The 72,089-nt window shown below is 37.0% G+C and overlaps 2 protein-coding genes and 1 pseudogene across 2 annotated transcripts; all 3 read right to left on the bottom strand.

Annotated features, from left to right (window-relative positions):
• Positions 1 to 365: 365 nt before the first annotated feature.
• Positions 366 to 6,153, bottom strand: LOC116125297 (annotated as a pseudogene).
• A 36,352-nt stretch (positions 6,154 to 42,505) lies between these two features.
• Positions 42,506 to 44,317, bottom strand: LOC116125296 (TMV resistance protein N-like). The gene is made up of 2 exons (XM_031411042.1): positions 43,826 to 44,317; positions 42,506 to 43,142 (listed from the first exon to the last, which is right to left on the bottom strand). The coding sequence occupies exons 1-2, from the start codon at positions 44,296 to 44,298 to the stop codon at positions 42,506 to 42,508; spliced, it is 1,110 nt and encodes a 369-aa protein (XP_031266902.1). The 5' UTR covers positions 44,299 to 44,317.
• An 11,646-nt stretch (positions 44,318 to 55,963) lies between these two features.
• On the bottom strand, positions 55,964 to 57,181 carry LOC116125295. Its single transcript, XM_031411041.1, has one exon. The coding sequence runs from the start codon at positions 57,179 to 57,181 to the stop codon at positions 55,964 to 55,966; it is 1,218 nt and encodes a 405-aa protein (XP_031266901.1).
• Between the last annotated feature and the right edge of the window lie 14,908 nt (positions 57,182 to 72,089).

Genomic DNA, 72,089 nt, shown 5'->3' with positions numbered 1-72,089 from the left:
CAAGGCTTCATATGCCTTCTGTTCACAGTCAACAACCAAATCAAATAGTAATTATATTTTAAACTGGACACTACACAAATTCATGTAGAATCTGAACTGCCACTTCTAATATAAGTTTAGGACAGATTTTGAGATCTATACAAGATTGTTAATCACACATAACCTAATTCTTTCTATTTCCTTGCCTCCTTACTCCCATAGGAAGATAAAATCTTCTTGCCGTAAGATGACTCCAATCCAATCTCACTGCAAAGGTAATAAACTTTGGCATCAAGACTCTATGGATGTTAGCGGCCTTCAAAATGTTTATCCAGCCTCAATATCTCAAAAAATAAATGTGTAATCCAAAGAACAAACGCTAATAATTATAGCTTTAGATCAACAACAGAATTGCCAGACTCAAGCTTTACACGCTTTGAGTGAGTTTCCTTCATCCAGTCAAGGCAGTCCTCAGCAGTCCCAGAGGGATGGGCAAGCTGCCATGCACAGTTTTTGTTGCTGCAAAGTAAAGAATTAATTAGCATTTGAACTTCAAAACTTTTTTTCTTTTTTTGGTTCTTAGATGCATAAAGATTGCCTTACCCACTCCCTAACAAGCGGCCCTCCAGATTTAAGCTGCAAAACACTCATAATCTCCTTCCCATTAACCAAAGGTTTCACGTCCCCACTTTCTCAAGACCTGCATTTCGACATAATTTGAACTCAGATAAGACATGTTGAAATTTTGTTCATATACAATATCAAGCATCGCGCTTGTTTGCTATAATTCGTCACCATGTTGTACATTTCATTTCTAGCAAATAAAGGTCATCCATTGATTTCAATCTTCTAATGGATATTTTCATCTTCAATGTAATCGTATTCTAAAACCAATTTAAACATTTTTTGTTTTTTTTAATATTAAGCTATCATAGCAACTATCTAAATTGCTAGCTGGCTACTCACACAGTGCTATGCTTAAGCATCAATGAATTTTGCTTAAACTTTGGGTTACAAGTAACAATAAAAAATATTTTAGTAATCATATTCTGGAGGGTCAAACAAGTACTACCAAGTATGAATTAACAGCGAACTGTAAGGACTATAGAAGGCATTGGCCATACCTAGTTTAGAAATCGCATTCTCAACTGCCTCAAATAAATCTCGCTTTTGTCCGTTGAAAGTGCTCGTTTAGAATATCATCAGTATGGTCAACATCAGTGGGATATAACAAGGTAACATTAACAAGGCAACTCGCCAAAATCTTTGATTTCTCTGAGAAAAATCCTGCATAAATAAGAAATAAGAAGTCAGCCCAAGGAATATATGTAACTCAAGGTATACCATGCCAGAAAATGTGCTTGTAACAACAGAAATACAATAATATGCAAATATCACGTCAAGAGATCCTGTACAGAAAAAAATGTTTTGTTTTTGCTATCATAAAAACCTAGTCCCTTCTGTCATTCTGCTTCATCATTAATACACATCTTTTTACTTTGTATCAGAATATATATAATAGTAAAATGTGGAATTCATCAAGGCAACTAATATGATTATATATGCCTCTAAATCTTATGAACCTCTATATCTTTGAATACATTGGAAAGGGAATCTTAAAAAGATAACTCCGAACAATATAATTGATCAAATGTCAACTTCAAGAGGACATGTTTGAAAGTACTTCCACGTCAGCTATTCAATGTTTTACTAGTGAAACTTTTCAATCTCCATGAAAGGTCTGAATATGGTATAATTATCTTTTTGATTGGTCAAATGAAAGTCAGGTTTACGCACATCTTTAAGGAGGAAAATCCTTATGGATAATTTTTAGTTGATCTAGCACTTTTAATAGTGGGGTCTTCCCCCATGGAATTGCTTCTACATCATGCAAGATTTTTAGGGTTTCCCAGATGTAAATTATTAAATTGTTGCATCACAGGCATCTTTATAATTCTCCCTTTAGCTTTTATATAGGCTTCTTCTGATAGGTTAGGCTTATTACTACCCTACCCCTTTCTAGGCGTTATTTTTCTTGCTTAATAATTTTCTTGGACCACCAAGATCCAGGAGACAACTAAAAGCAAGACCCTTTCAAAATTACTAACATCAGCAACTTCATACCTTCAAAACTCGCAGTTTCAAAGGAACAGAATCATCAACCAATTCTCTACCCCAATCAACTCAACAAGTTTGACGTCCTCAGTGGATCAAGATATGGAATCAAGGATAAGAATTTCTCCAATGACTTGTGAATGTTTATTACCTAGAAAAAGAAAACCTAATTTATAATACGCTAGAGATCATGAAGTCTTGATACAGGTTGACAAAGTACACTTTAGGACAAAGATGCAAAATTAAGAAATAAAAGAAAGTATATTTAGGCATACTGTTTCAGCATCACTGGCTTTTCGCTTGAGAGACTCCCTGAAAATGTAGTTGACAATAGGCATCTGCATGAAGGATAGAGGTTTAGCCTTTAAGCCGCAGATAAATGAGTTTTGAGAATTGATGCTTAGATGTAAAAGCACAGATATCAGTACTCTTTTAAGCAGCAACGAAAGAGATTTTGTGAATTCATGTGGAGATATAAAAGCATAGATATCAATATTAAAACTTTATACCCACCATTCATTACATGCACCCTTATCTCCCTCTCTTATTTACTATGGCGACTTTTGGTTAAGGCAGTTCAATCCAGAGCTTATTCAGGCATTCAGATTCTTCTTTGTTTTCTATACAATCAACTGGAAGAGTCTTGGCCTCTTGGGCTGATGTTGCAAGAGTTGCCAGAGCAATATACCTCAATTTTTTTGTCATATTGCTTAATATTTGTGAACTGATTTTTTTTTTTTCTTTTGCGAAACTTTGCATTAGCTTTTTGCCCCCTCAGAGAAGTCTCTTGTTAATATAGCAAGTAGTTTCTCTAATATTACACAATTTTTTCGGTTTTCCAATAATTAAAAAAAAAAAAAAAAAAAAAAAAAAGTTCTCAATAGAACTCGATGCTTGCAAGAGAAGGCATCCCTTATGAATTCCAGCATCAATACGGACTTAGGACCACAAAAATAGGTAACACCCAATTAATAAAGTTCTAATCTCTTGCTTAAAATCTTCCATATTACCTTGTATCAAATGTTGACCTTACACTTTTCTGGAAAGGCTCACCAAAGCTTAGTCAAGGGACCTATAATTCCAGATATTCTCTTTAGCCGAGCTTATTAGATTAATCCACAAAGTCCAAAACTCATCATAAATTCCCAAAAATTTGAACCCTAGTGACAGTTGCTGCAGTGAAAAAACAATAGTGGCCAGTTACAGATATAAAATATTAATGAACATCAAAATATTCCGCTACATATACAAGTAAACGTATAAGCCCAATGCAAACATTGTCAAACCTCACCAAATATAACATGGAAGTATATAAATGAAAATCAATGCTACAGCACAAGAAAACAAACACACCTTTTTCCTTTGTTATCCTTATATGTGATCTCTTTGAATGGGAGAAATAGAGCAGCATACAGGGAAAGCCTTCTTTGCTCATCCTACATTCACATATGACAGAATATGTAATTCAAAGCCTAATACAATAAAATATAAAATATAAACATTAGAAAGCAAGAATAAAATAAGCAAATAAACTGAGACCGTGATCAGCACTAGTTGCCACACAAAATGGAACAAAATATAAAAATGGAAGATAGCACTGACACTTAAGTTCGAACACCCATTAATTGAGTAAGGTTCCAAGCAGCATCCAGTAAGCAATGCAAGCCTATATAAGCAAACAAAGATTAAAGTGGATACAGACCCATCTAGTTAATACTAAACTACATATGCTATAATTCTCATGGCCCAATAACACTGATACTTAGAAGGATACTATCTAGCAAAGTCAAGTAAGAAAAAAAGTTAAGATGCAAAATTAAAGAACATAAAAATGATTAGAAGAAAATATCAGTAAAATCTAGTGGTTTTCCATCAGATAAATTATCAATATTTTGAATTCTTGTACCAAACATGCCACAGAAATGGAAAACAAATTGCTAATAGAGTTAAAGAGATCAATAAGAGCAATATCTTTACGACACAAGTACTAATAACTTGGAATCCTGTACTTATGTTTCTAATGCACATATTCTCAAGATCCCGCTTCAACAATAAAAACCAAGTACAAAGTGATTTCGACAACGGACATAGGAAAGATAGATAAGCAATCAAATGAAGAGAGAGAGAAATAGTAGAAGAGACAAAAATAAGAGAGAAACAGATTGCAAAGAATTGAGAAGATAAGAGTATATTAAAAATTTAAATATTAAAGATAAGGGCTCTTGCACCACTACTGACATACACGAAACAATTTTAAACCTCTCAGACAACATAAATTCAATGAAAAAGATTAAAGATTTAAGAAAGAAAGTTGATATAATGTCTAATTTACTGCCATTGTCACAGTACACCACATCATTTGAAAATTACAAACTCTGATCTGGTCTTCGTTTTTTCAGTTGATCTCAACCTCTTGAAAAATTTATGTCCCAGTGAATTCACAATTCAAAAAGATTACCAAGGACAGATCTTATGATATTGTATTTTGAACAATTCATACCTATCACATCCATCTGATACTGCAGGCTCAGATTTAGGAGAAGATTAAAACAATCCAAAAAAGTGTCAAATCACAAATGAGGTCAGTGCTTTAACTGGTTGATTGCCAAGGACCATGAGATCAATCTGCACAAACAAATAGAAACAAGCAAATAATTAAATAATAATTTCACACTACATATTGTAACCAATTAAAATTCCTCATATCTACATGAACTTCTGTTCCCGAAAATCATATATTCCTAGAAACTACCATCTGAAATTGACAATGAACATACTTCTGTTCCAATGCGCTCTTTGCTAATTTTGGCTGCAAGAGCAGCTTTCACCTCATCACAGCAGCAGCTTTTTTTAGCTCTTCATCTATTATGAATCCAAATCTTGCACCTAATACGAACAACAAGCAAGTTTGAGTATAAAAACATAAACAAGCAGGAAAATGGTGAAATCATTCACCAAATTCAATCATAAGGTGTACCAGGAACCTTATGCAGTACAACAAGATTGGTATGAAATGCTAAGGTTAAATTATGATAGGCATTCACTCAATGTTCACCACGTGCAACAGTGTCGCCTTGCCTACACAGCATTAGCCATCAGAAAAGCAATATCTAAAACAAGAACTTGATATTTAATATCAAGGCTAAGAAAATTTTGTCATTCAGGTGACTGATGCCAGGTCACGGTCTTGTAAGAAACAACTACTGGATCGCAGTAATACCTTCCTTAAGATCCAACACCAGTTCTCAACATTCACATTACAAATAGTCCATTTGGGCTCAATGCAACCAGATATTTGAATGAATCTTGCAGTATGTAATATTTTTTTGCTAATTCCTGATGTGCACATCTGTGTGTGTACCTATATAATCACCAACTGATTAGTTAAAAAATGCAGTGGAAGGGAAAAAGGCCAATGGTGAACGCTGTGTTAGACATAAGGCACATAACTAAAATTATTTGGAAAAATTGAGAAAGTACCAAAACGAATAGCTCTAAGAACTCGAAGGGGTCATCCAAAAATGTAGCTTTTGGAGGCAATGGAGTCACAATTTTTCCAGATTTTAGATCTTCAATTCCTGAAAAAGTTTATAGGTAAGGCAAAATAATAATAACGAAAGTTTAACTCTGTGGACAAGTAGTTCTTGAAAAGATAAAAGCAAATAAAGTACATATCACCTCTTCCTATCTTCAACAGAGCTCGTGTTGTATTGTAGAACAAGCTGCCGAAGGAAAAGTAAACCCCATTATTACAATAATATGGAATTACCTTTAAAGTATGTATAACAAGAAGTCCAAGGAAGTTGTATACAACCAAAGGAATGATTTCCACAATTCTAAGCATTTAATGAGTTCTACAAGTAAGCAAAATATTAACAAGACATGAATTATTCAGAGTGATGATCACTTTTAAAAACCAATATAAATGGTATGCTTTTAATTTCCAGTATAGAGATTTAGCCACCTATCCTACACAGGAAAGAAAAGATACCTATTAATGGTCAGATCCCTTCGATAAGCATCTTCTTCTCGCTGTGCCAAATTTCTGCGATGAGGCATGAGTAAACTTATTCATTCATCATCAAGATCAGATTTCATTTCTTCATCTTTACCAAATATAATTGGATTGCAATGTTATAGAGATTGCAAATGCATAATTGTGAAAAGAATATCCTTGAAAAGTTCATTGACGACAATGGAACATCCACAAAATAATGAAGCTTGAAAGACCTTTGAAAAAATAAAGAAACCATAAGTATAATAAAATAAATAAACTAATTTACCAATTACTAAATCCTCATCTATCCTTATAAAAGCATTCCAATTGAGAAAGCAGAAATGATGGCAGTAAGGTATTATAAAAGTTTTAAGAGAGTATAATAAAGCAAAAAGCTTCAAGCACTGAATAGATATTTTAGGCAAAAATGAGTAACAAAGTACAGAAGTTGAAAATGTGATTAACAGTTTACCATTGTTGGAATGGGCTATCTCGCTGTAGTCTTCACATCTTAAGTTTACAAAATCAATCCATAAATTAAAAAGGTACATCCTTGCCGTTCTAAGTGTTTGGACTGATCTGGGTTACTGAAAGTTTGAAATTAAACAGTAAATTGTCCAGAAGTAACGAAACAGCACACAAGATTCAAAAGCTTAACATCCATAATTCCATTGTTAAAATCATTACCTGAAAAATTGTATCCAAAAACATATTCAATGATATGAACATGGATATGCATAAGCCAAAAAAAAAAAATATATATATATATATATCTCAGACCGGAATAGGATATTTTTAATGGAAAAGGGAGAAACAAATAGGGAAGGAAAAGCCCTCACTGATAATTATACGTGCAAAGGACAAAAACATACCACGTAATCAGAAAAAGATGAAAAATAATTCATATTCAACTGACAACAAGAAGCAAATTAGGCCAACGAGGACAATAAACTTTATATGCCAAAAATTCTTATAAATACTATATTACAAGAGGTTTATAGTGATGATTTATCAATGTCTCACAACAAAACTCCAGAATTTAAACAACAACAAAACATCCATATGTATGTCTGTATCACATCAAAATTTAAAAAACGCTTCTTTGTTAATAGTGATGCTTTATCAATGTCCCTCTTTACCTGTCTAATTCTTATACTTAACAAATTCACCATTTCTCCAACAATCCAAGAACTAGCATCCTTGAAGCCGAAAAACAACCTCACGACACCAACAGAGAGATATGAGGCTAGATCAGGCCTCGTTGCCTATCGATAAAGTGGCACAAGCTCATATCATGCCTCATTGCCACCAAAAAAGTGGTGCAAGGCTAGATCAAGCCTTGCCCACTTCACTAGTGGCTTAGGAGGCAAGATCAACCCTCTCATGCCTCACCAATAAAATGAGAGGCCACATCTAACCTCGTGTCGCACCATTGGCGACTTGCAAAGCTATATCAAACTCGCATCACCAATGGCTTACAAGGCCTGATCAAGCCTCACATGGCTTTGGCGACAACTTGCAAGGCTAGATCTAGCCTAACACACTAGTAACACTTGCTGAGTAGTGGTGTAGGGGGAAAAAAAGAAGAATAAAAAGGATAAAATTGAAGAAAAACAAATAAGGGTTTCATAGGAAATGAAAAGTCTAAAATGCCCAAAAGTTGATGTTAGATTTCTAGGGTTACTTTATCCACTATCTAAGCGGCAAATCGTTTATCAACTCAGCAATAAGAGATTAAACAGAAGATAAGAAATCAATCAAGCATACCCAAGACACAAAAATTATAGTGGTTCGGCTTTAGAGCCTACATCCACTTTCCAAGGCTCACAATAAGGCATTCCATTATCAATCAACACAATACAGAGTAAAGATCAAATCAGAACATAAAAGATTATAATAAGGAAATAACACACCCAAATCCGAAAACCCTAGGTTTTCTTCAATATGAAATATGCTTCTTCCTTCAGCATCAGCATGTGTTAAATACACATGATCCCTTCCTAGATCGTCATCCACCAGCCTACGTGGCGACCAATTTGCCTGAACCAATATGCTGCTCGGCCACATTTAATTTGCTAGAGCCCCCTTGAGGCCTGGTTATTTTCTTCTCTCCCGAGCCATTGTGCTACTCGGATACTTTCTATTTCTTTGAGCTCCTAATCAACTCGACATTTTCTTCACTGGCCCTTTTTGGGGCTCGAGAACGTTCTTCCCATCAACTACCTTAAAGGCAGTTGCAGGCCTCTTCGCGCTTGGGCCTTCCCCAAGCTCGCCACCGGCGCGCTTCATGCCGGCAATGTCCACAAGCATCTTCATCACCGAAGTAGTCGATGCCTTCTTAGTAGCCACTGGGGCTGCCATTTTCTTCTTGAGGCCCTTGGCTTTCTTAGCCCACATCTCTGCAGGAAAAGAAACAAATGAACAAGCAACCTATTTGCCTGGGAAAGTAAACACGAGCAAGAGACAACTTAAACCTTTCTCCAAAATTGTAAGGAATCTGGCCTCATCTCGAAAAAAGCCGTAGGCTAGCTTTCAAGTGAGGAAGCGTGAGAAGCTCGTTGACGTTATGCTGGTCATCGGGAAGGTCGCTAAAACTCTGCAGCCTTTGCAAGCTCGCGGCTAAAAGATAGTTCTGCTCGACAATAACTGCAGAACAAAACAACTTAGTTAGCTCGGATACAATGCTCGAAAGCAACCCTTGTGCACATGAGGAATCAATGTCTTACTCACATCCGAAGTGAAAACGCCAGTCTCCTAGGTTTCATAGAATAAAAACTGAGAATCCTTGCGCGGGACCTTCTTCAGAACGTTGACCAGCTCGTTGAAACATACCTTACTCGCCTCGGAAAGGTAGTATGTCTAGTCTTGCCCTTTCTTAAGCCTATACAGAGGGACAAGCTCTTCAACAAATGGCTTGCCCAACTCTACGATCATGTACGCGATGTATAGACCGATGAGAATGACTAATGAATTTGTGGACAATTGGACAGGAATGATGTCGAACTGCTTTAGCACATTATTAATAAAACGATGAGGAGGAGTGGATACTCCGTACCTCAAGAGGGTTTCAGAGATCACCACCCATTCGGGTGAGGGGTTCTTCCGAGAATATTCCCTCGAAACCATATAGACTACTCTTATGCGTTCGAGATCCCCGACGGTAATCGAGGATTGTGGTTCTTTACATAGCCTATGGATTGGGGATGGTTGGGAGTGAGCCAGCTAAATCGAAGCACGGTCGGACAAGCTCGCAGTGTCGGGGTTCAAACTTCGTGCGACGAATTCTTCAAAAACCTCAGGTGTCGCGTCCCCAAGAACTATCGAGCCCACAGGCGAGTCGAACATACGATTTATGGTATGACTGCTAGAGGAAGACATGACTATAGCTCGCTTCTAGGTACTTAAAAAAGAAGCGAACAAGTGTTAGAGCTCAAGTAACTCGGCGATCATGCCACACTCACTTCCAGTTTAGGCACCCAAGATAGCTCACATAATATGGCGAATGTATGTAACCTACCTAAGATACCAACAGCCACTGCGTTAAACCCCTGTAAAACCCAAGACCGTTTGAGATGCACACAAAAACCCTACTAAAACCCTAAAACATACAATATAGCCATTATAGTAGCCACCCTTTGACGCAAAAGTAAGGAAAATGGAAAGAGAAGAGAAAAGAACCTTACTAGAATAAGAAGTGCAGAAAAATCATCGGAAAGAGTGCTACGATAACGATAAAGTAGCAGCAAAATGCACAAGAACGTCAGAGAACTTTCATGGACTGAATGAGGATTTTGACGACTTTGCCACCTTTTATAGTAGCTTGCATCGGAGACGAATGTGTGAGGTTTAATCATAGCCGTCGAGTTGCAATGAATCTTGACCTTTCATTCGTCGAGCAATCTCAGCCTTTAGATATGGCCACGTGTCGACCATTCGCTGGGGGCAACAAACCATCAGACTATTACACTAATAACTTTCATCGCATGTCGCCTCGGCCTCGCGTGTGGACAACTATAGTCCCTTACGCGTGACGAAACATTATTAACAAAGGCTACATTTAATGCAATATGACCACACGAAAATTACATGTTTGCCCTAACTTTTAATATTTTGAGTTTTGTCAGGCATTGCAGGAAATAAAGACCAAGTGTGGAGTACGTTGGCCAGACATAAGGTTGACCCTTGAAGCTCGATCGAACCTGCACCTGAAGGCCTGCTGATAAGACTGAACTTGACATCAAATCAAGCAATAGTCTTCAAAGTTCGAAATGAGCATCGAACACTAGGGGGCAGATGTTGTGTGTGATTTTTTCGCCAAGCTCGGATTATCGTGAGGATATAGCTCGACCCAAAACTAGCTCGGCAATGATGTTTGATTGACACAGCATAAGCTCGTCAAGTTGTAGCTCGACCCAGTAAAAGCTAGTCGCGAATAATCCGAGCAATCATTCAATCAATTCCCAAATTATCTCAGATCCTAGATATTGTGGAAAAGATTAGATCAACAGCAATCTCTGCGCAATCCCAGCACCCAATCGCGAGAATATCGGAATTACATTTCAGATAAATTGTAATCCCATTGTTTTCGCTCTTTCTTTCCTACAAGTATATAAACCCTCTCAAATTATGAAAAAGGGGGTTACAAAATTTTGATAGAATTTACATTGTAAGCTCTCATTGCAATTACAAAATAGTGGATGTAAGCTTCTGAGTTTACCTTGCCGAACCACTTCAAAAACTCTTATTGCCTTTTACTTTATTACATCTTTATACTTTCATTGCTAATTATCTTTAATCATGCCCACATTAGTTCCGATCCCGGCTAGGTCGATCGAATCTCGCTGGTTGGTGCAGATTTCTGTATCAACAAGTTTCAACCAATTTTAGAGGATTTGAATGGAAAATTGGTTGGAAGTTGAAGACGAGTTTTGGCCAAAACCCAAATGTCGGTTGGATTTAGTCAATCTATGTTTTGATACTAAAGTGTCCGAATATGGTCGAAACCATGCCATTTGGTCGATTTAGCAATTTGGACAAAACCTGTCTTGGTCAAATCTAGGAATTCGGCTAAAAATTGACTTTATCTTCTCCAACAAAATCCACGTTTTTTGGTCAAATCCAACCAAAACCCCTTGATTCAGCCAAAAAATGTAGATTTCAGCCGCCATACACCAATTATCTGACCATTTTCGTACCCTTTTGAACAACTAAATTACACCTCAACATATCTCCCATTCTTAACCCTAAAATCCCAACAAAAACCCTAAATCAAAAACTAGGGCTTCGCTTGGTTGGATTTTGGGAATACTATTTTTAGTATTCCCAAAAAAGTTAAACAGTAAAATACCCAAAAACTCACAATATTATTCAACTTTATTCAACATTTTTTAAACCCCCTAAATTTGTTAATTCAATTAAATACCCCTAAATATTTTTAATGTTTTTGTTACGGCGACTCCGGCCACCCTCCGGTAGTGGTGGTCGGCTGTCCATATTTGAGGGTGGATTGGGGGTATTTTTGTTAACTTTTAATATTTTATTATAAGGGGTGTTTTGTAAAAAAACAAACATAGGGGGTATTTTACAATTTGTAAATCCTACATCGTAATACCCACTCAATTCAACTTTTTTTTTAACTTTTTTCAAAAAACTTTTCCCAAAAACACAAAATTGTGAACCAAACGGAGCCTAGTATTTCCACTCAAATTCTACTCGATTTTGGCACAAATAAGAGGTGGGTATTGGTTTAGGGTTGAAAATTTGAATTTGGCAATGGAGGGAGAGGTAGGTTAGGATTGAAGAAGATGAGTGAATACTGTAAGTTATATTTATATATGGGGCAATTTTATTCGAAAATATTGTGTGAATTAGGATTATGCTCTTTCTTGGGACACTTCCCGAAAGTGCTACTTCTCAATTCAAGGCTCTAAATAGTGTCATTTAATATAATTGCTCAATTAATAAACATCACCTAAGTTAATTTTGATCAAATGAGGGCATATATAATGTCTTTTTGAAGTCATTTTGTTGATAATGTATTAAATAAAAACAATATAGATTGCTCACGAATAGCTAAAATATTCTATTATAATTTGTTTGCATTCAATAATTTATTTGTTTAGTTCATCTTCCATGAAAGAAAGCAATTTCTCTTTCATCTTTTAACAATTAATAATCCATATAATAGGAGAACCTAACCCCATCAATTTTTCTTTTTATTTTTTAATTATTGATTAGTTTACAAATAGATTCTTCTTCTAGAGTAGTAAGGTGTGTTCCATAGACTATTCTTATCATATCTTACTCAAAATACATATTTGTTTTAGTATTCTAAAAATTCAATAATATTCTATTCAATATTCTCAAAAAAATTATTTTTTACTCCCTAGGTTTGTTAATTTAACTAATACCCCAAACAATAAAAGTTTATAAATTGATAAAAATACCCCCACCCACCCACATATTCCCAATAGCCGATCACCACCGTTAGAAGGTGATTGAAATCTGTCAGAATGGCGCACGACCGATTGGATGCAGCGGTCATGCGTTGATTTGACATTTTTCGATCAAATCTATGACTAAATCTTTGGCCACATCTGGTCGTCAACGATAACTATATCTTTACTAAAATAAAATATAATTATATTATTTACTTTGAAATAATATTGGTTATAAATTTTACTATCTTTATAGTTACACTAGAAATTGAAGAAACAAAAACCGAAAATAATACTATAATAGATAAAAGGTATTGTAGTTTTGGTATGGTAGAGTAATATATTTCACTAGGGCTTATCAATTGTTTTAGTGTATTTGTTACTTTTTAAAATATTTGGTTGTGTTTACCCAAACCTTGAGGGGAGAAATGTTATAAACCTACATAATTTATAATTTACTGGTAAGTGGCGTTGGGCTCTAGATGCATTTGATATGATTTATAATTTAGTGATAAGCAGCGTTGGGCTAGAGGCGCATTTGAGAACTATGAGTACGTTTCTTGAGGGGTCTTGTGTCAATGCATCTTTATCTTCTTATTTGTTTAAATAAATATTGTACACAGTAAAGTAATGGGAGATATTTTAAAATACCCTTGAGGTTTGTCTATTCATTTTTTTTGTTGGCACTTCTCGGCAAAATTTTTAAAATATACCCCTAAATTAAGGGTGTTCAAAAGAACCAGTTGAAACCGGAACCGATAGGTATCCAAAACTTGGTTCTGGTTTCTACCCAGAATCAACCATCAACGGGTAGGTTTCGGTTCCAAATTTTTGAAACAGTTACTGTGTGGTTCCTAAAGTTACAGTTTTTAAAGTTTCGGTTCCTATAGTTAGGAATCGGAACTGAAACCAAGAACAAGGAACTGAAACTAATATAAAATAAAATTAAAAATTAGGGGGGTTGATAAAAACTTTTGTAGAAAAAGTAATGTGAATACATTTATATTTATATTTCATAACATTTAAAGTAAGTTAGTTTGACTTTTGAGAATTTACCTTTACAAAGTAATGGAATTTTGAATTTTGAATTTATAATTTGTTATTTTATTTTTATTAACAAGTGTTAGGGGGGGTATTTGTAAGTTTTTAAGGGTTTTTTTGCCATTTTAAAAACTTTTGGGGGATCATTGTAATTTTATAGGGTACCCAGAACCGGAACCGTTGTTACAGGTTCTGGTTCTGGGTACCTAGGAACTGGAACCGTTGGTTCTAGTTCTGGTTCCAAATTTCCCGGAACCGTCGGTTCTGGTTCTGATTCCGGTTCCGGTTCCGATTTTGGTTTTGGTTTTGGTTTTGGTTCCTTCAAAAAATACAGGGTAGCCAGAACTGAACACCCCTACCCTAAACCCTAACGTTGTACAGATGTAGTACAACTCTGTTAACATAAGAGTGGTGATTTAATCAATTAACATAAGATATTTTGTATAAATAACCAAAGTTAATACTTTGTAATCCATGTCAATTAACTAAACCATCCCCACGACATTAGGGTTTGGGGTATATCTTGATAGGATAAAGATTGGCTCACAACCCAATCTTACAAACTTTCTCTTACAATCTCAAAGTAATAGTTCGTAATTAGGCAGATGAGACTTATAGCGAGCACACGGGACCCATTTATGAATTGATCAATTGCGAGTGTCACGTTGAAGTTGTGAAAGAAAATTTGTGAGTGTAGTATTGCCCATCTTGATAATTTTACTCAAAAGTGACAGAAGTTTAATGAATAGGCAAACCTCATAGGGAGATTTTATGAAAATCTCCCGTAAAGTAATTCACACAATGTGACATAGGTGATACAAAGAGATGAAAATGACTTCTAACATTTATGAGAAAACGTGAATAATTTGTAAAACAACAAACTTATTATTACCCAAAACAAGATAATTAATTGAAATAGGAAACAATATATAAGATTTAATACTTAAAACAAGATAATTTAATCAGTTCAAACTTGCCCTAATTACACATTAGCTTTTTATCAATAATATTGCATTTATCAACATCATCTAATTGTAAATATATACTATTTTCATTAGTTTTGTTAATAACCACATTTATAGGTTGTTTAGTTACAATGTAATTAATTACATATTTTAGATGTTTTTGTAAATCATCGGTAAACTTAAATTCTTGATGTATTTAACAATAGAGGAGTGCTAATGACAATCGTGTTAACTCTCCTCGTAATAGCTCAATGTTTACCAATATTAATGTGGATTTTAAACAAATTATCTATAATCCATAAAAGAGATAATGAAATTAAGGTTCCATCCATCATGTTAAAATGTGACCATTCCGATAGTTTCACCATAAAGTCATTACATTTCTGTGATGACCATCCAACTTCCTAACCTGCATTCAAAAAATAACAGTTATATTTAACATCATTTTATTAAGAGTCGAGGGGTAATTGATAATGATCATGATCATGAAAGTCGCTTAAAACTTTTGAAACCTAAGCATCCCAGACTTAATTTTGGAGTCCATATATCCAACAGCAAGATTTTATCGCCAAAAATTTCAAAAACATTTGTACCTCTCCATTCTTTGATTCCCAAAGCAATTGCAAAAATGTAATCAAACCATTAAGTAACAAACATAAATACTTGTCATTAAGCATCGCACCAAATGCAAAGTTCACATACTCCTTCTGAAAGAATTTGTTTAGTATTAAGATTAGTGCCTTGGGCATGCGTCAATGTCGATATATGGCATTACTAACAATTTATTGCGTCTTTCCTTCTCATATCAGTTTTACCACGATTCTGCTTTCCACTTGGTTTTTGGGTGTTCTCCTGAAAGCCAACATCCTAACATGGTCTTTCTTCTTATTCCATACTCAAACTGATGAATGTGTGACAGTTTAATATGGATCATAATTTTTTATATTTAAACATAATATAGTTATCAAAGCTCAAAATCCAAACCTTACATAAATATAAGCTAACAAATAAAAACTTAAGGTTGTAGTTTTTGTTGTTACCAAAACGTTGCATGAATCCAAGCAGCATATCCTTACATTGATCATACAATATTATTCTTCTCACCAGAACGTATCATTCAGCTTCTACACTAATCCAATATTAAAAAACATGACATGGAAATTGGGAGCAAAATCAGACAGAGTATACTTTCCCCGAGCAATAATAATGTATAATATAATTCTCCAGAAGCCAAAAGACATGCTTCACAAATATTTCATTAACTATTAACCTTTCCAAAATGAAAACTTATAAAAGCTTTGAGTATTTAACTAATATGGTAGCTTGCAAAAAGGCTTAAAAACATTTAAAATAAAAATATTGGTTAAACTTATAATAAAAACTTTTGACTAAATTTTCATATACAACCACTTATTAAAGCAAAACGTCACCCCAAGTAAGCAACTTCTTGGCTTCATCAATTCTTAATAGAATATTTCAAACAGTGTCTTAACTTTAATAGAACTTTCTAAAACTAAAGTCATCTATTCAAAGTCGTTCTAATCAACTCGATTACCAAGATATCAATTGATTCAATTGCAATATTTTAAGGATTTTCACCCAAAAATAATAAAGTAATTTGGCACAATATGTATATAATTTTTTTTTTTTTTTTTTGGGATAAATCCGATAATTGTATAGAAAGAAAAAAAAAAAAAAAAAAAAAAACAGGAGAAAAGGGAAGATCCCTGGCAACCCGCCTACCATGAACAGGCCCAAGGGGCGAAAACAAAAACTAACCAAAAACGAGCAAAGCCCAAGACCTACAGCCAGCAGGCCCAAGAACAAAAAAAGGGCCTAAACTAAAGCTATAAGCTATGAAAAAATATATCAAAATTTTCCCGCCCAATAAATTTCAAAAGCATTTCAAAGACTTATAAAAAATGAATATATATAATATATATATATATTACATTCAAGATATGAACTAAAATAAAAAAAACCATTCTTTGTCTCTCACACACTGCACATGGAAAGCTTCATTTCATGTACATTATGTTAGCAAATACTACAAAGTGACCTAATCTTCTAAAGATTATACCAAACTTCACCTCCATTCTATTATTAGATTTATATAATCCAATTAATACGGTGTGTCAAATGCACCCAATTTGGGGTTCAAGGTGGATTTAGATAACTCATTTTCAATAATTTATACCTTTTAAAAAAAATTATTTTATCAGTTCACATTTTTCTTCCGTGTGAGCTTCTAATAGGCAAAAGGTGACATAGTTTTACTTCACACTTTGACTTGGAGCATGGTAAAGCAAATTTAATTTTGATAAATATGTTAATTGTTTAGCATTTAGAGTTAGATTTGATGAGTTTTTATGAGATTATGAATAATTTTATTAGGTAATATAAATTGTTTAAAAAACTTAAGTTATAGATTTGAGATTCGATTCATAGTTGATATTTTGACTCCACTGACTAAAAATCTTGGCTACGACCCTAATTGTAACCATTTTAATTACAAAATTTCACCCTTCACAATACATAATACAAAAGAAAACCTAAACCCATCAACTTTCGCTTTTCACCAATTTCCTTTATCTTTGACTAAGAAAATCAGCGGGTTGGATCACCACCTATCCAAATTTAATGGTTTTTTTTTTTTTTTTTTGGTTCAAAAAATAAATAAAAGAATCAGACAATTATATAAATAATTCAATAATCTAATAAAAAATAATATTAGATTGATAAGGGAAACCTTATCAGTCTGCGTACTTCTTCAAGATGGTGACATTATTTCGCACTCTTGCCAGCGAGAATGCAAGTAAATCAATTAAATCACGTCAAATTATAAACAAAACCATCTAATATTGCTGAATATATCGAATATCTTCCGTGCCTCCTTCATAGGCAAGTACATTTGATAGATAAGAGGACAGGGCCTTGACTACATCTGTACATCACAATGTGAAATGAATTGGTTGAACTCGTTTTGAAAGGCTCCCATACGCATTCAAGTTTATCATTACCACTCAGAACGTTATCATTTTGGAAGTCCATGCAAGTGCACAGAAGGTTCACAAGGTAATGCTGATGAGAATTATAAAACATAAGGAATCAAAAGTTAAAAGCTCTGGACCCCAAGCATAACAAGAATGGTAAATTTCCCTCAATCAATGATTTTCATATTAAATTCATCCCTTATATTTGCTGCATCCAGTATGTTGATTCATTGGTACTTGAATTGAACTCTTCCACTTCTTTCTCATGTCGTACTAGATGCAAACCAGAACTTTTCTCATCCAAATTGATAATATAAAGAAACAACAAAGGCATATCAGAAATCAAGATCAAATAATTAATATACAAAATAAATCAATGCGCTTGAGCTAGATTCGCCTTTAATTTTCTTTTGAAGATTTTAATCCCTTGGAGTATTCTTCCTCTTGCTCTTGCTCTTCATCAAACATGGACCATCCTGATCTTTTCATAGGTTCCTCAAACTCTTGAGTGAACAAGAGACGGACCCCACACTTCTTTATATTCTTTTCAGGTTTGAACATGATAATGGTCCGGAGAACTCAAAAACTTCACATGTATTGCAATTATGCCCGAGTAATACGTGATCTGACTTAATATTCGCGCCTCCAACTGAAAGTAGTTTTTCATCAAATGCCATGTAATCATCTAAGGCATTTCACATGCAACTCATACAGAACACTCTAAGGAATTGTCCAAACAATCATAATCTTCGGCTTCCACTGGTACAAAAGACAAAACCCATAAATTTCTTATGATTGAATGAACCTTGTGGTAGCACTATAAAAAATGAGTAATACTAGTCTTACAAAGAGGCATACAAAGAGTTATACAAAGAGTCAAATCCAGTTCTTGAAAGAAAGGAAAAAGAGAGAGAGAAAAAGAGGCAATTATGAATTTCAAGGGCTGGATTTGACTCTTTGTTTGGCTCTTTATATGCCTCTCTGTAAGGCTAGTATTACTCATAAAAGATTAAGAGGATGTTTGTCTAAGCTTATAAGCTGGTCAAACTTGCTTATAAACTCTAAAATTAAGCTGACATGTTTGTTTATAATTTTTTTGAGCTTATAAGTTGAACTTATAAGAAAAAAAAAAAAAAAAAAAAAAAGTTGGGGGGGAGGTACTCCCCCCCAACTTTTTTTTTTTTAGCTTATAAGCAGAGTGCTTATAAGCTAGTTTAACTAAGTATATTACCACGTTATCCTTGTTTAATTTTAAAATTTCATAGTATACCCTTATTTAATGTAGTACATTTTTTAGTCATTTTATAATAAAATGTACTTATAAGCCATATTTTACCAAACACGTCAACTACTTATCAGTCACTTATAAGTACTTTAACCAAACACGTAATTGCTTAAAATTTCAAATGCTTATAAGCTAAAGTACTTGTTGCTTATAAGCTAATTTTCATAAGTTCAGACAAACACCCCTTAAGTACTTTCTTGTGTTTTTGGTTGGGGGTAATTGCCCGTTACTAGGGTAATTTCATTTTATATTACTTAGATTATTACGTTTGATTGTCAATTAATATAAGATTTCGATAATCTTCCAAAACCAAAAGTAATTACTGTTATTAATATAAGAGATAGTCTGATTATATCTATTCTCTTAGGTATCTTAAGATTACATTATAATCTTATTTTTGTTACGATTTTACTCCCTAAGGGGTGTTTGGATCATATAATGTTTTATTATAGGGATATATTATATTAACAGAAAGAAAGATCACCTTGAAGATTATTGGGAATGTTTAAAAAATGTGTTTGGTTGGTTCGAATAAATTAATGAATAATATGTTTGATTTGGAGGATAAATAAGTGGGTATATTATATAGATTACTAAATTGTCCTCCTTTTTAAATATTAATATAATATTATTTTTTAATAATTTCTTTTAATCTTTACTTTTAAAATTTTGCTAGAACACCACAAACGATTCAAATTTAATCTCCATAAAAAACGCAAAGCTGACAGACTAGGTGATAGCGAACCCGTTATAGATGAAGGTACTTCTCTTATAGAGATTCCATCAGCTTCTAGCACTTCCAAACTTTATAAATCTCCTATGTCTACAGACAATATATCAAGTTTTGAACAACCAGAGATACAAAGATATCTAAGAGACTTCTAACTTTGTGAAATCAAATTCTAGGCCTTCAAAACCATGACATTATTATTTTACTATCAAGAATCTTAGATAATATATCTCTGGGAAAGCACGAGGATTTAAGTGTATCTCTCTTATTTCAGATATATCAAAGCCTAGGGCTAGGCCTTGTATTTTATCAGTTCCCCACAATCAAAATCAAATGATAAGTTAACTAAACAATTACATAAAAAATATACATGCCACCCAAACCCACCGCCCAAGCCCATTACAACATAAACTAATGTATAAAGAAATATGAAAGAGTGATGTTATTTAAGGCTCACTAAATCTCTTTCTAAACCCCAATTTAAATAAGATTAATTAAAAAACTTAGGTTTTATAAATACTATCTAATTATTTAAAAAAATATCAATTTTGTAATCTCTTATGTCCAGTTTTATTTAACTCTCACTCTTCAAACTGTTTTTAATCTCAATCTTCCGATTTTATGAATTAAGGGAAAAAAACAAAAAATGTCATAAGAAAGATAACTGATAAGACAAATCAAAATTCCTTGTTTGCAAATGAAGATCACTCTGCTTTGGCCTTTGTTTGGCTGTATACTAATTACTTACAGATTTTGTACAAGATTGACTAGATTTTACACTAACCATGACATAAAAGCTTATCTCTCAAGTGACAGATAAAAGAGTAATAGAGTTGTGCATGCATTTCTTAATCGATTGCTCCTGTATATTATTAGACAGTGACGAAACCAATTAATTAATATATAGAGAGATTAGAAAATTGCCCATAAACTGTTAATAACTGCAATGCAATTATTTGTGTAGTTCCTATGTGTTGTACTAAGTGCACTCATGGCTGTTATATTTGGGGCAAGCCCAAATCCTACACTTCTTCACACTTCACAGCCAAATAAGAAATGAAGAATTACAGTGATTACATAAACATTTCAAACTAGACATTACAAAATAAATGTATATCACAAATTCGTGTATCTAATATAAGTTCATGCACAGATTAGAGGATCTATACAAAATTGTTGATTATTCTTTGAATTTCCTTGCCCTGCTTTTACAAAGCAGTAGCAATGGCGCTACTGCTGCTGCAGATTCTGACCAGACAGCACCTGGATGTAAGTTCGTCCTCATCTATTTTTAATTAGATCCTCTGTCTTGAAACAATGACTAACATTACTTTGAAAGAATCAAAAGCAAAGATAGTACAGAGTGATGGAAACAACAAATCCAGCCAATCACGCAACTGCACAGAGAAATACTGAATTAGAGGCCGAGACACATGAATTTTTCATCTCAATTATATACAAAGAAAATGTAATAAAACCTTAAACCAATCACAATTTCCAGAATTTGCTTTCGGCAAAAGGAAGTTACAGAAGTTTCAAGAGTTAGGTTTACTGTCTGATATGTTCTTAGACAACTGTCTTTCTTGTTTCGTATCCAAATACTAATAGAGCAAAGATTCGAGGTCATCATTGGGTTGAAGGCTCAGGGCTGACCTTCGGAATTGAAGAGTGGGCTTGTGAATGCAACAACCATTTATGGAGGAAACTAGGTAAGAGACTTCTGATACAGAGCTTGCGTTATTAGTAAATATAAAAGATATATGACTAAGCATTAACCTGTTGCCGAATTTCATCCATCCAGTGAAAATAATCCAGCCCTCCATCTCTACGGGCTTGTCAAAGCTCTGTGTCTGAAAGCAACTCTGCACCCTGCTAATAGGTAATAAATTAAATGGCCAGAATAACCCAAAAAAATGGAGGAAAGAAAACAGAAAACCCACACGAGAAAGGTTTGTAACTTAGGAACCTAGCTCTGATACCATGTCAATTGGATTCAATGTCCTCTTAGTGAGGATTTCTTCTTATTATATAGGCACAAATGTGCAATATACAAGGCTAGAATCAAGCCTAAATTATAGCAGAAATATCTGTCTAAATTACAGCCATTAAATTTGTTTATACCAAAACTATACATATTCTGACTAAGTAAGGAAGTGTATATAAGTACAACTGGTGAAAACTAATTAAGGAAAGCGTATTGTGGTGACAAGAATAACCCAAAAAATGAAATAAAAAATTCTCAAGAACCTCATTCCTGCCCGATGTGAGAATTTTGGAGTTGACCACCCTGCCTACCTTATTCTGCTTCGGGCGCTCGGTGTGACACTCTCTCCCACCCAAATTCGATGACACCTTTGTCGTCATGGTCATCCTGCCTACCTCTCCCTTGAGGCGCTTGGCATGAGTTGGGTCGAGGATAGTTTGGTTCTGGTAAGCCCCAAGTATCATCTCCACCTTTGGTTGGAGTCTCGATGGCTTTCTCTCGTCAATCCTGTCGCTGACATTCTTGCAGACCATCACCCTACAATTTTTGCTTCATCTTCCTTAGGCCCCTTCTCCCGTAGGTCCCTTAAGAAAATAAGCTCTGATACCATGTTAAGAATCAGACAACAATACAACCAATTGCTCTGATACCATGTTAAAAATCGGAGGAGTAAAACATAAAAATAAAGAACAGCAATAACAATATAAAAAAGGCACACGATATTTTACGTGGTTCGGCATAACTCGCCTACATCCACGGATGAGAGGGTTTTCACTATAATAATATGAATACGATACAAGTGTTTTATCACACCATCAACCTAGTACCTTTACTTAGGCGGACATCCCGTTCCTATGGTGTTTAATACCCTTTGGTATTTACTCGATACCTGTAGTACCCTTACCTCAAAACCCCTTGTATCCTCACATTCTCTCTTTCTTTACTTTCCTCTCTCATTACCTTGAATTGGTTCTAACTCCCTTATTTATAAGTAAAATAAGACATTCTTATTCTACTAGGATTCATATTCTTATTCCTAGTAGAACTCTTATAATTTAAATCATTATCTTATTTTAACTTAAATAAAGTCCTAAACCAATTCTTTTTTCCTAGTAAAACTCAAAGTAAAAGGAAAACAAATATTTTTCAATTACAAATTCCTAAACTAGAAATTTGCCCAAAACTTAAATTGCTTTTCTTCTTGTTTGCCTTTTCTTCTTACTTGCATTTCCTTCTTGATTGCCTTTTCTTCATCAATTACCAAAAAAGTGTTCATATTCCAACAGCCCACTTCCCTTGTTAGGCAAAGGAAAAATAAATTACTAGTTCGTAAACTAAACTCATCCAGATCTTCTGTCTTCTGCAATCTCCGTTTCATGGGTTGGGGACTTCTTTTGCCATTTCTTTACATTATCTTGAAGAAACTTCGCCTATTCTATTCTTGCATTTAACCTTCTTTTTAGTGCCCCCTACAAGTTAAGATTATAGTTGAAACAACATTCTCCTAGATAGCATTTCAGTGAAAAACTTAAAGGATATAGAATTTCAATGAATGTATATCTATTTTACTCGTATTTGAATATGCTCAAATTGAGGCTATGCCAGTCAATTAACAGAGTCGTAAACACATCGTAAACATTTAGGAGCTACAACTGCTAAGAAGACTCAGGATGAATACAACTTATGCAACGGTGATAATTCCAACCACTACCTCTTCTTTCATCTTGTCATGGAAGGTTGACGCTTATGCAACATGTTAGGAATAATTTGAGGAATACTGATAGCTAGAACTCCATTAAAGGAACTATAATGAAAACTGCAAATGGTACTAACCTGAAAATATCAATTGTGGACTGCTTAATCTATTTCCTCTCCCTTCTAAAAAGACCCTTCCCTCTGGCAAGATTCAACAGCAACCATAAACGTAACCAATAACACTTCATAGTAGACATGAAATCATCTGTCTAATGGCGGGTTTTCATAGCCCGGTATTCCTATTAAACGTCTACCTCACCTAATTTAGGCAAGCATATAATACCAACTAAGATGGAATATTAAGTTACTGACTTCTAATGAATACCTTCAGTCGTAATAATATAACTACAGTCCAAAGAAAATGCAAGTACACCCAGAAGGTTCACAAGGTAATGCTGAAGAGAATTATATATATCTATATATTAATGAATCAAAAGTTAAAAACTGAGCTAAGCAAATCTGTTACACAATGAATGCATTATAACAAACTATTTTATTGATCACTGCTTTCCTGTGATGGCTTTTTTAATTTTCACGTATACTAATGGTCACAACCGAATTATATATAATACAAGCCTAGACAAGAAAAAGGAAAAGAACTTCAGAGTTGATTACTATGCAATAAACAAAAAATGGAGAATAAGAACAGCCTGAAACAAAATGATTTTTCCAATAATTGCTCACCATATTTAATTGGCCTTCGAGATAGATGGCTGTCAAGATATGAAACAATTGAATCTTCACCAGCAGGTGCTTTGAAATTCTCCCAGAAGCCATGGGTCTCATCGGTCCAGCCCAGCTGATACCAAAGTTAGGCCATCCGGGCTCTCCAAAACATTGCTTTAAGAAATCAGCTACATTTATTCAAGAGTACAAGATACTGGGTTCTACACCAAAGTTTGTCAGATAGTCAAACCTCGGTTAGCTCAAGGACTCTAGAGCTTTGCAGCTTTTAACTCCCCAACTTCAGCCATTGAAGGGTGTTTCCAAAAGCTCCACCCAGTATACCTATCTCTTTTTGATACTAGTTCTGCTCCAGGCCACATATCTGCACATGTAATGTAACATCAAATCGCCACAAATAAGGTCAAAACCAAACATTTGACAAGTATAGATGTGCATAAAAGATGTTATCATAAGTGGAAATGTTCTAGTTTCTATAGAAAAACTCGTAAGAATAAGAGCAAACTATTTCGCTTGCCTGTGCTCTAGTATCACTATTGATGCATGTCCCCTTTGTTTTCATGTCTTAACACATTCATCTTCTTAGGTGTGTCACAATATGCAAAAAGTCACTACAAGAATTTCTTCTGAACCAAAACTCGAAACCAAGGTGTGTCAGTTAGTTATGCATCATGATTTTCTATATCTAAGTACAAATATATTAGCAGAGATCAAAACTGAAAGCATATATTGGTTGCAGTTCTTAACTGGTTTACACCAAAAAGTCATACTGAACAAATAAAATTAAGTTCTTCAATTTCACTCGTAAAATTGTGATAACTTCTTTTCAAAACAATTTATTGGGTTTTGGATTATCCAAAGTATGAATAAAGGTTTGAAGCAATAATTTGAATGAGTTGATGAGATAGTTTTTGCAAACAATAGCAAAATACAAATAAACAATATCTTTGCTAATTCTCTGGATTATAGTTTTGTTGTTACCAAAAAATGTTGCATGAATCCAAGCGACATATCCTTACCACTATATTCCTGAAACGAAAATATCATTCAGCTTCTACACTTATTCAATATTAAAGAACATGACATAGAAATTGAGACCAAAATCAGATGCCTTTGGCTCAGAAATTGAGACTCGGACTTACCAATATATTCATTAAACAAAAGTATAAGATATTGGCTTTGCCCTTCAAAAGAATTTGAATTCGTTAGGCTGTCGTTCATCTTCATCATAAAAGCAGCTACTTCCACTAGGTTTTGCGCCATCATTGTCTACAAGGCTCGGTGGAGTTGTGGTAATCACATCCTTTGTTGATTCGACAAAATCTTGAGGGAGTTCATTCAAATCAAGAGAAAATCTGCTAGATTCATTTGCGCTTGGGTTGAATTCATTTGCAGTAGGACTCAACTCTTCCACGTCGTGAGGTGGTACCAGTGCAATCCAGGCCTTGCCACATCGAAAAAGATAATAATCATAATATAGTGAAACAACAAAAGCATATAAAAACTAATGATCAAACAATCAATATATAGAATAAATCAATGCAATTCATATGTATAGGAAAAGATGAACCTATTTTAGTATATATATATAAGATTACTTTATAGCCAATCATATTAGAAGTACAGCAACCTAGAAACAAATACGTACATGTACATTAAAACATGTATGTTCAGTTGATCAAACATAAATAATTTTTAGGATTGAAAAGAAAATTATATATTTATGATTTATGAGTTTACTTTATTCTCACATTAGTAAGTTGATTCCAAAGATTCTTTCTAAATCTTTAGATTATAAAAAGAATTAAATATTTTGATGGCAATTTTTTTCCAAAAACATAAATTTTGAATATAATCAACGTAGAAACAAAAGATTAAAAGAAGAATAATTAATGATACCTTCTAATTAAACTTCATTAAATTCTAACAAAATGAATAAATGATCATGTTGGGATTATATAGAATATATGTACCACATTTATTCTAGTTTAGACTATATTTAGAGCAATGGAAGATTTAATATATAATAAATTATTGAGAGAGACTTAAATGATTTTTATTTTAACTCAGTTGGAGACACTACTTAATAGCCATTCATAAATCAGAATTTAACGGTTTAAAAAGTGTTGAAATGACACGTGAAATAGCAACTTATAACTTCCCCATTCACAACCGTTAAATTGTAGTAAATCAAAGGTTGAAAATTAAGATTTCTTCTTCTTCTTATTATTATTATTTGTGTAATTATTTACAACAATAGTGCAGTATAGTTTGATGGTATGCTTTTGCCTATTTGTGCCTAATTTTATTTTACGGTACATGAATTAAAAATTTGCATTTTACTCAATAAGAAACTCAGGTTTCCTAAGTCATATAAACATATAAATAAATGATATTTGAGAGCAGAAGAAACCATTTCAGAACTAAGTCATAAGCATAAAAGAAGCAGTGTAGAGATAAGTCATAAGCATAAAAGAAATAAGAAATTCGTGTAGAGATGGAGAGAGCATTATTTAAATTATATGCAGTAAAGAAAAAATATATCTTATTTAAATGCCTTGAGCTGGATTCGCCTCTAAATGGAGGCATTGGAGCACCGAGAAAGCCCCCATGAATGCCCATCCACCCCATAGGTGCACCAAACCTCGGATCAAATCCGATTTACTAAGGATACATCAAAGGAAGGGCCTCACAAATGCCTTGCCAAAATCCATTTCCACCTTTTCCCATCGCAACTCCTCCACCCACTGCACCAGGTCCCCTATTCCACATTGGACCAGCTAGCCCTCTATTTCCCATCCCTTGCATATTGCCCCTTCCCCAATTCCCTCTTCCATAATCACCAGCATTCCCAACTACAACATTATGACCATTCCCTCTTCCATGTCTCATCCTACCCTTATTCCCCACAGCAGCAGCAGCATGACTTTGCTGCACAATACTTCCTAGAGCAACAGCACCAACAACAACACCATCTACCTTATTATAACCACTATTAACCTTGTTATTGCTCATAACTTGCTCTTCCACTTCACTCATCACCTTACTTTGCCCTAACTCAAAATTCTCCCTACATTCAAATTTTTCAGAAGAAAGAATCAATATAATCAAATTATGCTCTCTATATAGAGCCAATCATATTTTAAATGCAGCAACTAAGAAATGATTACATGCACATTAAAGCATTTTAGATGATTTGGAATATATAGTACTCTAGGATTGAATCAATTATATGATTATGATTTACCAGATTAACTTATTCTCATATTTGTAGGTTGATTATAAAAATTCTCCTAAAACACTCAAAATTTCAGAACTTTAAAATATAAAAAAAATTAATATAATCAATATCCATCTTCTAGTCTCTAGATATTTAGATGGTCATTTACTATTCCTTTGTAAAAATAATATTTTTTTTTTAATTTTGTTAACTTTAGCACTAGAGTAAAAGATTTTTTTAATTTCATATTTTTAGAAAATTAAAATAACTCTTATATACGTTTACTATTCCTTTGTAAAAAAATATATTTAATTTTTTAATTTTGTTAATAAAATATAATTATTTAATTTATTTATTAGCTAAAAGAAATTTTGATATTTAATTTCTAATACTAATTTGAAGAATAAATAAACTCCAGTGACCCTAGTGCTAGAGTCACGTGGACTCTAGCATTAGAGTCACTTTAGTGCTAGAGCTACTAGAGTGAAGGCATAATAGAGAGGTAAAAATAGAACAAAAGTAGATGAAAGGTCTTATCTACTAAAACAATTAAAAAATATCATATGGTAACTTGTCAAAAGCAAAAGGGTATTTTAAGTAGTGTATAACTGTATATAATCAATTATCCGAAGAGAGTGAAAAAAAAAAGTATACTACACATACAAGAAAATGGTTCTTGTTTTAGTAATAAAGTTGAACAATTATATTTTAACGTACTTGAATTAATTATGAAGTTGTTTAAAAAATCTTTTAAAATAAGATTAAAAAGTCGGCTCAGGTTAGTTACTAATAATAAGTTAATAACATGGGTTAGTCCCATTAAAACCCCTGAAACTCAAGAAACTCCCTTAAGCCCTACAATTATCAAAAACTACTAAATAGACCCTATACTGTTAGATATTAACGTGAAAGTGGATGTTTGACTCCCTTTGACCAGTGAAATATCTGATTTGTCCCTAAATCTCAACAAAAAGCTAACCACAATAGGACTTAAAATTAATGCAAAAAGTTTGTAAAAATCTTAAAAGAAATATTATTTGCTAACTCATATGAATTAGATATTTTTTCAAAAAAATATATAAATTTAAGTTAACAAAAATGTGTAGATTGTGGCCAACCCAATCTGCAGATTGCACAGTAATTTGCAGATCAAGGCAGATCACGACTAGGACGTGGCCGCAATTTGCTGCGACCAAAGGGTGTTGCAATCTTGTGACATCGCAATCCATCATGATGCGACGGATAGTTTAATGGTATGGTTTTGCCTATTTGTGCTTAATTTTATTTTAAGGTACCTGAATTAGTCATAATGTTGTTTAAAAAATCATCTACAATAAAGTATGTATGTAGCTAAGTCACTATTACAAAAGAGGAAAAAATAAAAAAGGGAGCTCATTATTGTTACTAATAATAAATTAATCATGAATTAAGCATCTGAGTTTGACTCAATATGAAACTTGACATTTTCTGAGAATTTGTTTGGGATTGTAAAAGATATCAAAAGTCTTTGTTACACTAATCTTTGAACTGATTATGAATAAAACTAATAATTTTATAATCAGTTAAATTTCATAAACAATTTAGGTTGCTTCTGAAAATTAAATCCTTTTTTAAATAGATTTATGTAGGTGTACTATCAACTAGGTAGAAACTTTTTCAGACTTTGTCTTGGAAGGACAAAAGTTACAAATTGTTAAATTAAGGGACATCTAACAGATATTAGGCATTAACTTTAATGGAAAATGATAATGTGACTTAAATGCCCTTGATTTTTTTTTTTTTTTCTCTCTTTTATTATTATAAGCAGATTTAGTTCTTAAAATCTAAATTTTAAAAAAATTTCAGAACTCAAAAGGATCAAAACATTTTTTAATGAAATTTTAAAAAAAAAATAAAATTTAAATTAAAAAAAATAAAAAAAAAAGGAAAGAAAGTAGGCTTCTTTTTATTTTATTTTATTTTATTGTGTTTTATTTTTAATTTGATAATTTTTGGATTTTTTATTATTTATTTTGTAAAAAATAATAATTTAAATTGTTGAATGACATGTTCACATATATTAAATGTTAAATCTAACAGATGTTAGGCAGTAACTAATGATTGTTCCTTGATTGAATAATTTGTAACTTTTGTCCTCTCAGATAAAAATTTGAAAAGTTTATACCCTAATTGATAATATCCCTTTTATATATGTATAATGTTAAAAACACCCTTATATAGCGATATAAATTGCTAGATAAATTTATAAAATATAAAAAATAAAACTGGATTGTAGGCATATTCGTCCGACCATATCTCCCAGCGGTGATTTGGCGATTGTACCTGCAATCTCTTATTAAATTCTCTTTTAAAAAATTTATTCGTTTTAAAAAAATTATAAAATATAATTTAATCTTAAACTAGACGTAAATAATGAAATCTGAAACCAGAAGAAAATCGTTTAAAAATTTGTCATGAAGCGTGAAAATAGTGTAGAGATGTAGAGATGAAAATACTTAATTACCTTAAGCTGGATTCTCCTTTAAAGAAATTTGAAGATTTCAATCTCGTGGAGTGTGCTTCCTCTTCATCAAGGATGCACCATCTGGATCTTTTCATAGCTTCCCCAAACTCTTGACTGAACAATAAACGGACCGCACACTTCTTTATTAAATAGTTTGAACTGTAGAAACTAATGATGGCCTTCGTATTGCAATTGAATTCACGATATCCAGATACCCTGAAATTATACCCCACGAATATGTGATCTGACTTAATATGTCTATCCCAAATCCGAAGTAGGCCATTTGTAACTAACTTTCTGCCCTTTTGGAATTTCTGACGCAACTCATACTGAACATTCAATATATCGAACGGAGGAGAAACATAATCTCGGATTCCGATAATCGCACAAACGACAAAACCGAGAAACTTATGATTGAACGAACCATGCGGTACCTTTATGCGAGATCCATTACTTTGAATGTCAAACCACTCTGGAATTTCACTTCCAGGGAGAACCATATAACCTCTCTGACCGCCAAGTCTGCACTGCACCATTAAAAATTGTTACTTCTAAAATTGTTAATATAATGCTTTTTGTTGAAACTTAATCACAAATTCGTAGCAAAAGAGCAGGGAAAATAGAAGAAAATCCAGCAGCAAAACAGTGGAAACAGCGGCAAAACAGCAGAAGATCTGCAGGATAACAGCAGTGAAACTAGCAGAAGAACAGCAGCAAAAACAGCAGAACAACAGCAGCAAAACCAGCAGAAGAACAACAGCAAAAACAGCAGAATAACAGCAACAAAACACAGCAGTGAAACAGCCATGATACAGCAGTGAAACAACAATGATACAGCAGCAAAACAGCAACATCAAGGTATGTAAAAACACTGTCCTTAAGATCAGAATTCCGCCCCTATTAGAAGAATCTTCGTGGTGCAAAAAAGCTCGATAGTGGACTAACCTCCATGATACAATGACGAATCTCCTTTTAGAGTGTATACTCTAAGAGAAAATGTAACAGTGGTGAAAGAGAGCTAAAAAGTTAGAAAAAACATAGACAAAACAAGGATTTTTTCAATTGAAAATTATGTTTTACAAATGAGAAAACCACCCCTTTTTATACTTGAAAATCTGCCGTTTTCCTGTTGTAACCGAAGTCATTCAATTGCTTTTAAAACCATAACCATCCAAGAATGATTTGAATTGCAATAACTGCAACAATTCAATTGCTTTTAATACATAACCGTCCAAAAAACAATTAAAATATTCAATTGCTTTTAATACATAACAATTCAAAAGCAATTAAAACTTGGTATTTTGAAGTACCATAATAGCAACTATTATCACACTTTTTATTTATATAAAAGAAGAAAAAATTGAATCATATGGGAATGAGATAGACTGAAACATACCTTTTCATATAGATTGAAAGATTAATTTCCAACTTCCAACCAATCAGTTCTATCCAAGTACATTTTCAACAGAGCATCATTCAAAATCATTCCGACTGCATTCCAATCTAGATTGAGGCAATTGATGAAGTTAAGTTCCATGTTGTAATATTCATCACTAGAAATTTTCAAACCAGATAATACTTTCAGTAATTTGCAATCATCTGCCCTTACTTTTTCCATATTACATGAAAGCTTTGGTAAGGATTGAAGCCTATTACAAAACCTTATGCCAAGTAGATTTAAAACAGAAAGGTTAATGATGCTTGTTGGTACAATCTCAAAATTGTTTCCGTCTAATTCTAAATCTGTGATGAAGGACAACTCGCCAAGTAAATTTAAAGCTAAAACAGTCTTAAATTAGACAAAATAAACATAAACATGTATAAAATGAAATTTGAAACCAGAAGAAAATGATCCAAAAATTAGTCATAAAGCATGAAAATAGTGTAGAGATGTAGAGATCTTAATTATAAAGATGAAGGTATATATGTTATTTAATTACCATGAGCTGGATTCTCCTTGAAACAAATTTGAAGATTTCAATCTCTTGGAGTGTGCTTCCTCTTCATCAGTGATGTAACGTCTTGATCTTTTCATGGCTTCCTCAAACTCTTGACTGAACAATAAACGGACCCCGCACTTCTTTATTAGATAGTTTGGACTGTAGAAATTGATGATGTCAAATCCAGATGCACTCAAATTGTACCCCACGACTAGGTGATCTGACTTAATATGTCCAACCGCAAATATGTCATTATCAACTGGCTGGCTATAATTTTGGAATTTATGATACAACCCTTAGCCAACAGTCGTTGAAAAGAACGGAGGATAAACATAATCTTTGACTCCGACGATAGCACAAACGACAAAACCGAGAAACTTATGATTGAACAAATCACGCGGTAGCCCTATGCGAGATCCATTACTTTGAATGTCAAACCACCTGGAATTTCACTTCAGGGAAAACCATAAAACCTTTTGGCCAGCCAACTCTCCTCTGCACCATTAAAAATGGCTACTTCAAAATTGTTAAATTAAATAATGCTTTTTATTTATATAAAAGAAGAAGAAATCGAATCATATGGGAATGAGATAGACTGAAACATACCTTTTCAAACTGCAACAGAGCATCATTCAAAATCATTCCGACTGCGTTCCAATCTAGATTGAAGCAATTGATGAAGTTATGTGTCTTGTCGTAATATCGTAACTCGGATTTTTCAAAACCAGATAATACTTTCAGCAATTTGCAACCATCAGCCTTTACTTCTCGCAAATTACACGGAAGGTCGGTAAGGATTGAAGCCTATTACAAAACCTATGCTAAGTAGCTTTAAATCAGAAAGTTTATCGATGCTTGTTGGTACACTCTCACAATTGTTTCCGTCTAATTTTAAATCTGTAAGGAAGGACTATTGTGATATGAAGTGTAGGTGGGTAGACTTTAAAGGAGTCTTCTGTTGGTTCAAGAGTGTTTAGTTTGAGGGGAAATATTGTGATATGAAGTGTAGGTGTCAGACGTAAAAGGAGTTTCTGTTTTCTGTATTCGCATGCTCTGTTTTGGTTTCTATTACAGTTTATGCTTTGTTTAGTTTGTAGAAAACCTGGGGTGAAATTGTAAGAATAGCAAAGATGGCTTGGGTTATTTTGTAAACTCTGATGAGTTATGTAAACGGTGCGCGTTTTAGACACCATCAGCATTATAGTGTGTCTGCGCAAGATTCAAACAATTAAGGAAAAACACTTTACCAAAAAAGTAAAGTTTGTTGTAACAGCTCTCTGTTTTTTCTCTGTATTTCGTTCAGTTCTTAAACTTTCTTCTTGATTTCTACATGGTATCAGAGCCTCAGACACACGTCAATGGCAAATCTGAATCCGAATTTTCTGAAAAGCTCTCTAAAGCAGATATGGAGCAGTTGGTAATGCAAATGCACAGACCCAAGCAGCTCAACCTTCACTTCCCATGCTGACTGTGAAATTGACTGACAGAAATTACAATTACTGGCGTCGCAAGTTCTACCAGCACTGATATCTCATGAATTGGATGGTTTTGTAACCGGTGAGAATCCTTGTCCTTCACTTTAAATTTGAGAGAAAACAGTAGGAAGTGAAGATTTGATTAAGAAGCCAAACCCTAAGTACCATATGTGGAAACGGACTGACCATTCTTGGTGAGTTGGCTGATTTCTTCCATCTCTGAGTCAATGTTTAGACAGGTAGGAAAATGTCATAGTGCGTATGAAATTTGGAATACTTTGGAATTACATTTTCAATCTTTCTCTTAGCAAGAACCTTGTATTTGAGAAATGTTACAGACAACTAAAAAAGGTCACAGAGTGATAAATGAATATGTTTTAAGGATGAAGGAATTAGGAGATGAATTAATTGCAAGGGGGTGAATATTGATGATGAAGAACTGCTTCTGTATATATGGATGGTCTTGGACCAGAATAGATGCGTTGTGGCAAATCTTCAGTCAAATAGTAGTATGCGACACTTCAAGAAGCTCAGTTTCTTTTGCATAAACATGAAATGCGTTTAGAAAGACAACATGGTGCAATGATGAATTTTATGACATTATCCTGCCTTAATAGCTTCAAGACAAAAAACTCCTGAAACTGGTTCAAGTTTGAATTTAACTCATCTGGAATGCGTTACACTATCCTCTAGTGGAATTCAACCAACTGCAGCTTATCCTGGTGTTGTGCCTCAGCATGTAATACCCAGATTCGACCAACTAGTGAATCTCCAGTTCCTCTCAGTATGTGTAGGAAATCAGATGTCAGGAGTTTTCACTGGACAACAAAACGTTTTCCTTATAATCCTACCTCACATTTATTCCTGGGAGTGTACCTTCTTTAATAAAGGAGAGAGACGAGGTAGAGGCTATTTAAGCCAAGATTGATTTGCCAAGTGTGTGAGAAGACAGGGCATTCGGCACTGCAATGTATCATCGTTTTGATCATGATTAAGGGGTTCATAGCAGCTAATTCAAATTACGAGCACACAGGTCACAAAACTCCTGGTTCCTCTTTTCCTATAAGGCCAAATGAAACTGTTCAAGCTCTATTTGCTTCCAACTCCATGCTGCCGAAGAGTGCTCATAATTCAGTTGCTGGATATAGATTACTCAGCATATAGCTATCCCTCATAACTAACAATATCCTAAAATATTTGCTCCTGGTGGTACTCATCAGCGTCACAGGTTGCTGGTCCTGTGCACTCCACATCACACTTATCTGCTTACCATCAAACTGCAAACAACAACCATAGTCCTGCTGTTAACACTGACCATTCTGGGTTCTCATCTCAGCAAGTCTCTGCTAATATTAGCTATCTTCAGGAACTATTGGACGTCTATGCCACTCCTCAAACCATTAATGATCAATCATGGTATATGGATTCAGGGGCTTCCAATCACATGACAGCTGATCCTTTAAACATGGTGGTAAAATCACCTATCCAGGCACCTCTAAGGTACAGGTTGGAAATGGAGACTCATGCCTATCACACACACAGGTATGATCTCCTACCCTATTTGATTTATAGGATTGTGAAACTTCAGAATATATTATGTGTGCCTAAGATAGCTAAAAATTGCTGAGTATTTCACAAATTACCAAAGAATAATGTCATTGTTGAATTCCATGTGAATATTGTTTGGTAAAGGATAAACGCACTCAAGCTGTGTTACTACAAGGTCTAGTTAAAGTGGCCTTATCAGTTAGTTGTTCAGCACAAACTTCCAGAAATCATTCAATCCTCTGATGCCTCACTGAAATAAAGTCACAGTTCCAGCCCCAGTATAAAGATTGCAGCTCCAGATTCAATATAGCAGAAACTTGTTTAGTTCAAGATGTTTCCAAGGCTTTGGTAACTAGTTTAAACTCATGATGTCCCTGCTTGTAATAGAAATCTGTAGTTCTTGATGTTGCCCAGTTATGGCATGCCAGGTTAGGGCATCCAAGTGCTAAGACACTTTCCTCTGTGTTGAAGAAACTGAATGTAAAAAAATTCTGATGACAGTAATAACAATTTCTTTTGTGAAGCCTGCAAGTTTGGCAAATTACAGCAGTGTCATTTTCCTAGTTCCACCTCAAGAGCAAAAATCCATTAGAACTTGTTTATTCAGATCTCTGGGGCCAGCTCCCATGTTGTCCCGTGAAGGTATAGGTATATATAATTTTTGTGGATGATACAGCCGAACACATGGATTTATCCTTTGGAACTCTAAGTCGGAAGCTTGTAATGTTTTTATGCAATTTCATGTCTTGTTGAAATCCATTGGGACTAAAATTAAGTGTCTTCAAACTGATTGGGGTGGGGAATTTAGACCCTTTTCTCAGTATTTGCAGCAACATGGGATTCATTTTCGGCATCCTTGTCCTTATCTCCATCAGCAAAATGGGAGAGTGGAGAGAAAACACAGATCCATTGTTGAGTTTGGTCTATCTCTTTTGGCCCATGCTTCCATGCCTCTCAAATTCTGGTGGACTGCTTTTGCCACAGGAACTTTTTGCTAAATAGGCTACCTTCAGCAGTAATTGATGGTGCCTCACTTATCAACTCCTCTTTCAACAGGAACCTTCTCTACTGATCTTAAAGTATATGGTTGCAGTTGCTACCGTTTCTTCGGCCTTATACACAGCACAAGTTGTCATTCCATACGGAGAAGTGTGTATTTTTGGGGTATAGCCTTGATCACAAGGGTTACAAATGTATGACTTCCTCTGGGGGCATTTACATAGTGAGACAAGTTAATTTAATGAGAGGGATTTTCCTTTTATCTGGATTTTGCAATCAAGATTATCCAGCCTCTGTTTCAAGTACCATCTCCACTGCTCAAGTTGGTTCAAACTGGTCCTTACCGAAGGCTATGACTGATTCTGGTCCTATTTACAAAATCCAACTGATTTAACTTCTTTCACTAATGATGTTGCAGGATTCCAGAAGTTAAGTCTGATGTTCCTAGCAAGAGCAAGTAGTAAAATATTGTGATTGGAAGCTATCAGAAGTCAGATCTGATGATTCTTCAGCCAGAGTGCCAAGTGATATACAGTTGGAGGTGTTCTACCTTTTTCAGCCACCTTCAGTTCCCAGACCAGTGCTCAACGACACTAATGTTCATAAGATGGTTACTAGATCCAAGTCTGCAGCAGCTCAAGCATTGGTCTCTACACATACGGCTTCACAACAGTTAAAAACTGAAGGAAATGCTACTGCCTTTACCACTCCTCTACTCCAAATTTGGTTAACCAATTACAGTTATCTAAAGCAACAACTCTGCCTTGTCATTATACCATCCTGAAGGAACCAAAAACTGCTAAAGAAGCATTGGAAATTCCAGAATGGAGACAGGCTATGGAAGCTGAGTATCTAGCTTTAATGAGAAATAATACTTGGGAAATGGTACCCTATGAGGATGGAATGCATGTTGTAGGCAGCAAATGGGTTTTTAAAACGAAGTTGAACTCTGATGGTTCTTTACAGAAATATAAGGCCCGTTTAGTGGCCAAGGGGTTCCAACAAACTCCCGGTCTAGACTATTTTGATACATTTTCCCCGGTAGTGAAGGCAGCAACCATTCGCATTATGTTCTCTTTGGCAGTTTATTATGATTGGGGAATTCAACAAATTGATATTAATAATGCGTTTCTCAATGGAGAGTTGACAGAAAAGGTTTCATGGTTCCACCTGTGGTTTTTCTGATTCCTCTCAATCACAGCAAGTTTGTCGTCTACATAAGGCGCTATATGGCTTAAAACAAGCCCCAAGGGCATGGTTTGATAAGTTGAAAGGTGCTTACTGACTTGGGGCTTTGTTAACTTTACCTCTGATGTAGTTTGTTCTACTACAAACAAGATTCTCATGTGCTTTATTTGTTAGTTTATGTGGACGATATATTGCTAACAGGGAATAATCCTCATCTAATTGATCAAGTTGTGAAGGATCTTAATAATCAGTTTGCTTTAAGACAATGGGAGTGTACATTACTTTTCTGGGTTTGAGGTTCAAAGAAATCAGTCTGGTTTACTGCTTACTCAGAGTAATATGTGCAGGAACTGTTAGAAAAGGCTCGAATGGAAGATTCTAAGCCATGTATCACACCGTGGCCACAGATTCCAAACTGGTGAGAGATGCTGGAAATTTGTTTGACAATCTACATGTTTAGAAGCATAATTGTGGTCTTCAGTACCTAACTCTATCCCGACCAGATTTGGCTTTTACGGTTAACAAATTAAGCCAATTTCTCCAAAATCAACTGAAGCTCATTGGACTGCTTGTAAGAGGGTCTTACGATATATAAAGGCACTCTGAATTATGGTCTTATGTTTAAGAGAAACAAAGAGTTAATATTGAAGCATATGCTGATGCGGATTGGGCAAGTGATGTGAATGTAGGAGATCCACAAGCGGATATGCTGTTTTCTTGCAGGTAATTTAGTTCAATGGAGTTCCCGAAAGAAAGTTGTCTCACTTTCGTCCACTGAAATGAATATAGGCTCTTAAGCCAAGCAGCCACTGAAGTTGTATGGACTCAACATCTTTCAAAGAACTTGGGATGAAGTTAAAAATGTACCAGTTATATGGTGTGATAATATGAGTGCTGGTGCACTTTCCGCAAATCCTGTTTTTCACGCCAGAACAAACACATCGAAATCATGTTCATTACGTGAGAGAATTAGAGCTCGAAAACAGCTGAATGTACAGTATGTAGCTTCAGGATTTCAAAAAGCTGATGTTTTAACAAATCTCTTCCAGGTAATCGTTTTGGTATGCGCGCACTCAATTGAATGTTGTTGTGATCTGCCAAAATAATACTACTGCAGTGTTTTAGTTGAAATAGGTTGAGAAGATTTGCTGTGCAGTGTACTACTGAATAAAGCTATTGCAGTGGTGAAGTGTAAGTGTTGAGAAAAATTGTGAGAGGTGAAGTGTAGATGTTGAGAAAAACTTTGTTGAGAAGTTGTGTTTATAGAAGTGTTTTAGTTTGAAGGGAAATACTGTGTTAACTGTCAAGAGTAGTGTTACTGCAGTTTTAGCACTTTGAGATGATTTGTTGAGAAAATTACTGCAGCAGTGGTGTGATGTTGTTGCAGAACAAATACTGGTCAGTTTTTGCAGAACAAAAACTTTGTTGAGAAGTTGTGTTTATAGAGTGTTTTAGTTTGAAGGGAAATACTGTGTTAACTGTCAAGAGTAGTGTTACTGCAGTTTTAGCACTTTGAGAGATTTGTTGAGAACTATTACTGCAGCAGTGGTTTGATGTTGTTGCAGAACAATACTGGTCAGTTTTTGGTGGTTTTTAGAGTTTTTTGGTTTGAGGGGAAATATTGTGATGAAGTGGTGAAATAAGAATGTGATGCAATGGTGAAGTTGAACTTGTTACAGTAGTTTAGTTTGAAGGGAAATATTGTGATGAAGTGTGGAAGTAGCAGTAGTTAAGTTTGAAGTTTAATGGTGTTTGTGATCTACAGTATCAGTGGGGTGTAACTCAGTTTTGTTCTTGCCGTATCAGTGGAGTCTTCTATGGTTCAAGAATGTTAGTTTGAGGGGAAATATTGTGATATGGAGTGTAGGTGCTAGACTTTAAAGGAGTCTTCTGTTGGTTCAAGAGTGTTTAGTTTGAGGGGAAATATTGTGATATGAAGTGTAGGTGTCAGACGTAAAAGGAGTTTCTGTTTTCTGTATTCGCATGCTCTGTTTGGTTCTATTACAGTTTATGCTTTGTTTAGTTTGTAGAAACCTGGGGTGAAATTGGAAGAATAGCAAAGATGGCTTGGGTTATTTTGTAAACTCTGATGAGTTATGTAAACGGTGCGTTTTAGACACCATCAGCATTATAAGTGTGTCTGCGCAAGATTCAACAATTAAGGAAAAACACTTTAACAAAAAGTAAAGTTTGTTGTAACAGCTCTCTGTTTTCTCTCTGTATTTTTCGTTCAGTTCTTTAACTTTCTTCTTGATTTCCAAGGACAACTCGCCAAGATACTGGGTAATCTGTAAGACTGCAGTGATTTAAATTAATCTCCTTAGAAATAGAAAACCTTGTAAAATAGGCAATAGAGAACACACCAGCTCTTGACTCTGACATCCACAAAAGATAAATCATTAACATTCTTCAAACGTCCCATAGATGATGGTGCTTTCTTATAGTAATTCCATTAGCTTCTAGACCTTCCAAACTCTAAATTTCTATTTCTTCGGGCAATCTATCAAGCTTCAAACAACCAGGGGTATAGAGATATTTAGAGACTTCAATTACAAATTCCATTTGGAAGACTCTCAAGGCTTGAACAATTTCTAAGATTCCTATTACTAGACTAGATATGTTCCAATTGATGAAGGAGTTCTTTTATTGCAGTTCATCCAAACATAACTCTTTTACATTAGATGGGATCTCTGGAACCACATTATTTTTAAGCCACCGAGATATAAAGATACTTCAGAAACTTCAATTTACAAATGCCTAGTGGAAGACTCTCAAGGCTTGAACAATCTTTAAGATCAATATTACTAGACGGATGCATTCTCAATTGATGAAGGCAACTCTTTATCGCAGTTCCATCTAAATATAACTCTATTAAATGTATGGGATCTCTGGAACCATCTTTACATTAAGCAACCAGAGATATAAAGGTACTTCGAAAATTCAATTTACAAATGCCATGTGGAAGACTCTCAAGGCTTGAACAATTTCTAAGATTCAATTTTACTAGACCGGATACATTCTCAATTGATGAAGACAATTCTTTTATAGTCATTCTATCTAAAGTAACCCCTCTAAATTGCATGGGATCTCCGGGACCATCTTATATTTGAGCAACCAGAAATGTTAAGATATTTCAGAGACTTCATCTACAAATGCCGTCCGGAAGACTCTCAAGGCTTGAACAATCTTTAAGACTCATTACTAGAATGGATGCATTCTCAATTGATTTAGACAATTCTTTATTGCAGTTTCATCTAAATATAACTCTTCTATCCTCCATGGGAACTCTGGAACCATCTTTAGATACGTCAAACCAGAGAGATGAGCAATCGAAGATTCAAATTACGGATGCTGCTTGGAAACTCTCAAGCCTTAAACAGTCCTTAGAATTTCCAGTAGCTTTAGCACTTCCAAACTTTCTAAATTCCCTATGTCTTTAGGCAATCTATCAAGTTCGAACAACCAGAGATACAAAGATATTTCAAAGACTTCAATCTACAAATGCCATCCGGAAGACTCTCAAGGCTTGAACAATCTTTAAGACTAATCTTACTAGAATGAATGCATTCTCAATTGATGAAGACAACTCTTTTATTGCAGTTCCATCTAAATATAACTCTGTATATTGCATGGGATCTCTGGAACCATCATTAGATTTGACAAACCAGAGAGATTAAGCTGTCCAAGGGAATTCAAATTACAAACGCTGCTTGGAAGACTTTCAAGCCCTAGACAACCCTTAAGATCAATTCAACTAGTCTGGAAGGATAATCGATGGAAGAAGATAATGCTTTATTGCAGATCCATCCAAACACAATCGTCCATATTACATGAGATCTGGAAAGTGTTGACTACAGCAGCCAAAGAGAATAACATCTCTTAAAGACTTTGATTGAATGCCAATTGGAAGATTGTAAGGCTTTTAAAATTTCTTAGATTCAAATTAACAAGTTTATCGAGATTTTGAGTGGAGCAGTGATCTCAAACAAACTTGTACAATCTTCCAAAACAAGCACTCTAGATTTTGAGCCTTTGAGAGGTCTGGGACTTTAAGCAGATATTCTGAGCAACTTAGGTCAATATATTTATATTAGGAAGATCCTATAAAAACAAAATTAAAAAAAAAAAAGATATGAGAAGGACAAATTAGAAATCTGATATTTAAAATTTATAAAAGAAAAATGTTATATGAAATCAACACATACCTTGATACCAGACATAGTTGTTCAAGTGTTGTTACGCATCTTAAGTACAACAAGGCTAGAGATAAATTTTCAAAGGCAGCGATGTAAAAGGATAAGAATCCAATAGAGGCATCTCAACTCTGTGAAATCAAATTCTAGGCCTTCAAAACCATGCACGTTATTGTTGTTGCATGTATATTTTGATTTATTTACTATCAAGAATCTTAGATATTCCATCTCTGAGAAAGCATGGGATTAAGTGTATCTCTCATTTTAGATATATCAAAGCGTAGGCTCGTATTTTATCAGTTCCTACAATCAAAATCAAATGATAAGTTAACTACATAATTACATAAAAACATACATACCTCCAAACCCACCACCCAAGCCCGTTACCAAATGAACTAATGTACAAAGAAATAGAAAGAATGGTGTTATTTAAGCCCCACCAAATTCTTTCTAATTAAGCCCCAATTTAAATAAGATTAATTTAAAACCTTAGGTTTTATAAATTAATCTAATTATTTCAAAAATACCAATTTTATAATCTCTTACGTCCAGTTTTATTAACTCTCACCTCTTCAAACTATTTTTAATCTAATCTTCCAATTTTATGAATTAAAGAAAAGACGAAAAAAATCCTCAGAATAAGAAAGATAACTGATAAGACAAATCAAATTCCTTGTTTGCAAACAAAGATCACTGCTTGGCCTTTGTTTGGCTGTATAGTAATTCCTTATAGATGTAGCATAAAATTTTGATCGAGCAAAAGACGAAGGGTACTAAAACAGTACTATGAGAATTGATATAAGAACACTCATTCTAATATGTGCAGAGAAGCTACTGACGTCAAAAATTTCTTTTACAATTCCTTTTTTCCCATAATTTTGGTTTCCGATAAAGAAAGGAACGTAAGACTTTAATAATAGTTGAAATATATAGTACTAGTCCCAATCTCAATAACACATGAACTCATGTATAAGGAAAATTTAAAATAATAATCTCCTAGTATTATTTTCTAGATTTTGCAAATGAAACTGAAAGCTTATTTTTTCTGTATTTACCTTATTCTTTTTCAGTACACCATAGACACATTATCATGCCACATCGACTACGTTGCCCCGGTTATTTACGGATTCTTGCCGAACAATTTCCATTCCCATTTCTTGAAGCAAATCATGTACTTTATGGTTTGTATGAAATAGTTATGAGCGCCTTATCAATAAGTACTTTTAATCCAATACTTGAAGAGAATTTACGAACTAGATGTTCATCCCATCCATTAAAGAAGCATGCAAATCTAGGAATGAATCCTTCTCTTCAACATCTAATCCATCATAACTTATCTTAACCACGATTGGATATCTTGGTGGGACAATTTTCAATTTTTCAATGTACTTTCCCATTCATGTTTTCCCCTATCAAGCAAGAAACAACCTAAACTTTAAGAGCTAATGGCACACCTTTAGCATAACTCAGTACTCTATAATAGTGCCATATAATCTTCATCAACAGGATCGTTTTCTTTGAAGGCATGACGGCTAAAAAGGCGAAATGACTCATCACTATGTAATTCTTCGACCTCATATATGGTAGCATTATCCACTCTACAACTTACAAGCACTTGTTTATCTCTTGTTGTTATAATGACTTGACTTCCTGAACCCAAGTTTTCAAGGTCTCCAATTAATTCATTTATTTGATTTAAATTTGTTACATCATCAAAAACAAAGAGAACTTTTGTCCTTCGAAGCCTTTCTATTGTGGAAGCATGCCATATATTGTGGTGTTCATCCCCTAATATTGTAGAAAGAATTTTTTCTTGCAATTGAATTAGTCCACGTTTCTCTGATTCTTCCCTAACATTTCGAATGAAATAAGAACCTTCAAATTGCCTTGATATTTTGTTGAAGACTGCATTTGCAAGAGTTGTCTTGCCTATACCACCCATACCCCAAATCCCTACCTTGCATACTCCATTCGTCCCAATAGACAATAAAAATTTAATTTCTTGAATCTTCATTGCAATTCCAACCAAGTTCTTGTTATAACTAGAAGACATAATATTCAATCTCTTCAAAATATCTTCAACAATTTTCTCTATAAGTTTTGATTCAGGCCTAAAATTGAAAGAAAATGTAAAAAAGAAAATAATAAGCGTGAATTTAAATGTTAGAGAAATAAAGACAAAGACAAGTTCCAATAGCCCACTTTTGTCCATCCTTGAAACTAAAAAAGTTTGGGCACGATTACAATTAAATTTATTTGATTACACAATCCAAACCTTTTTATATACATCAAACAATAATTAAAGTCCATATTTTACAGTTATCACATAACTATACATGGACCCATTTGGTTGTAACTCTTCAAGAAGAGCTTATGGCATATAAAGCTTCTACAATAAACCTAAATATAACTTTTTAACAGAAAAATTATTAGTTGTTTGGTTATCAATCAAATGTAGTGACAGAGCTGAAATTCAAGTGATAAGATTTTTATTATCTATCTAATGCCATATCTCAATACAGTAAAAATTGATGCTGAAAAATAACGACTCTCTATTGATGAATTTACGATATTTTACTATGAAAAGATTAGTTAGTCTTTAGATATCAAACGATCTCCAATTTAGGAACTTTTATTTAAGCAATTTTGTTATGTCTTCATCAGACCACAGAAATATATTATCTTTACAAAAATTAAAAAAATAATAAAAAAAAGCCGATAGTAATTGTATATGCATGTATATGTAAAAGAGTTGAATTTCATCGAGAAAAAAACATCAAGCGAAAGCATTCACCTAACGACATTTGAGTGAAAGCCAGATAGATTGGCTGCGTCCGTCAAAGCACTCCTCCATATCTGCAACATCTCTGCCCTCTGCCGGTATTCATGGTTAGCAAATGCATCTCCATAAGTCCCGGTTTGCTTCCTTATATCCGATGGATTTACATGATAGAAAACTGGAATCACAATCTGACCATGCATCTTCCTGCAATCCATGATCTTCACGAGTTCTTCGAGGCACCATCGAGAAGAAGCATAGTCTTTAGAGAAAATGACAATTGAAATCTTTGATCCTTCAATTGCATACAAAAGAAAGGGTGAAATTTCATCGCCTCTTTTAAGTTCATCGTCGATGAAAGTTTTAATCTTTCTTCGACACAAAGCAGCATTGAGGTGGCTGATAAAACCATTGCGAGTGTCCTCACCTCTAAAACTAAGAAAAACATCGAACTTTTCTTGAGTAGGAGAAAACGAAGAAGAAGCCATCGTACTTGGGTTGAAGCAATCAGAGTGTTTGGAGACTGGGAAATATTCACTAAGTCTCTACTTTATTTAAGTACTTGGCGTTGGCATCAGTGGATGACTGGAAGCCTGCTGGAGAGAGGATGATAAATTGATAATGGCCATCCACCTTTCTTTCTTAGGATTCAAACTTGTTTAATTTTCTTTCAATTTTGAATTTTTATACTGTGAAGTGGGGTATTTGTGTCTCATCCTTTTCTATTGCTACATTTGCCTTTTGGTATTTTAATACTATGAAGTGGGATTTTTTTTGGTAACAAAATATATTAATGATACGGCTCTTATGGCATTGTTTCTAAGTTCGGACCCCTCAACATAGTCTTTAATTTCTTGCTTTATTTATTTCAATTCATTGTCCATCACTTTTTAATTCACTTTCCATTTCTTTTTCTCATTTTTTAAAAAGCTTAGAATTTAAATAGATATGAATTCATAAATAAAAGAGATGAAAACATTGTTTTCAAAACTCGTTAATTCTACATTTCATTAACTAATAAGGCCTCTCGGTTGCCACTTCTCATAAAAATGGCTTGCATATTTCTCTTTTTATTAGCGTAGATCAATGATGTGCAAATTTAATTAAGAAATTAACATAATATTATGTGATGGAATTATGGAAACAAATTAAGATTTAATAAACCTGTCTTAAGATTTAATAATTCATTGTTTAGTCATCTTCCAGGAAGGAGGGCAATTTCCTTTTGTCTTTTTAACTTTTCAAATCAGCATGTGAGGTTGAAGCCATCTTAGTGAATTTTACAGAAAAACCCAATCTTATTGTTAATATATATATATTGCCAGCTTTTTTATTTTTATTGTTAACTTTCCAAATGGGACCAGTCACTCATAGGCTTGGGACCGGTCCCAGGCCCATGAGAAAAGCTAGGACCCGGACCAGGCCCTAGGCCTGGTCGGGACTGGTCCCATGGGCCCAGAATCGGTCCTAAGACTGGTCCCATGGGGCTTGGATAATTTTATTTTTCCCTCTTAATTTTTTTTATATTTTTGGGGCAAAATAAAATTTTATAGGGGGGTTTTAGTATTTTTTAGGGGTAAAATTTATAAATTTTTTAGATTTGGAAGATTTTTTTTTATAAATTTTGTAAAATTTTATTTTAGCCCTCATAATTTATATTTATTTTAAAATTAATAGGGGGTTTTATGTAATTTGGTAGGGGACTATATTGAAAAAATACAAAAAATTTTGAGCCCAGGCCTAGGACCGATCCCAGGCCCGAGCCTTGGAGGAGGCCCCAGTGGAGGGCCTGGGCCCTCTTCCTTAGGCCTGGTCCCGTTTTGGGACCAGGCCTCCTAGGTCCGGTCCTCTCAAGGACTGATCCTAGGACCGGGTTTTGGAACTGGGCTTTTGGGCCCGGTCCCAAATGCCTAGCTCTACTCTTTTCCGTTAACCAAACGTTTCACGTCCCACACTTTCTCAAGAGAACAATGTTCTCTCCTCCTTGTTTAAAATAGAATAAATTATAAATTTTACATCTCATTAAAATAAAAACTGAAGAAACCAAAACTGAAAAGAATACTACAATTAGATAAAAGGTATTTTGGTTAATAATTAGTTATCGCATAATAGAGTAATTTATTTCACTGGGGCTTGTCAATTGTTAAACCCAGATAATTTATAATTTATTTGTGAGTGGCGTTGAGCTCTAGGTGCAATGCATTTGAGAAGATTTATAATTTATTTGTAAGTGGCGATGGGCTCTAGGGACATTTGAGAAATATGATTACATTTCTTGAGAAAACGTCTTTGTCTTCTTATTTGATTAAATAAATACTGTATATACAGTAAAGTATCGGTAGATTTTCTAAAATGCCCTTGAAGTTTGTCTATTCATTTTTTGGCACTTCTCAGTGAAAATTTTAAAATGTACTCGTAAACCCGATCGTTGTAGGCTTGTAGTATAGCTCTGTTAATGTAAGAGGGGTAATTTAGTCAATTAACATAAGATATTTTGTATAAATAACCAGAGTTAATACTATTGTAATCCTTGTCAATTAACTAAACTATCCCTCATATGTGTTCTGCACGGCCTCAGGGTTTGGGTTATCTCTTGATATTTTTGCCCAAAAGTACCACAAGTTTAATAAATAGAAATCTCTCCGGTAAAGTAATTGTCGTAGCATTTATGTGATACGGGTGATACAAAGAGATGAAAACATGAATAATTTGTAAATTAACAAACTTATTAATATAGACTTAAAAATCTACCTGTACGGAAGGGGGGTCTGATCCCGTGAGGTTGAGGCCACTAGCGATCCGTTGCACCTACACACGTAGAGAAACAAACGCGTGAAGCAAATGGGAAACACTGGGGTGGTGTTTGCTGTAGGCACTCCAACGCTCAAGTCAGCAAGGCTGAAGAGGCTAGTATAGTAAGGGCTAGGGAGTAGAGAGGTTACCGGAAGTCTAGTTAGGGACTGTGACTACGGTAGTGATATGAAGCTCTCAAGTCAGAGCTTCGGGTGTGGAGGTGTAATGTAATGTCCCTTATGAGAGGGCTAGCCTCTGCTTATATAGTGACTGTTTGGTCTTCCAATCCTGATAGAAGTAGAAGTCCTAGTGTGATTCTGATACAACCCTAGAGTTAGGGCGGTGGTGAACTGTCTTACCAGTGTCCGGATAAGAAGGTAATGCTGATCAGGAAAGTAACTTCGAGTAGGAAAGTGATATGAATAGGAAGGTGACCTCGAATAGGAGATTGATCAGGAATAGGAAAGTGATCTGTGAGGGCCGTGGGCTCTGGATTCGCTCATGGATCCAGGAAGTGAACTGGGATTATGAGGCTTGTGCCTGGATGGTTTGGGCCGGCTGTACCTTGTACTAGATGGGCCTAATCCAGATTGGATCGCGTTGGGATTGGGCTTGACTTTTTCCTTACTGTCGAGCCCGTTTTTCTATTTGGGCCAAGGATGTTTTTTGGCCCTAACAGTTTGCCCCCCACTCTTTGAGTTAAGATTTTCTTAAGTCAGAGAGTAGGAAGCGATTGAGGCATGGTCAATCTCCCTTCCTGGATGACCGATTGTCGGCATGGGTGATCTGGTTGTTGTAGGTGGTTTTTGGTCAGGGATAGTTCGGTGTCCATTACTGATCCGGAGTATGCCATCATTACAAAGTGGTGTGTCTGATTGGTGTGAAGGGCCAAAGGGGTTGAGACCACGAGGCTTTGGGGGCTCATGAGCTCGTTCGATACGTCCCGTCAACAGGAGAGGTGAGGTGTATTTCTGTTGTCGGGGTGTTCGCTCGGCATGCTGGGTCGAATGAGTTAGAGACTACATTAAACTAAAGGTTTGCTCGGTTGAGTTGCTGGGATGGTCTAGTGGAAGAAATGTGCGAGTCTCGACCAAGGGCTGTCTATTCGTCTGCTATGGAAGAACAAATGAGTGAGGCCTCCTGCCATTTTTACCTTAGAGAGCTCGGGCCGGGCCGTTCCAAGCTGGTTAACCAGTTGGGAGGATCTCATGGGCTTGTGAATCATGGGGGTATGCTGGGTCCATTCGGGCAGTCGTGTGCTGCTTGGTTGGGAAGGCAGGGCGATGGAACGCGGCTCTTGTACGGCCTTGCAATTTCCTGGGTGCCTCGGATGCCTGCCACGTGTTCGGTGGGGATCGACTCCTTGTTTTCGAGGCAGGAAAGTGAAAAGACTCTCTGACTCTTGGCCAATCGTGGGATGCCACGTGTCTTCACCTATCAGTTTTTCTTTTAAAAACGAATGGGCAGACGGTTCGTCTCCCATTTCGCGCATTTCTTTCATTTTCTCTACAAAAAATTTCTTTTTCTTTCCTTTCGCCTTTGTTCCAGTTTTTCTCCAGCGATAGTAGTCTTCTCGGTAGGTTTTGGCTTTTCACGATAAACACTTCTTTTACGCCATCTGTCTGTTTCTTTGTTTTCGTTTTTGTTTTTGGTTGTTTGCTAAGTTTTTGGAAAATAGGATGAAGTTTGTGTAGTTTCGATTGTGTTTTTGAGGTGTTTAGAAGTGTTGGAGTTTTGGTTTTCTAGAATAGGCTTGGATTTTTGGATTTTTGGATTTCTGGTGAGTTTCCAGCGATTTTCTCCGGTTTTCTAGTGTTCTCTGGAAAAAGGGAAGACGAAGTCGAGTTAAGTGCTATTTGGTTCGGTCGGTCTGCCTAACCGAATAGTGTGATAGCTTGGGGAGTTTAGTGGGAGATGTAGGTCATCTGGTCCATCCGATCGAGTGGTGAGGGAGCGTGCAAAGTGGATTGAAAAGGTGATCGGTCACCTAGACCAAGCGGGTGGTGCGGTAGTGTTGGTGTTTGAGTTGGTGAGTTAGTGGCCAAGGACTAGTAAATTCATAGGGTTGAGCTTGAAGGCGAGTCGGTCGCCTATGCCGAACAAGGGGAGACTGTTGGATCTAGGATTAGTTTAGTTGGTAGTGGGGGTCGACCGAAACTTCGGCTTGTAAGAGTTGACAAGTGGTTGATGGTGATAGGTCAACCGGTGCTGAAGGGCAAGTGATATTTAGGTGTTTGTGGCCTTGTTTGGTTGGGTGTTCAGGGCGAGCGGTCTCTTGACACTTAGGTTCCTGGGAGTTTTGAAGCTTGGATCGAGTCGGTCAGTCGGGCTAGACGATCGGGCCAACATGTCAGACTCTGAATCAAGTAGCTCGAGCAGGATTGTGGCTGATGAGTATGAGCGTGCCCCCACTATAGTGATGATTCCCGAGGGGGCATTCCGATAGGCGTACCAACTGGAGTTAGTGTGGCTACCCCAAGGACGAGTGCAGTTGGCCCGAGTGGATTGAGCAGGCATAGGAGAAGTGAGGAAGACTTCAAAGGGGCCAGTAGTCCATCCTCGTCTAGTAATGGCTCTGAGGAAGAGCCGAGCCAACAAGGCAGTGGTATCTTGACCAAGGATTACCTGCCTGTGCTGAAGGACAATGATGTGTTTCGCATCCAGACTCTGTATCATATTCCAAATTCGGTTAAGATCCGGGTGTCGCAGTTGTACGAACGAGTCAACTGGGAGGCACAGGATTGGGTTAGCGTTTATGAGAAATGGTTTCATGATGGATTGAGGCTACCTGTTCCTCGTCTCGTCTGGGAGGTGTTGAATCATTTCATGATTGCCCCATCTCAGTTAATGCCAAATGGTTGGAGATTGTTGATGGCTCTGGAGGATCTCTGTGTTCGGAACCAAGTAAGGTTTGGGCTACACGAGCTGTTGTACTCGTACTTCCTAAAAGAGAATGACAAGGAGAAGGGTCGGTATCTGATGAACTTGAGGCATGATCGGTCTCACCTGGTGACCGACCTGCGATCCAACTACAAAAACTGGAAGGATCGATACTTCTTCATTAGGGGTCAGGCTGTCTTTGGAGATAGGGGACAGGGCGAGATTCTGAGAAGTTAGCGAGCTACCGGTGAGAGCTTTGTTGTTTCTTTTGTACTTTGATTACCAAATCTTGATTGTGTTTTTTGTATGCAGAGCTTGAGTACAATCGGGCTGGGTAGAGTGGAGACGGCTTGGACGTTGTGACCTAGAAGGTGTTAGCCATTCGTCAGAGCAGAAGGATTGACGAATAGTGCTAGCAGAGTCCAACTTGAGGACCAGCATTCTCTGGGCTAGAGTAGAGGCGGTTCAACGAGGTATTTCCTTCCCCTCGCTGAAGCAGACTTGGGATGTGCTTCTAAGCTGGTACTATAATCATATCATTTTTGGTGAGTCCGGGCTGAACCCACTGACCATTGGAGAGTTTACGCTTGTAGAGACTCTGATGAAGAAGTTGGCCGTCCCCAATGCAAGCGAGTTTATCGCCCAGCACCGGGAGAAGAGGAGGAGGGAATCCTTGCCCAAGGAGGACAGGAGAGCGGAGGATGTGTTAGCGACATCGCCTAGTCAGCAACCTGTGGCCGGAGCTGGGTTGTCCCAGACCGCGGTCATGGATGAGGAGGCTGGGATGATTACATTCAAGATCCCGACTAACTCATCGACCTACTCTAACACGACTTTCATGAGCAAGCTGGCTGACTCATTCTTGTTCCCAACGGACGAGGCGCATTTGAAGTAGATGGGCGCAGCTGCTGCAGTTGATTGGGGGGTGGCTGTGCCTTTCAGGTATGGCAGTAGTTTCGGTTTTTTTTTGTTCCTTGATTTTGTACTGATGACAATATTTTGTTCTGCAGGTATTCACGAGCAGTCTTCACTTGAGGAAGTTTGTGGCGGCGTAGGAAAAGAGGATACAAGATGTGTCTAAGGCGAACACCAACTTGTGCCAGAGAGAGGCAGCAGCCCGGAAGGCCGAGCAGGAGAGTCAGCAGCTTCAGACGGATAGCGAACGTGAGCTAGAGAGGTTGAGGCGTGAGTTGGCCGAGAAGGCCGCAGAGATCGAGTCTCTCAAGGAGCAGTGTATTTCCATTGCTGACGATGCTATCATCAAGGCCCAGGGTGAACTAATGCTTGAGTTCAAGGAAGGGAATACCTCTCACTAGGATCCGGACAAAGACATCCAGCTCATGCGGGAGTTGCTGGAAGAGGGAGATAGTCATCCGGAAGGGCAGGACGAGGAGCAAGTGCCTGACCTTGTCAGTCAGTCAAGGCCGTTGGGTGTTGGGGATACGAGTTACCAGGCTGCTGGGATGGGTGTTGGTGGTGTAGATATGACGACGGAGTCAGAGATGGAAGAGGCGACTTAGCTTAGTTTTCCTTTGTATTTTGGGGCCTACGATGCCCTTTTTCTTGGCGTGTGTCCCTTTTTTGTACTCTGAACTGAGATGTTTGAAGCCTTTTTGTACTCTAAACTAAGTCGTTTGAGGTTGTGTGTATTATACTCGGCTCTTACTTTTGATGTTTTCTCCATGTATGAGTGAGTGAATTCATTGTTTCTTTACTTGTAGATGTACTATGTCGTGTTTGTTTCTTTAGTGTGGCTCAGTGGCTAAGGCATGTAGGTCTTATGTTGGGCTAGGCTGGCGCTTTGCTTATTGAAGGTGTAAGGACCATTCATTCGATCTGGCTAACCGAGTACGTAGTCCCCTAGATTGAATGAAATCAATCCGAAGGTGTGAATTCTTGGGTCGAGCAGGGTCGACTGGAAGGTATGAGTTGTCGATCGGGCTGAGCCGATTTGATGGTGTAATTTCGTAGATCAGGCAAGGCCGATCGAATGTGATTTCGTGAATTGAGCGAGGTCTATTCGAAGGTGTTTTCGTGAACCGAGCGGGGTTGATTCGAAGGTGTTTATTAATGGATCGGGCAGGGTCGATCTAAAGGTGTTATCGTGAATCGAGCAAGGCCGATTTGAAGGTGCAAGTTTGTGGATCGGGCAGGGCCGATCTGAAGGTGTTATTGTGAATCGAGCAGGGTCGATTCGAATGTGCGATTTCATGGATCGGGCAGGGCCGATCTGAAGGTGTAATCGTGAATCGAGCAGGGTCGATTCGATGGTGCCATTTCGTGGATCAGGCAGGGCCGATCTAAAGGTGTTACAAACAATTGATCGACCAGAGTCGATTTGAAGACGAAAAATTTCTTAATAATACGTCATTAATATTTGACCATGAGGCCGACTGTCTATGAGGAGGTGGATAAGCCCACTCATCCTTTTAAAATAAAAAAAGACAAATAGAAAAAAGTAGTTCACCTAGAAGTAGTAGCGTTTAAGGTGAACGGCATTCCAACTATTACTGATGTCTTTGCCCTGGGAGGTCTGGAGTTTGTAAGTGCCATTTCCTGCTTCTTTGATTATCTTGTAGGGGCTTTCCCAGGTGGGGCCATGTTTACCAGAGTTGATCTCCTTGGTGTTTTGGAAGACCTTGCGGAGGACCCAGTCGCCTATCTTGAAAGTTTGGATCCTCACGTTACGATTGTAGTGTCAAGCGGCCTGTTGCTGATAGATTGCATTACGGATGCTTGCCCGTTCATGTAGCTCGTCGATGGTGTCCAGGTTCTGGCAAAGGTTCCAGTTGTTTGATTCCTCGTCCGCCCATTGGAGCCTGGTGGATGGGACTGATACTTCGGCTAGGATGACTGCTTCAGAATTGTATGTGAGGGAGAAGGGGGTCTTGCCCGTTGACGAGCGAGCCGTGGCTCGGTATGACCAAAGGACTCCAGGTAGCTCATCTGCCCATGTACCCTTAGCTTTCTGTAACTGCTTCTTTAATGTCTGAATGATGGTCTTGTTCAATGACTCGGCCTGGCCATTAGACTGGGGGTTGCGGGGGGTTGGGAAACTCAGTTTTATTCCCCACATGTCACAGAAATCCCTGAAGCCTTAGCTGATGAACTGGGATCCATTGTCGGTGATGATCTCCTTCAGCATTCTAAACCTTTAAATGACATTCTTCCAGATGAAAGCTTTAATTTATTGGTCTCTGACTTGTGCGAAGGCTTCGGCTTCGATCCACTTGGTGAAGTAGTCTGTCATGGCTAACATGAACACTCGTTGCCCGGGTGCAGTTGGTAGCTTTCCCACAATGTCCATTCCCCACTTCATGAAGGGCCAGGGTATGAGGATGGAATGAAGTCGCTTTGGTTGGAGGTGTGAGACGTGAGCAAACCTCTGACAGCTATCGCACTTCTTCACATAAGTAGCCGAATCGGTGCGTATGTTCGGCCAATAATATCCAACAGTGATCACCTGGTGTGCAAGGCTGCATCCCCTAGCACGGTTCCCATATTCGCTTCATGGAGTTCGGCGAGGACACTTTGGGCCTCCTCTAGGCTTGTGCACTTGAGATAGGGGCCCGAGAATGACTTTCTAAGGAGTTGGCCCTCATGTATGGTGAATCTGGCGCTCTTGCTTTCAGTCGGCATGTTTCGTTCTTATCAGCTGGGAGTTCGTCATTTTCTAAGTATCTCACTATCGGAGTCATCTAGCAGTCAGCTTGTTCAACACCCATGGCTTCTTCGAGCGACTTGTTTGGTGGTTGATCTTTCCAGTTGGTTGGCCAGTGCATGAATAAGAGAGGGATGGATGACTGGGAAGAACATTTGAGTGCCGAGCCAAGGTTGGCAAGGGCGTCAATGTGAGAGTTCTCAGCTTTGGGGACTTGGATGATGGAGAACTCCTCGAATTGGGCCTACAGCTCTTTGACCATGCTCAAGTAGGATGTCATCTTCAAGTCACATGCTTGATATGTGCCTTGTAGTTGATTGACAACGAGCTAGGAATCAGACTTCACCTCCAGTCTCTTCGCTCCAATTTCTTTGGTTAAGGAAAGTCCAGCGATGAGGGCCTCATATTTGGCCTCGTTGTTCTTGCACTTGAACCCACACTGGATTGCCCGCTGGATGATGTCTCCCCCTGGTGTAATCAGTACTATTCCGAGTTTGCTTCCATTCATGTTACTCGAGTCATCCACTAGGAGAGTCCACTTGGAGGGTGATCCACCGTTCATGCATAACAACTCCCTTTATGCTTGGGTGGTGGTGCTTGGTGTGAAGTCAACAATGAAGTCTGCTAGCGCCTGGGACTTGATGGCGGTGCAAGGTTGGTAAGATATGTCAAACTTATTGAGCTCTACTGTCCACTGCATGAGTCGGCCTGATAGCTCTAGTTTGTGCAGTATCTTCTTGAGTGGGAAGGAGGTGATTACAACTATGGAGTGGCACTGAAAGTACGGCCTGAGCTTCCTAGATACATGGATGAGGATGAGGGCCAATTTCTCCAGCTGACTGTACTGAGTTTCTGCGTCGAGGAGTGACTTGCTTACATAGTAGACTGGTAACTGCTTCGTTTCTTCTTCTCGAACTAGTACTGCTGAGATGGTTGTCTATGAGATCGCTAGGTAAGAGTAGAGCTTCTCCTCGTCCACAGGTTTGGAAAAAAGCGAAGGGGAGGTCAGATACCTCTTCAGCTGTTGTAGGGATTCTTCATAGGAGGGGGGTCCACTCGAACTTCTTAGACTTCTTGAAAGCATGGAAGAAGAGGTGGCACTTGTCGGCTGATCTAGAGATGAAGCGGCTCAAGGCAGCCACTCGTCCTGTCAAGTGCTAGATGTCTTTGATGCAGGTCGGAGATGGTATGCTAAGGATCACTCTGATCTGGTCGGGGTTGGCTTCTATCCCTCGCTAAGTAACCATATAGCCCAAGAATTTACCCGATGAGACGCCGAATGAGCACTTGGCTGGATTCGGCTTCATGTTGTACTTCCTAAGGATGGCGAATGTCTGGCTAAGGTGGTCTAGGTATTGTTCAGCTATCAGGGACTTGACGAGCATGTCGTCGATGTAAACCCCCATAGTGTCTCCTAAGTACTCAAAGAACATCTTGTTGACTAGTTGCTGGTAGGTGGCCTCGGTGTTCTTAAGACCGAATGGCATTACCTTATAGCAGTAGGTTCCCCTCTTTGTGATGAAGGTTATCTTCTCTTGGTCGTCCGGGTGCATCAAGATCTGGTTGTACCCTGAGAAGGCGTCCATGAAACTAAGGAGGTCATGACCTACAATCGCATCTACCATCATGTCAATATATGGGAGCAGGAAAGAATCCTTGGGGCAAGCTTTGTTCAAGTCAGTGAAGTCGATGCAGACTCTCTACTTCCTATTCTTTTTCTTTACGACCACGACGTTTGCCAGCCATTCGGGGTAGTGGACCTCTCTGATCATGCCATTGCTCAAGAGTTTTTCAATCTCTTCATTGACGATCCGGTTCCGCTCTGGTGCGAATTTCCTCTTTCTCTGCTTCACTGATGGGTGATCCGACTCTACCTTGAGCTGGTGGACCATTGCGTCTGGACTTATTCCGATCATGTTGGCGCAGGACCAGGCGAAATAGTCTTGGTTCTGTTTGAGGAATTCTATCGGCTTGTCTCTTGTTTCAGGCTTGAGGCGGGACCCTATATGTGTTTTTCTCTCGGGGTCGTCTGGATGTATCTGTACTTAATCCAACTCTTCCATTGATGGCTAATTTGGCTTGGTCAGAGGGGTTGGATGAGACTGTAATTGCTATGAAGAGTTACCCTTACCCTTGAAGGCGTTCTTGTAGCAATCTCTGAAAGCTTTGGGGTCGCCGTTGATCTCTCGTACGTCCCACTTGGTTGGAAACCTGATCGCCTGGTGGAAGGCAAATGGGACTGCACACATGTCGTGGATCTAGGGTCGGCCCAAGATGACGTTGTAAGGAGAGGGGTAGTCGATCACTAGAAAGACGGTCTATTTGTTTAGTCTGCCGGCGTAGATAGGAAGGATGATCTCCCTAATAGTGCACTTTTGCTCAGAACTGAACCTAACCAGCAGCATCGGCCGTTTGTTGATGTTTGCTTTTTCCAGTCCCATAGCCTTCACTGCTTCAAGGAACAGGATGTTTGCTGAAAAGCCTCCATCTACGAATACTCTCTTGACTAGGATGTTGGCGATCTGTAGAGAGACGACTAGAGCATCGTGATGAGGAGCGGCCAAGGTGACCGGCTCGTCATCTTTAAACTGAATTACCTGATGGGTGTGTGAGCGTGAAACTGGATAGACGGACTAGACTTCATGGTGGTGGTTGGCTCTGGCATATCGCTTGGCTGATGAGTAACTTACCCTACTAATCTCTGATCCTTCGGAGATGAGCGAACAAAACCCTTTTGGTGTAGGTTCCCGTGGAGGTGGTGATGGTTCCTTTGAGCATTTTTGGCTAATGGTGTTCTTCCCTTTATCTGTTATCAGATCTCAGAGATGTCCCCTTTTTAGAAGTACGGCCACCTCTAGTCGCAAGGCAATATAGTCTGCGGTGTTGTGCCCATGGTCACCATGGAACTCGTACCAGTTGGTCGTGTCTCTCCTTGCCTCGGGATTGAGCTTGCTTGACCACTTGACGGTGTATCTCATTCCTTTCATAATTGTGACGACCTGGGTTGGTTCGACGTTGAGGTTGTACTCCAGTATTTTGTACCGGTTCAATTCGAACTGTCTATTATCAGTTCTCGTTAGCTGGCGATCATACGATTTTCTGACTCTGCTTGTATTATGTGCTAGGGATTGGTAGCGGTGCTCCACCAGTCTATGCTCTGGCTTCCTTTCATTCTGCCTCGAGTCGTACCTTGAGTGAGTTGTTTGGTTTATCTCATCTTCCTCCCATCTTATTTGGATCACTGCCTGGGCCAGAGCATCTTCCATTGTCATGCAACCTAGCTTTGTAAGTTCTTTGTATAGTTCTCCGTCCGAGAGGAGACCTTTCCTGAAGGCGTCCATGGTTGTCTCGAGGTTACATGATGGGATGGAGATCTTCTCTTTGTTGAACCTGCTGACATACTCTCTCAGTGGCTCTCCCTTTCTCTGGTATACTCTATATAGGTCGGTCGACAGGTTCTTGAGTTTCTTGCTTCTGGCGAACTGTTCCACGAAGGTGTCAGTGAGTTGAGCGAATGAGTCGATGGATCCATTCGGGAGGTTCATGTACCATTGGAGTGCCAGGCTAGATAAGCTTAAACCGAAAATTTTGCACATGCAGGCTTCCTTCAGCGATCGGGGTATTGAGACAGTGAACATCCGCTGCTTGTACGAGGCTATGTGATCGTCCGGGTCGGTTATGCCATTGTATAGTTTCATGTTGGGGATGGTAAACTTCTGTGGCATGTCAGCTAGGGCGATCTCATCCACAAAGGGTGAATCCGCGTAGTAGTGGGGCCTGCTCTTCTTGGTTGGGACTGGCATTCCTGGGATGCGTCTCATCACTGCCTCCACATCGACCAGCCTCTTGGCCAGTACCTGTTTCATAGGAGAAGGGGATACTACTAGGTCATCCCATCTGACTGGGTCTGCCATTGCATTTGTCCTCAGCACATTCCATTGGGTCATCCCTTGTGGGGTAGTCTGATGAGTCATTCCTTCCTGTCCTCCCTGGTAGCATGGATCTTCATTCATTCCTTCTAGTTGGATAACTCCCATGGTAACTGTTCTGGTGTTTCGCCTACATGAATAGTAAGAGGAGTCGTCTGGTAGTCACTCGTTCCGTTAGGATGGATGGGCTCGAGTGTTGAGGTTTGTTTGGTTTGGCCGTTCAACCTGTAAGGGTGAGCCAAGCCGAATGGGGTTTGTGTTAGGACGGTTGACTGGAGGTGAGGTGGGATCTTAACAATGAGCTGGTCTTGCGGGTGTGGGCTTTCAGTCACTGGATCATCTTGATCTCGAGGCTAGGATAGATCGGGTGAATGGTGTTCTATTGGCATATCTTTATCTCCATGAGTCAGGACAAAATCTTCGACTGCCGATGAGCTTAATGGAAACGGCCTTTTATTGGAGACCAAGGGTCGGTGCTCTGGTGTGTGGAGAGGTTGCATGGTTGGAACAAGGGCGCGGAACCGATTGGGAGGTACCTAGCCAGGCAGAAACTCTAGATCATATAATTGACTCACCTTCTCTTTAAGAGACTGGTTTTCTACCCTGATGGATACGTTTTCGGTCTGGATTGCGTTGTTCTCGGCTTCCAGTGTGGCCACCTTTTCTGAGTTTTATTGCATGAGAGCGGTCAAAGCCTCTAGTCTGGCCTCGAGGCCAGGGTTGGCGTTATCCGAATTGTTAGCAATGGAATGCTCCTCTACATAGCAAGGTTCGTCGAGCCGATTGATTGCTAGAGGCCCCATGGTGGTCGCCAAACTGTAGATGTAAAAATCTACCTGTATGAAAGAGGGGGTCTGATCCTGTGAGGTTGAGGCCACTAGCAATTTGTTGCACCTGCACACGTAGAGAAACAAATGCGTGAAGCAAACGGGAAACACCGGAGTGGTGTTTGCCGTAGGCACTCCGACGCTCAAGTCAGTAAGGCTGAAAGAGGCTAGTATAGTAAGGGCTAGGGAGTAGAGAGGTTACCGGAAGTCTAGTTAGGGACTGTACTACGGCAGTGATATGAAGCTCTTAAGTCAGAGCTTTGGGTGTGGAAGTGTAATGTAATGTCCCTTGTGAGAGGGCTGGCCTCTACTTATATAGTGACTGTCTGGTCTCCTAATCCTGATAGAAGTAGGAGTCCTAGTGTAATTCTGATACAACCTAGAGTTTGGGCGGTGGTGAGTTGTCTTACTAGTGTCCGGATAGGAAGGTGATCCTGATCAGGAAAGTAACTTCGAGTAGGAAAGTGATCTGAACAGGAAGGTGACCTCGAATAGGAGATTGATTAGGAATAGGAAAGTGATATGTGAGGGTCGTAGGCTCTGGATTTGCTCATGGATCCAGGAAGTGAACTGGGATTATGAGGCTTGTGCCCGGATTGTTTTGGCCGGCTGTACCTTGTACCAAATGGGCCTAATCTGGATTGGGTCACGTCGGGATTAGGCTTGACTTCTTCCTCACTGTCGGCCACGTTTTCCTATTTGGGCCAAGGACCTTTTTTGGCCCTAACAATTATTACTCAAAACAAGATAATTTAATTAGTTCAAACTTGCCCCCATCAAACATTAGCTTTTTATCAATAATATTGCATTTATCAACATCAACTAATTGTAAATATATATATCGTTTTCATTAGTTTTGTAATGAACCAAATTTATAGGTTGTTTAGTTTCAATGTAATTAATTACATATTTTAGATGTTTTTGTAAATCATCGGTAAATTTAAATTCTTTATATATTTCACGACGTAAGAGTGCTAACGACAAACGTTAGCTCTCCTCGTAATAGTCCACTGATTGCCAATATTAGTATGGATTTTAAACATATATGCATGATGCATGAAAGAGATAATGAAATGAAGGTACTATCATGTTAAAATGTGACTATTCTGATAGCTTCACCATAGAGTTGTTACTTTTCTGCGATGACCATCCAAATTCCTGACCTGCATTCAGAATATAACAGTTATGTTTAACATCAATTTATTAAGAGTCGAGGGATAATCAATAATGATCATGATCATGAAAATCGCTTACAAGTTTTGAAGCCTAAGCAACCCAGAGCTGAATTTTGGAGTCCATATATCCAACAGCGAGATTTTACCGCAAGAAATTTCAAAAAAATTTGTACCTCTCCATCCTGTTATTTCCAAATATATAATTCTGGCCCCAAAGCAATTGTCCCAATGTAAACCATTTAAGTAACAAATGTAAGAACTTGTCATTAAGCATTGCGCCAAATGCAAAGTACACATACTCCTTATGAGTGAATTTGTTTAGTACTCATATTAATACCTTGGGCATGCGTCAATGTCTATATGGCTTACTGACAGTTTGTTACCTCTTTCCTTCTCATATCATTTATACCACTGTTAGAGTGTTGGGCTCATACGGTGACGTTTTATTATTAAGTGAGACGACGTCGTTTTGAGCCAAGCAAAGACAAATCCTATCCATTGGTTGGCTGAGCATCCAACGGTGGAAAATCAGTCTAATAGTCAACAGTATAAAAGCATTGCAACAGTCTCTTCTCAACAGTTGAAACCCTTCTTTCGTGTTTTTCTATTTTCTTTGTAAAACAATAGCCTCTATTAGGGTTTGGGTACAGTCTTGATCTTGAATCTGTAACAGGGTGTTTGAGTAGCTGGTTTGCAGGCCATTTGAGGGTACTAGAGTTTGCAGTATATCTTGGGTGTTAGATCTGTTTCTCTAAGGTGTTACGAGTTTTGGAAAGATCTGTGTAAGGGTTTGATTCTTAGTTGAGTTGTGTTTCTATAATCTGAATCAATATAGTGCAGTGAGCTCGCTGGTTTCCCGAGCCCAACGTGGACGTAGCTTGCTCATATCCGAGCAAGTGAACCACGGTAAATCTTGTTGTTGTTGTGTGTGTGTGTGAATCCTTTTGTGATTTTGTGTTTGCTTTCTGGTTGATCTGTTCGAGTAGTTACAACAGTGGTATCAGAGCCATTTCTCGAAGGCTAAGTTTCTTTGCAAAATTAGGGTTTTGCAATTTTGGGGATTTTGAAAATTAGGGTTTTGTAAAATTAGGGTTTCTGAAATATTTGGGGCTTTTTCGAATATGTGATTCATTGAGTTTCCAATAGGTTTTAGGGAGTCAAATCTAGGCTAAGTGTAAAGGTATAAAGGCTGGAAACTAGTGACCGCCTTAAAAACTATCTGGCAGTATTTGGCAACATTTGGTGTAACAACGCCACGTACCTCTTAGACCCTTTCTTTCTATCGTTTCAGGAAAATGAGTACTACTCGCATGGAGATCTCCCAATATGATGGGAAGATCGATTTCAGGAGTTGGTAGAAGAAAATGAAAGCTCTCATCTCACACAACAAGGTTGTAGTTACACTGGAAGAAGACATCAAGAAATGGCCAGAAGCAAAACTGATGAAGAAGGAGGAGGTCAATGAAGAGCTTACAATCTGATCATTCTGAATTTTTCAGACAGTGTCCTCAGAAAGGTAGATGGTATCGAATCACCATTAGAATTGTGGAATAAACTCAATACTTTGTATGCTTTACAATCAGCTCCAAATTTAGCTTTCTTGAAGGTTACTTTATTTTCTTACAAAATGGATAGTTCTAGGAGTATAGAGGACAACCTAGATGAGTTTATTAAAATGACTCTGATCCTTAAAGGAACAGATCAAGAATTAGGCAGTACTAGCCTTGCCATGATCCTCTTGAACTCTCTGCCTGATGACTACCAAGTAGTCAAAAATGCATTACAGTACACTGGTACTGTACCAACCCTAGATCTAATAGTTGCAGGGCTTAGGGCTAGGGAGTTCGAGTTGAAAGTCCAGAAAAGGAGTGGGTCTAACCTGTTTGTTAAAACAAAAGTGGAGTCTAGTCAAACAGGGAGAAACAATTCTGTGAATCAGGGGAATAGAAACAAGAAAAAATGGAAGGGTAATTACAAGAGTAAAGAAACTAGAAAATGTTTTTTCTGTAATAAGGCTGGCCATATTAAAAAGAACTGTTTTGAATGGATCAAACAAAAACAAGGGAACACAGAGACAAACCTAGCCACTAGTACAAACCTAGTAGATGAACCTGAGGTGCTTATAGTGTCAATGTCTGACACTGCCAATGAATGGGTACTGGACTCAGGATGTTCTTTCCATATGAGTCCAAACAGAAATTGGTTCCAGGAGTTTGAGGATACTGACTCTGAAACTATTTACATGGGGAACAATAATGCATGTAGGGTTAGAGGTATTGGCTCTATAACTCTAAGTCTTAACACTGGAAAGTTGGTCAAACTCACTAGAGTCAGGTATATCCCTGAACTAAAAAGAAACCTGATATCTCTAGGCACCCTAGATGAAATAGGCTGTAGTTATAAGGCTGAGAATGGTAGCTTGAACATATACAAAAATAGGAACCTTATCCTGACAAGAGAGAAAAAGAATGGGCTCTATATACTTTGTGGGAACATATCCTCTAACTGTTTGAATTCTGTGACTAAGCCTGTCAATCTTTCCAACACTAAAAAATGGCACCTTAGACTAGGTCACATAAGCCAAAGAGGCATGGACACCCTGAACAGTCAGGGTCAGTTTGGTAAGTACAAGATATCTTCTCTAGATTTCTGTGAGAACTGTATACTAGGAAAACAACATAGAAACAGTTTCCAAAAAGGGGTACACCAAGCCACTAGTCCACTTGAGTACATCCACTCTGACCTGTGGGGACCTGGGAGGATTAGAACCTATAGGGGAAACAACTACTTTATGTCCTTAGTTGATGACTACAACAGAAAAGTTTGGGTTTACCTGTTAAAGACTAAGGATCATGCCTTAGAAAAGTTTAGGGAATGGAAACTCTTAGTTGAAAACCAAATGAATAAGAGGGTTAAGGTTCTCAAGACTGACAATGGGTTAGAATACTACAACCAAGAGTTTGATAAGTTCTGCAACGATGAAGGGATTGTAGGGCATAGAACTGTGAAACACACCCCTCAACAGAATGGTGTGGTTGAGAGAAAGAATAGAACACTCTTAGATAAAGTGAGATGCATGCTTATCACCTCCAAACTCCCCACCTCGTTTTGGGGAGAAACCCTTACCACCTCTGCCTACTTGATAAACAGAAGCCCCTCCACTGCTATCAACCTAAAATGTCCAGAAGAGATGTAGATTGGAAGAAAACCTGATTTGGGACACTTGAGAGTTTTTGGCTGTACTGCAAATGCACACACTGTTGGTGGAAAACTGGAACCAAGGTCAACAAAGTGTGTTTTTCTAGGATACCAAAAAGGAACAAAAGGTTACAGACTATGGGACAAGGATTTCCCTGGGGTTAAAGTTGTAGCCGAGATGTAATCTTTAATGAGAGTATTTTCCCTTGTAAAAGTACTAACTCTAATGTAGGTCCAAATCCAAATGTACGGGAAAATTCCAGTCAGCCTAAGACTACACAAATTGAGGTGGAGTTTCCTACCCAACCTCAACCACTGCAGGATCCTGAAAACACCCAGGAGACTGAAGCTGTTCTTGAACCTGGAGGAGAAGCTGGAGATTATGATCAAAACAAGAGGATGAGACAGAAACAGCTGAAGATACAAACTGAAAACTTGCAAGATTATCAACTTGCAAGAGATAGGGCCAGGAGACAGGTAAGGATCCCCACAAGGTTTTCATATGTTGACCTCATCTATACTGCTCTTCTTGCAGGTACAGAACTGCAGAGAATTGAACCAGAGACTTATGAGGAAGTAGTAAACTCTAAGGAAAAGGATAAATGGAAGGCTGCCATGGAAGCTGAGATGAAGTCTCTGAAGGTGAACAAAACCTGGGCTGTTGTACCAAAGCTAAAAGGGCAGAAGGTAATCCAATGTAAGTGGCTGTTCAAACAGAAGGATGGAGCAACAACCAGAGAACCACTCAGGTATAAGGCTAGACTGGTAGCCAAGGGCTTCACCCAAAGAGAGGGAATAAACGTCAATGAAGTCTTTTCCCTAGTGGTTAAGTATAAAACAATTAGATTAATGCTCTTCATTGTAGCCCACCTAGATTTAGAACTTGAGCAATTAGATGTAACTACTGCCTTTCTCCATGGGGATCTTGAAGAAGAGATCTATATGAACCAACCTGTAGGATTTATAGACCCAAAGACCCTTGACCATGTCTGCCTCTTTCTAAAATCATTATATGGCCTAAAACAATCCCCCAGACAGTAGTACAAAAGATTTGACACATTCATTGTGAGTATAGGTTTCACTAGGAGTAAATATGATAACTGCTTTTATTTTGCCCTCAGTGATAACCTGCCTGTGTACTTACTGTTTTATGTGGATGACATGTTAATAATTAGCAAGTCTAAGTCTCGGAATTATAGATTAAAGGAAAAATTGAGTGCTGAGTTTGAAATGAAAGATTTAGGAAATGCTAAGAAGATCCTAGGAATGCAAATTGACAGAAATAGGCACAAATGTGAGCTGAGAGTGCACCAGTGTTCATATCTGCACAAACTAGTAGAAAAATTTGGAATGGCAGATGCAAAACCTGTCACAATCCCACTGGCCAACCACTTCACACTGAGTAAATCACAATGTCCTAGAACTGAACTTGAAATGATTAAGATGGAACATATCCCATATGCAAATGTGCTAGGATCTCTTATGTATGCTATGATTAGCACAAGGCCTGACTTAGCCTTTGTAATTTCCTTACTCAGTAGGTACATGTCTAACCCTGGTATGGATCACTAGATTGCTTTAAAATGGGTTCTGAAATACATAAAGGCTACCTTAAATGTTGGATTGCATTATTGTAAAAGAACCGCTTCACTTGAGTTGGTTGGGTTTGTAGATGCAGATTTTGCAGGTGACAGGGACACTAGAAAATCCACTACTGCATACTACTTTACCTTAGGAGGCAACTGCATTAGCTGGAAATCCCAATTACAGCCGATAGTTGCATTATCCACTACTGAGGCTGAATATGTGGTTGTTGCTGACATATTCAAAGAAGCTATCTGGCTAAAAGGAATTCTTAGTGAAGCCAAGATAACAAATCAAAGGTCTGTCATCTTCTCTGACAGTCAGAGTGCAATACATTTGAGCAAGAACCCAGTGTACCATGAACGTACAAAACACATAGATGTGAGATATCACTTCGTAAGGGACCTGATCTCAAGAGATGAGATAGCACTTCTAAAGGTTTCAACCGAAGAAAATCCAGCAGACATGGGCACCAAGACAGTCACTCATACCAAGTTTAAGCACTGCTTGAATTTGTTATTCATCCAGTAAAACCAGAGTGACAAAGCAATGAAGGACTCCATAAAGAGTAAGCTGCACTATAGTCACAAATGAACCCATCAAGGTGGAGATTGTTAGAGTGTTGGGCTCATACGGTGACGTTTTATTATTAAGTGAGACGCCGTTGTTTTGAGCCAGGCAAAGACAAATCCTGTCCATTGGCTGGCTAAGCATCCAACAGTGGAAAATCAGTCTGATAGTCAACAGTATAAAAGCATTGCAACAGTCTCTTCTCAACAGTTGAAACCCTTCTTTTGTGTTTTTCTCTTTTCTCTATAAAACGAATAGCCTCCATTAGGGTTTGGGTATAGTCTTGATCTTGAATCTGTAACAAGGTGTTTGAGTGGCTGGTTTGCAGGCCATTTAAGGGTACTATAGTTTGCAGTGTATCTTGGGTGTTAGATCTGTTTCTCTAGGGTGTTACGGGTTCTGGAAAGATTTGTGCAAGGGTTTGATTCTTGGTTGAGTTGTGTTTCTGTAATCTGAATCAATATAGTGCAGCGAGCTCGTTGGTTTCCCGAGCTCAACGTGGACGTAGCTTGCTCATATCTGAGCAAGTGAACCACAATAAATCTTGTTGTTGTTGTGTGTGTGTGTGTGAATCCTTTTGTGATTTTGTGTTTGCTTTCTGGTTGATCTGTTCGAGTAGTTACAACAATCACAATTTTCTTTCCAGTTGGTTTTTGGCGGTTCTCTTGATACTAAACATCCTAACATGTTCTTCTTCTGAATCCAAACTCAAACTGATCAATTTGTGACAGTTTAATAAGGGTCATGATTTTTTTATATTTAAACATAATACAGTTATTAAAGCTCAAAATTCAAACCACATATAAATATAAGCTAACAAATAAAAACTTCTTGTTGCGATATTTCGCACCAACAAAAAGTATGTGAGCCTTTGAGGGAGTTCACACAATGGTCTATTAAAGACCGAGAGATATGATGTTGAACCGATGAGCAAGAATAACGATAATGCATGTAAATAAATAAAAAGAGTTGACAAAAGCAGTTTTTAAAATAATTCGAATGCAAAGTGATAATCTTACGTCCATTGTTATCTTATTGATGTGTTTACAAATGATATTTGCTCTCTAGAGAAAATATTGCTCTTTAGCTATTCAGAAAACGAAAATTTGGATCCTTGATTTGGGTGGGAGACCCTATTTATACTATTGGATGGATGGTCTTACCCATGAAATAACCCTTTTATCACATGACACGTGGTTTGACAAACCGCCTTTATTAGAGACTTAATAGTGAAGTAGTACTTCTTGTAAGGTGCCACATGATCTCAATGACAGCTTAGTCCTAAATCTTACTATTGAAGCAGCATTTAACAACCTTACAAGTGAAGTGTGAAGTAACTCATATATGTGACATACGACTTGGACAGAGATGCATAATCACGAAACACGTGGGGAGAGTGCATGCTTCAGTTTGCTTAGTCACAAGACACATAATAATTATATTTCAAACTAGACACTACAAAATCAATGTATATTACAAATTAACAATAGCTAATAAATTAACAATACCTAATATAAGTTTATGGACATATTTGAGGAGCTATACAAAATTGTTAATTCACACATTAACCCAAGATACATGAATGATCTGGGTTAAAATAATTTTCAATAAAAATATTTTTTGAATCTAATTTATATACAACAAAAAACAGGGGTAGATCATATTGTAAAATCTATCAATTATGACAGGCAAGGAAATGTAAACAAATAACATTTTTAGTAGCTCTCCAATAATAAAAATTAACGAATTAAATTAAGCTGTTTGATTTTACTTTTGATATGAATCAATAGCCTGTAGGGATGGCAATATTTGGGTTGTGGGGCAATCCACCCCACCCCATTACTTAATTGCAATATTGGGGCGAGTGAGTTGGGTAAATATGTTTTGAGTTGTGGGCTTGTCCACCCTATCCCATTTTGATTCATTCATGTATTTTTATTATGAATCATAATATATATTAAAATATTTAATTTTAGACATAATTATCACTTGTACTATTATACATGATTAAAAATGTGGTAATCTTAAATTATATAGCACCATTCATAAAGTTCTCAGAATTCTTACATTGACCTAAAAAACCGACAATTATATAAACATAATATAATATTATTCCTAATTCTAAAGCAATATTATTTGTGATGCAAAGCAAAATATATAAACTTAATATATATAATATTATGTTTTATAAAAAAAATATTATTTTTAAATTACAATTGCAACCATTATCTGATTGAAAAAAATTAGAAATTTATTATATTGTGAGAATCAAAATTTCTTTGTGCAGGATTTCAATCATTTGATATTAATATCAGGCATTAAAATTTAAATTTTGTAACATATAACATTTCAATAATGTAAAACTTGAAATTTCAACATAATAAATTAAATATTATATTTGCACTATAGATAAAATATTAAACGTCATCCCTGTTCATCAAATCCTTTATCTGCACCAAATTTTTTGTAANATAATTGTATTCATCCGAATCGGAAATAAAAATAATAGGTGATGCAACAGAAACTTGAGGGAATTCATCCGAATCCCGAGTAAAAGGATTTGATCTGAAAAAATCTTGAGGGAATTCATCCAAGTCCGAAAAAGTAAAGCTATTGGATTCATTTGTACTTGGATTGATCTCTTCCCCTTCTTCCACATGTGGTAACACTAGAGGCGCTCCAGACATTTTCACATCCAATTGCGCACTAAAACATCAAAAGCATATCAAAATGATGATCAAACAATTAATATTTTAGGAAAAGGTAAAATTATTTTATTGGATTTAGGAATTAGGATTATTGCTTTACAGTCAATCATATTTTAAAGAAAGCAACTAAGAAACAATTACATATACATGAAAGCATAACCTTATGTTGGTTCTAAAGATTCTCCCTACACTCAAAATTTCAAAACTTTAACATATAAAAAGAATTGATATAATCAAAATCCACTCTCTCATCTCTAGATGGGCATATTTTGATGGTTATTGTTTTGCAAAATTTACATGAAAACTTAAAATTTAAGATTACTAATTTAGAAACAAAAGATTAATGGAACAATAATGAAACCTTTCAGTTGATCTTCATTAAATTCTAAGAAAAAATTAATATATCATCATGTTGGAGTATAAAATAAATGTACTTCATTAATTTGTTTTGATTTAGTGCAATTAAAGATTCAATAGATAATGAAATAATTTCGTAAATGGAAACCTAAAAAGCTCAAGCATATAATTAGTAAACTTTGTCTAGGAGCTACTGTTTACCATAGTTGGTGAGAGAGAAATAATACACTTTGGGCGTGATTGCCTTGGTGCCATAACATTAGAGAATATGATTAAGCAGATTGTGAGGGGGAGGGCGATGGAGCTTTCTAAAGTGAAGAAGTCCCCATTTAATGAGAGGCTTGCTTACAATTTGGGGCTAAATAATTCTATCTTCTTTGGTTCTAAGGCGTTTGTGTAGAGGTGATGTGTGGTTTGGAGAGGGCTCTCGGTACCTTGCTCTTGAGGAGGTTTGGCTTCATTGTTTCGGGAGGCATGTGGTTGGGGGGGCAGCTAGTTGCATTCTTCCTTGGGTGGATGCTTATGATCTAGATGTTCTTGTTGGTTTGGCTTTTGGGGGTGGATGGGTTGTATAGCCTTGGAGGTTACCATCCTTTGGTATGCAATGTATTGTGAAGAGTTGGGGAGGTTTTTGTTTTTTTGGATACTAATGAACCTAACCCACGGCATGTCCTACTTGGTTCTATTTCTTTTACAAGAGAAATGGAAAAAAGAGAAGATTAGGAGTTGTCTTGATAATGTCACTCTTTTGCTTCTAACTCAGGGCTTGTCCGGAGGTAGGTTGATCGATTTTTAGGCCTCTTGTACATTCTTTCTCCTTTTCTATGAAAAGTTTACTTACCCAAAAAAAAAAAAAAAAAAAAAATAAATTAAATTCGTAAAAACCCTTTTTTAAGAGTCAAATTGAAATCTGACCTCTTTTTTATTGGCTTAGTAGGTAAGACATTTCTTTCAACTTTTACCCTCTTCACTCTTGCAGCTATGGAAAACCACCTTAGTGCTCAAGTTGCTAGAGTCCAATCAACCCTAGCGCTAGAGTCCAGTTAGGGTAAAAAAAAAAAAAAAATTAATCTTTTTTTTCTCATTTCATACTTTTTAAAAATTGAAACAACTCTTATATACATTTACTATTCCTTTGTAAAAATAATACATTTTATTTTTTAATTTTGGTAATAAAATATAATTAGTTAATTTATTTGTTAGCTTAAAGAAATTTTGATATTTAATTTTTAACACTAATTTGGAGAATAAATAAATGAATAAAAAGTCTATTGACCCTGGTGCCAGAGTCATGTGGACTCTAGTGGTAGCGTCACTTTAGCGCTAGAGTTGCCTAAAGTTTTACTCAATAAGAAACTCAGGTTTCGTAAGTCATATATATATATATATATAAATGATAATTGAGAGCAGAAGAAACTATTTCAGAAATTAGCATAAAAGAAATTAGTGTAAAGATGGAGAAAGCATTATTTAAATTATATGCAGTAAGGAAAAAATATATCTTATGTAAAGACCTTGAGCTGGATTCGCCTGACAATGGAGGCGATGGAGCACCAAGAAAGCCCCCATAACTGCCCATCCTCCCCATAGGTGCACCGAACCCCGAACCAAATCCGATTGTGTGAGGATGCTGTTAAACAATCCAAATAAATAATAATAAAAAAGAGGAGGCTAGGGTTTCATTGATACTGCACAATTCAATTGAATACAAAAAGTATGATTTAACCTAAATACAAAGAAGCTATATTTAGGCTAAACAAAGGAAATAATGAAAAGACAAATCTACCCTTAATAAACAATAAAACAAAATAACCATATTCCTTAACATCTCCCTCAAACTCACGATGCGGCGGGCTACAAGCATCGAGAGTTTGCCAACTAGAAAACGAAAACGGGAAATGAATGCGACTTGGTAAAGAAATCTGCAATCTGCAAAAAGAAGAAGAAACAAAGGGCAAGGTAAGGTGCCATGTGAGATGATGACGAGTAAGGTGACAATCGATCTCAATGTGCTTAGTTCGTTCATGAAAAAACGAGTTGTGAGCAATCTGAATAGAACTCTGGTTGTCACAATACATAGGAGTAGGACGAGAAAAGAAACGCCCATACTGCAAGTAACCAACGTAACCAAACAATCCCTTGGTAGTAGATGCCATAGCACGATATTCTGCTTCGGTTGAAGATTGAGAAACAATGGATTGTTTCTTGCTTTCCAAGAAATATAAGAATCACCCAAAAAGATACAGAAACCAGTAACAGACTTGTGATCCGTGGGATCACTGCCATGATCAGCATCAGTATGCACGCAGCTCCAAGGAGAAGAGGTGGATGAAGTAAAAGACTCTGAAAAGATTGTACCTGAAGATACCGCAAAATCAAAAGAACAGCGCCCAATGAAATGTAGTAGGAGAAGCAACAAACTGACTAACAACATGAAACACATTTGGACGAGTAATAGTGAGATATACCAAACTCCAACAATAGTACGGTATAAAGTAGGATCGACAAAGGTAAACCATCAGAAGAAGAATACTTTGCATTAACCTCAATCGGAGTATCGACAGTCTTATTATCAGTAAGTCTAGCCCGCTCAAGAATATCTGCAACATATTTCGACTGAGAGAGAAGATAACCTCTAGGTGAGTAGGCTACCTCAATACCCAAGAAATATCGTAGAGAACCCAAATCCTTCATTTCAAACTGTTGAGCTAACTCTGTCTTCAAAACTGAAATACTATCAAATCATCACCAGTAATAATCTGTCATCAACTATAAAGACAGAATGATACGACCTGCATCAGTGCACTTAACGAAAAGAGCAAAATATGACTATTAGAAGCAAATCTAAGGAAGAGATCACAATAGAAAATTTCTCATACCAAGCAGAGGTGCTTGTTTAAGAACCATATAACGCTTTCTTAGCTTGCAAACATACCAGAATATGTGAAACACCAGGAGGGGGTGCCATATAAACTTCTTCTTAAAGATCTCCATTCAAGAAGGCATTTTAACATCAAGTTGAGAGATATGCCACTGACAAACCGAAGCACTGCAATAAGAGTACGAATAGTAGTCATTTTGCAACAGGAGCAAAGTCTCCTCATAATCCATACCATATTGTTGAGAGTACCCTTTGCAACCAACCTAGCTTTGTATCGCTCAATAGATCCACAAATTAGTCTTGATCTTATACACCCAACGACAACCAACAACAGTCTTAACAGGAGGTAGAGGAAACAAATCCCAAGTACTGTCTTATGCAAAGCAGAAAGTTCTCATCCATAGCTTGCTGCCAAAGAGGATCAAGAGTTGCCTCTTATAGGAAGAGGGCTCAGAGAGACAATGATAGAGCTAAAAAGAAGCAAAAGATGAAGAATAACAAGAATAAGCAAAATCTGGTAACTTTGTGGACTCGAATGCGTATGGATTGAAGTAGAGGTGGATCCACAATCTCAGACGAAGCTTGAGTGACCATAGGAGAAGAGGGAGTTCAGGTGTGCTGGAGAGTAATGTCAGTACCTGCAGACTGTCAATACTAGGAACCTGGGAGACAAACTATCAAATCCTCAGAAAAAGGATCTATACGAATTAGATCAGATCTAGTCAAGGTATGAGTAGTGGATGGAATAGAAAAGAAAGGTAATGCTCAAGAAAAACAACATCGAGACACATAAAGTTTATGAGTTATTGGATCAAAACAACGATACCCCTTTTTACCTTCACCATAACCAAGAAAGACACAAATAGCAGATCGAGAGGACAACTTGCTGCGTTCTACATGAGGACGAAGAACGAAACAAGTAACCAAAAATGAAAGGAAGAATAATCAGGGGCATACCCATACAACTTTCGAAAGGAGAAAAACCTGAAATACGAGAAGATGGAATTGTATTAATCAAACATACAGCAGTAAGAACCGCTCACCCCAAAACACACTAGGAACAGAGGCAGACAATAAGAGAGAACGAGCAGTTTCAACAATGTGCCTATGTTTTCTTTCAGAACACTATTTTGCTCAGGAGTATCTGTACACGAGGTTTAGTGAACAGTTCCATCTAATGCAGCAACTCACAAAATTTATTAGAAGTGTATTTCCCACCCAAATCAACACCTAAAACATTTGATACTAGCAGCATGTTGAGTTTGACTAGAGCTCGAAAGGCTTGTATATATCTCAAAGAATTCAAAAGATGTTCATTAAATAAACCCAACAAAACGAGTATGATATCAATAAAAGAAACATAATATCGAGACCTCCTTTTGTGGCAACAGGAGAAGGTCCCCATACATCAGAATAGAATCAAATCAAATGGAGAAGAAGAAACAGAAATACTTCGATTAAAGATAAGCTGAAAATTTTGCCAATTTACCTCCACTACAATCAGAAATATCACAAGTTTGCAAATTTCCTAAAGCTGTGGATGCCAAAAATCTCAAACGAGAAGACGAAAAATGACCTAAACGAGAATGCCATAAATAAAAACTAGAAGAAGGACGACTCAAACGAAAAGAAGACAAATCAACACTAGTAGCGGTAGCATCAGCACTAGTAGCAGCAGCAACTGGCATTTTAAATCATCCAAATATATAGGCCCCC

Source organism: Pistacia vera, unplaced genomic scaffold (genome assembly GCF_008641045.1).
Source record: "Pistacia vera cultivar Batoury unplaced genomic scaffold, PisVer_v2 Contig162, whole genome shotgun sequence".
Taxonomy (NCBI): Eukaryota; Viridiplantae; Streptophyta; class Magnoliopsida; order Sapindales; family Anacardiaceae; genus Pistacia; species Pistacia vera.
The sequence above is the reverse complement of the archived record's forward strand: the minus strand, read 5'-3'. Positions and strand labels throughout refer to the sequence as shown.

Excerpts from the sequence above, each read along its gene's own strand:
- LOC116125295 (XM_031411041.1), bottom strand. The coding sequence starts at position 57,181 with ATGGGAGTTATCCAACTAGAAGGAATGAATGAAGATCCATGCTACCAG.
- LOC116125296 (XM_031411042.1), bottom strand. The coding sequence starts at position 44,298 with ATGGCTTCTTCTTCGTTTTCTCCTACTCAAGAAAAGTTCGATGTTTTT. Across the intron at positions 43,143-43,825 it reads TTTCACTCAAATGTCGTTAG|GCCTGAATCAAAACTTATAG; the intron begins GTGAATGCTTTC and ends TTTCAATTTTAG.